The following is a 72,089-nucleotide window of genomic DNA, read 5'->3' on the forward strand; positions in this document are numbered from 1 at the left end:
TTAAACATCTATCATAAATTAATAAAAACAAGAGCCATTTAACATCTATGTGTTTAAGTCTTTCCTCAATATAAATACATAATAGAAATGGCTTTATACAATAACGAGTGATACATGCGTCACAAGCCATAACAAAACCTATAAAACTGAGGACGCCCATGGTCCCGCATTTATGACCGTCGCGGCGAGCTCCGGTCATAATATCCCAAATGCACGTCTACAACCCCATCAACTACGACCCGAGTACCTGCAGTCAAAGGAACATCATCTATACGGTTGTGGGGGTTTGCCACATCCGTATAGGTGAAATGATGAGTTCACCGCCTCAGTACACAATACCGAGACCTCAGTGATATTAAACTAACTGAGTTTTCGCAATGAACCAACTTTTCTTTTTAGTCTCGCGTACACTATAACAGCTACCAATTTATAAAATTTTGTTTGAAAACCCCCATAGCTGATATAGCAAACACCGACTATCAGAAAACATTTAAAACATACTATGTAGTTGGACCCATACGTAGGAGTTTCATTGGCTTGGAAGCAACCACGTATAAACCCACCTTTTTATGTTGGTAGCTCAAATGCACATAGGTCTAATGTTATTAACTGTGATAACACTGTGCCTCAGGGCATTACAACTTCATGCCGAGTACATAGTTGTCTATGCGGTTACTAGAGTAAGACTCTGATATCCAAGCACTTTTTACTGATGTGCCACGACAATCCATCTACCTACTCCTATCATTTTCTGAACATGGTTTGAAAAATTGAAATGACTTCTAAAAATAAAGTGTGTGCAACAAGTGTCAACAAAAATTAAGCACAGCGGAAAATAAATGACACAGAGATTTTTGTTGACGAAGTGGAAACTAAATTAAGAGAAAAACCACTCCAGGGCAGTCAAATCCAGGATATCTACTATTCAGAAGACAAAGCTAGATACAAAGCAGTAACACTCGCATATACTGATGCAGTGGTCATACCTTGCTCTATAACGTGTAACCCAACACGAACACTTCCCAATCAGGTTCACCTACCTGAAGGGGTCTTCAATGGAATCCTTTACCTTGGGGTAACCGAGCCACCTCAGCGAAGCATTTCCAACAAGTGCAATTCTAGCCAGGGTCACGCTCCACTCCACGCACCACCGAAAAGATGCAAAGAGTGTTCCAGCTCAGTTCGCTAAAACGTGTGGACGGTGTGGTGGGTGTCAGGTAAAGGCTGGAACTTGAAGAAGAGTATAGACCCTATGAAGAAATCTGAGGTTGGCGAAAGGATAAGGACAGGTGGCAACATGCGGTAGTTCCAGAAGTCAGATGCGGTACAGTTGGATTTTGGGAAGTGCGTTGAAACGGTGCGTTAAAGGGTGATGCGGTGCGTTTAAAGGAAATGGAGAAGTAGCGTTTTATTCCTAGAAGCTAGTCGTTTTATTAGCCTTTCAATATTGTCGTTTTAAGTGTTTTGGTGCGTTTTGTAATGGGAGGATATATAGGTCGCTTTTGCGCTAGGGGAAGGCATCTTTGGAATTATTGAAGTCTGTTTTGGAGGTTGGCATCCTCGGACCTCGAATGTGCCTGAACTTGTATTTTTCAGAATTATCAATCTACCTATTTCATTTTCCATTCAATTTCATCCTAAATTCTCAAAAAAAAAAAAACCCTAAAAACAGTAATTCACCTGTTACAGTTGGCAATGGCAGTTTTGCGGAATTACCATGATAGCTTGGCGAAGTAAAAGACTAAAGTAATGCTCCGTTTGTTTCGGTGTAAAATGATTTCTGTAAAACGATTTCGGCATTTTTTTGTGTTTGGTAGGGACGAAAATAATGGTCAACGAAAATCATTTTCGGTTTGACTGTAAAAGCTTCTTTAATTTTCGAAAAATGATTTACGATTTTTAAAACCGTAAATCGTTTTCCGAAATGAAACTCTTCGTCCTTACTTGCATGTTTAATATCCGATCGTCAGAATTTAACAATTATCGGTCATCGGAATTCGGTCGACGTCGGAGTCCGAGAACATCCAGTCGCCGGAATCCTGCCGGTGCCGGAATCAGGTCACCGGAATTGTACCGGCACCGGAATCCAGCCACGGGATGACCAAATTCCGGCCGGAATTTACCGGTTTCCGGCCAAGCCGGCCGGATCTGGCCAAAATGGCCGGGATCCGGCTATTGATCCAGCCGGATCTGGCCAAAACGGCCAGAATCCGGTCGGATATGACCGGATCCGGCCATTGATCCGGCCGGATCTGGCCAAAATGGCCGGATATGACCGGATCTGGCCATTTATCAGGCCGGATCCGGAAGATTCCGGCCGGAATCCGGCCATTTTGGCCGGATCCGGTCAAACTTTTCGCCGGAATCCGGTGATGGCGACCGGACGTTGCCGGATTCCGGCGACATTTGCCAAACTTTGATTTTTGCATTTCGTAATTTTTTCGTGCGAACCAAACACCGAAAAATATTTTCAAGAAAATCATTTTTTCTGAAAATAATTTGGTCGAAATCATTTTACGACAGAAATCATTTTACGTCGAAACAAACAGAGCATAAAAGGAAAAGGAGATGAAAAAGGGAATTTGTTGGTCTCCGACACAAGCAAACTTCGAAAGAAAAAGTTACCTGCTCCGAGAGGCCAGCATATTAGTCTCCCCCTTTTTCCCTTGTTACTCAATACTTTTCTTTTCTGTTTTGCCTCGGAGAGTGCCCCTTCTATCCAGTCTTGGCAAAAAGCAGTGGGTCTCTGCCCACCAATAGTCACTTGACACATCAGCTAAAGACAAAAAACTGAAAAGTTGGTGAAGCACCCAATCCCTCTCTCCCATTCTGATTTCTAGCCTACGTTCTAAACAAAAGAAAGAAAAGCCACCGCCTAGTTTGCTAAAACCCATCCGCCCAAAATCACCGCACGTTCGCCCGGACTGGAGCACTCCACCGAAGTCCCGACGTGGGCACCCCTAATCCGCCCCAAATCCCTTCCGTCCGTCCCTAATTAGCCCCAAATCTTGTCCGCCCCTAATCCACCCTAAATCCCGTCCACCCCTAATCCGCCCAAAATCACCGCATGTCCACCGGACTGGACCACGCTGCCAAAGCCATCCGCTCCTAATCCCCCCAAATCTCGTCCGTCTACCCCTATCTCCAAGGTATGTTTATCTAAATCAAACACAGTGATTCGGCCAAGAACCAAACACTTCTAGAAATTCTATACCCATTCGGTTCTACAGAAACATCAAAGGGAATAACCAAAAATCAAAGACTTTAAGAGAACCAACCGAATCGGTCAACATAGAAAAATGACTTAAAATTTACCCTAAATTCGCATCTATTAAAGCCATAGCAACCCACACAATAATCCAGTTCTATACTCATTTGATGTTACGAAAATCATGAGAAAGGGCTGGATTTACCTCAAAAACCATCCTCTTGGCAGGAACCATCTTCTTCTTCTTCTTCTTCTTCTTCTTCTTCTTCTGCATTTTCGGTCTCTCAGTTTCAATCTCTTTCTCGATCTACATCCTCTCTCTCACGGTGGCTCTCTCTCTCCGATGATCGGTCTTTCTCAGAAGTCCCGGCGTAGGCGGCGGCTTTCTGGCGGCGGCAATCGGGCGGCGGCATCGTTCATCTTGGGTCTTCAATTCGGTTCGTATCAAATGAGGAGTCAACGTTCATCTTGGGTCTTTAATCGGGTGTATTGCACTCATTTGCTTTTTTTGTTTCAAGCTCACGTGTCAAATTATCATTGGCAGGCAAAAAAACCCCACTTTTTGCTAGGACCGAATTGAAGTTATTCCCTGCTTGTGAATCTGTATGACACAAGCTTTCTTCGGTGAAGAGTGAAGCAATAGGATCATCTCCATTTGAGTTTTATATGTGATTTGATCAATCATTAAAGTCTAGCTTAGGAAGAAATTCTAAGCTAAAGGAGTCAATTGAAGAATTCTTCAGACGTACGGTCTGGTTGGGAGGCATTCACGTATAGGTACGCGTCAGAGTTCAAGGTACGGCTACTGCAATGAGATTTGAGAGTATGATTGTCTTATAACTAACTTTTTCTTCTGAATAGTAGATCTTTTGGGTTTAGTTACATTGGAGTGATTTTTCTCTATGTTTAAAGAGTTTCCACTTCGTAACCAAAATATCTATGTCTATCTCTTTACTACTTTATATATTTTGGTTGTATGTTTGGTTGTGATTACACACACATTAGGAGTCAATTTATATTTTTCACTCAACAACTCCTCGGGGCTGGTCTTCGCCATGGAAGGCAGGATTAGGAACAAGATTGTCTTCCGTGAAGATGGAGTTGCCAGAGGAAGACATTATTGCTGGCAAGTTGAGGTGTTGCAAAGCTCGAGGGAGGAGAGAGAGAGAGAGAGAGAGAGGAATTTCTTAAGAGCAAAGGCACAAAGGAAGGAGAGAATTCCAGAAATAAAGTGGGAGGGGGTATTTATACTAGAAATCTCCAAGCACTACAAAAATTGAAGCAATTTGTGACCAACTTTTAGTGGCCTTTCAGGGTGTCTGAAAAGGTCACTAAACATTAGTGACATATGATTAGTGGCCTTTTTAAAATGCTACAAATCAATCATTCAGTATTTCTGACTTTGTGGCGTGTCATTGGCTGACACACTACTAATTATGGTATTTTTTTTTTAAAAAAAAAACAGAAAAATCCTGCAATCCAAAACCTGTAATCCGAAATTTTGTATTGATTTACTACAATTCTATCAATCCATAATCAACACATTTGCAACAATTTGAATTTTTATCAATAATCACAACTGCAAAAAAAATTATTCCAAAAGTTTCACTAAACATATATATATATATATATATATATATATATATATATATATATATATATGACATAGATTCATAATAATCAAACTAAAACTTACAACAAACAAAATATACAATATTATCAATCTTTGTCTTAAATTGATACTAAAAAGTCATTCCAAAAGTTTCAATAAACATATGTCATAAATTCATAACAATCAAAACAAAGGTTTCAATTTTTTCTCAACTTACACTTTCTTTTCCATTTCTTACAATTTTCAATGGCTTACATGAAATAGGCACCCCGATGACTAATGCCAACTACAATTTGGTTTTTGTAGAACGAAAATTCATGATCTTGTTTAAGTTTTGATGCGACAATTTGATTTTTTTTTTCTTTTAAAAATAAATATATTAACAAACATTAAAAAAAAACTCCAAATACTAAAATACTTGGTAGTTTTATTACATTTAAACACGATGTACAATGAAAATAAAACTCTCCAAAAAGAATTAAAAAACATAGCCATCAAACTATGTTTTTGAGATTTTAAGAGTATACCATGTTATTGATTACTTGCTAAAAAGTTAGTTTTCAAACTAAACAACAAAAGCCAACAAATTGTTTCCTAATTTTCCTTGCACAGCAAAAACTGATAAAGCCAAATTGAAAAAGCTAAGAGACCGCAACTTTTCCAAAACCTATGAACTTAGCATACTACATAATGGGGTACAAATGTTTAGTTATTTTTTTCTTCCTTTAAAGTAATGGGGTACAATATTTGATTTGTTAAGGCCATAACTTTTATTCCAATTCTTGTACATATAATCTGGTACGAAAAAAAATAATTTGGTCATTTGTTGTCCATATATCCACAGTTTAGATAAATTTAAAGATAATCAAATAAAGTCTTTCTTTGGGGGGACAAAACCATTTAATTAATTACTTCATGTCTTTGCCCATGTTTTTAACACTTATTTTTTTTTTTCTAATATAAAAGGCAATAACAAATAAAGAAAAAAAAAAATTCTAAATCTAACCATTTATGCATGAATTTTTTTTTGGCTAAAGAAAAAAAATTCTAAATTATTTTTGCTAAAGAAAAAAAAAATAAAAAAAAATCGAAGAAACGGAGCACTAACCTTACGGATGGACGGCGTCAGAGGTCGTGGGCCGCCGGGGATGGACGGCGTTGCTGGTGGCCGGCGTCTGAGCTAGGCGGAGAGCTACAGCTGTGAGAGAGAGAGAGAGAGAGAGAGAGAAGGAGATGCATACCGTGTGGTGGTCGGACCTAAAGCGGCGGTCGGTGACAGAGGGAGACAGAGAGAGAGAGAGTAGAGTGAGAGAGGGACACAGGAGAGAGAGAGAGAGAGAGAGAGAGAGAGAGAGTACAGTGAGAGAGGGAAACAAAGGAGAGGAAAACAGGGAGAACTGTGCATCCCCGCCCGGTTCTATGAAACTTAGTGGCATGCCATTCAGACATGCCACAATTTTGTGGCGTGCCATTCAAACACGCCACAATTTTGTGGCGTGTCAGTCAGACACGCCAGTATTTTACTGGCGTGCTGAATCCAACACGCCACTAATAATTTTAGTGAGGTGTTATGATTCAACACGCTACTAATTAGTGAAGTGTCATAAAATAATTTACTGTAGACACGGCATTAAATGCAGAGTTTTTTGTAGTGAAGACACGTGGCAGTGATTCATTGGCGAACATTTATTACCTCAAGCGAAGACTCGGACCGTCACGTCATTGATGGGGGTAATGGTCAAAATGTTAGGAGTTGGGCAATGATTGAGGTACGAAGATAGCTCATCGAGAGGTGACCGTTGAACTCCTGAGACATGTGGGAGCAATGCAGTGGAAGGCATCGAATAATCATTAGTTATGTTGAATAAAAACCCGAACCGTCGTACACCGAGAAGCGTAACAACTAGAATGTCAGAGGAGTTGGGCGACGCGTGAAGTATGGAGACAGCTCATCATGACCTATGGTAGAACCACTAAATAATGGATGCGTGTCCCAAATGACATCAAAGGCACAGAGTCCTGAGGGATGCAGTTGGCAGTGTTAGTTTGTGATTGGCCTCATTCTGATTGGACAAAATCACTTGTATGTAAAGATGCTTTTCACAGGGATTCCACTATTTGGAAGTGTTCCAGAGTTTCTACACTGATTGCAAGTCAAGAGATTTTGGTTCCCTGCCAGCCGTCCGGACGACGTGTTATCCCGTCCGGACGCCCGACAGACCAAGCATCATTCGTGTGGAAGACGTGGATTTCCGTCCGGACCCTTCACTATATCGAGAAGCTTATGTTCCAGCTTTCATCCGTTTGGGCGACTTAACAACCCGTCCGGACGACGTCTAGTGGTCGATCAGCTTCAGATTTTCTTTCCAAGTTCAAATAAGGGAAGAATGCAACCGTCCGGATGACGTGGATTCCCATTCGGTCACGCTCATACATAAGGCAAGAATCACACTTCAAATACAACCGTCCGGACGTCAGTCAGCTTGGTCCGGACGCGCGCTAAACAGATATGAAAATTACATGTTGAAGATCTACCGTTTGGACGGCCATCCCCCTTGGTCCAGATGTGCGAGGCCTTATATGGAAATTACTTGCAGCGGATGTGCAATCGTTCGGACGACAGTGCCTCACCATCCGGACGCGGCTTTCAAACAGGAAAGATTTTTAGCGAAAATCTCAAAAATTCTGTCGCACAGTTATCCGTCCAGACGGCTCAGGTCCACCGTCCGGACGGCGTCTGTACTTATCACAACAGTCGCCCATTTGAACCCTCAGCCTATAAATAGAGGTCCCTGGGCATTGAGAACTGCAAGAATTCGGTATTGAATTCCATCAGAGCTTAGAGAGTTATTTTGTGAGGTTATTGGAGCTGATTTACTCTCTCTAAAGCCATTGCAAGTGTGCTGTTGCTGCGCTATAACTGAAGTCTATCTTAGGGGTCGGCCCTAAGATAAAGGATTCCATTGAAGACCCCTGTCCCGTCCCTGATATTCTAGAGTCGTGCCTTGTCTCAGAAAATCCTAGACTGACATTGATCTTGAATTTCTCTCCGTGAATCTCGCCTTGAGATTATTAAGGGAAGAACCCTAATTTGGAAGGTGAGTAATTCCGAGCTAAGGTCTGACTCTGGCGACGCTCTTATGTCTAGGGAAGAGAAAAAAACAAAACCTTAAGGTAGAGAAGGTATTAATCTCTTAACTTATAAATAGGCAAAGACCTCAGGTAAGAAGCGAAGGATCACATTTGTTGCAGTTACGCATACTATACACTTAGACAAACTTAAGCATCGGAGGGAGGAACGCCGGCCAATTCTTGGCGTATTCTCTTCACATTGTAGGTGTTGCAACGATCGGAGGACGAGATCACCAGAAAGGAGCAAGCTATTCCCGACTATACCGGAAACTGTACTAATACACAGTGTGATTGTAATCTGCCTACTATAAATGTAGGCCATCATTGCTTTATATAAAAGGGTTTGTCATATACCGGGTATCATTTTTATTTATTTATTTTTATTGTAAAAAACCTAAATTATTGGATTAATCATTTATAATAATATTAAATTTTATACGGGTTACATGCGCGGGGGTATGTGATAAGGTTGGTTGGTAGGAACTTGGGAGGTGTTGTTCTGTTTCTCAGTTTTGGGTTTCAGCTGGGTACGTGTTTTGTACCTGCTGGAATGTGTCCTGTAACCTTTCTGTTTTGGATTGAAATGCTTATTGATGGAAAAATAAAAAATAATGCGTCCAAAACCCACTTTATATACCTTGAACAATATTGCTTTGAAAGTAGCACGCGGGTCAGTGGGGAACTGAAGACTTCACTTTATTGGATGTCTTCTACCTCGCCAAATGTTACATATTTTTTGATGCGCGAGTTGCTCCTAATCTATTGAAAACTAATAAGCAAGTTGCTTTTAATAAACAGAGAGTAGTTGCCTATAAAGAGTGTAGGTATAGGTAATCGATATGTTAATTTTTATTTTTTTTCAAATAGCCAACATTAATAAGTACAGGCATCTTGATAAGTACAGACTCATAGTTTGTCTATTATAACTACTTTATAATTGTTTTTTATATCACAAAAAATGATTTATAATTTAAATCACAATTTTTCATTATAAATACCTTTAATATCACTGACATGTTTAGAGTGTTTACGTGCACCATCAAATTATTTTATCGCTCAAGAGAAAAAATGTACATAAACGGACAAGAGAAGGGAAAAATTAAAGAAATGATGAAAAGCAAAAAGAAAATGATACACATGTAATGCTCCATTTGTTTCAACGTAAAATGATTTCCGTCGTAAAATATTTTCGATAAAATCAATTTCAAAAGAAAATTATTTTCTCGAAAATATTTTTCGGCGTTTGGTTCGCACGAAAAAATTACGAAAAATGAAAATGCAACTGTCGCCGGAATCCTGCGAGCATGATTGGCTGGATTCGGCCAAAATTGCCAGATTTCGGCAGAACACCTCCGGGCCCGATCAGATCCGGCCGGATCCGGTCATTTTGGCCGGATCTCGGCAGGATCAGTGGCCGGGTCCGGACATTGATCCGGCCGGATTCCGGCCATTTTGGCCAGATCCGGCCGGATCAGTGTCCGGATCCGATCAGATCAGGCCGGATTCCAGCCATTTTGGCGAGAGCCGGCCGGATCCCGGCCATTTTGGTCAGATCTGGCCGGATCAGTGTCCGGATCCGGTCAGATCAGGCCGGATTCCGGCCATTTTGGCCAGATCCGGCCGGATCAGTGTCCGGATCCGGTCAAATCAGGCCGGATTTCGGCCATTTTTGCCGGATCCGGTCAGATCAGGCTGGCTTACGGCTGATTTCTGTCCATGGCCAGATTCCGCCGGCATTTGGCACAGTTGCCGGATGTCGCCGGATTCCGGCGGCCGGCAGTATTCCGGTGGTCGGATTCCGACGCCGGCATTATTCCAGTGACTTGATGATGCCGAATTTCGGTGCTGCCTATTTTCGAACGACCGACTATTGCCGGATTCGACCAGTCAGATATCAAACGTGCGTGTAAAGACGAAGAATATAATTTTGGAAAACGATTTACGGTTTTAAAAACCGTAAATCGTTTTCCAAAAATTAAAGAAGGTTTTACGGTCAAACCGAAAATGGTTTTCGTTGACCGTTATTTTCGCCCATACCAAACACCGTAAAATACCGAAATTATTTTCTAGAAATCATTTTATGTCGAAACAAACGGAGCATAAGACGATGAAAAGCAATAAGAGAAAGAGAAAATGATGATTGGGGTGGGACGAGCAACTTGCGCTTAATAATGATGAAGTAGGACCAAGTTGCTGTCTTAATCAGATTAAGTTAATCTTATCCGATCCTGTCGTTTCGTCCTTTTTAATTTTTATACAGTTGGGGTAGTAATGATGAAGTAGGTTGCTGTCTTAATCTAATATATCCTGTCGTTTCGTCCTTTTTATACAGTCGTTTCTTCAAGTTCGTCTACACCGCTGACCGGACCACTACTGCACAGTGAGCTTTAGGAGCCGCGGTTTTGGAAGACAGCCCTCTCTAGCTCTGTAACTGTAAGTACTTACCTCATCAATTTTTGCGTTTCCATTTTTTTTTTTGCATCGAATCTTGCATTAGTTAACATAATAGCAGAAAATGAGATATCTGCTGTCATCTGCAAGATCTGAGTAACATGGATATCGTTCTGTACAAATTGATATGGGAAGTGGTTTTTCTTTACGAGGTTGTCATGATCGATCTCGTTAAGGATGAAGATCTTTTTTCTTTTTTTTTTTTTAAAAGAAAAGATCTAAATATTTTATTGTTACATCACAAAGTATAAAATTTCACAAATTTATAGTCACATGCTATAAGGTTATATAATCATAGATACAAAACAAAATTTTTACAATAAAGTGTTATCTATGATTTTCATTTTCTGCTAATTGATGTACAAAAATAGTTAAGGAACAGATCTGTTCCGAACATACTAGATCTAAGACAAGGGTAGTCAAATATCTTAGAAAAATTTATTTAAATCGGTCGTGAGAGATAACTCATCATACTTGACTAACTTTCATTCTATAAATTGCCCATAAGGGCAGATTTACAGAGAAGGAAACTCTTATTTAAAGCAAAAATATAAATAGAACATAATGGCAGCGGCCAGGAAGGAGATGAACGGCACAACACGGAGGTAGATAGAGCGGGGAGTAGAAATGGAAAGGGAGAGGAGGATGGAGCTAAGGGATGAAGTTTAAAGCCAGTTAAGAGGAAAGAAAGTACTGTATTAAACATTAATTTAACATAAGCATGAAGAAAATTAATTGGCATTGTTTGTTTAATAATCTTTATTTTCTTAGTTTATATTAATTAAGCGAAACGACTATTTTATTTTTTAAAATTTTATTAGAAATTGGAAAAAGTGAAATGGATTAGCGATAGAATAATTATTCTAATAATCTTTACTACTTAAAGTATTAGAGTATATATCTATATATATATATAGTTTAACACGTACCTAAGCTAGCTATTTTATTCTTCACAGAATGACTGTTTCTTTTTTCTCGTGTTGTTGGTTCCTAATCATGTATGCCTTGGAATTTAATCAATTATGACATATGCAGTGCGGTGCACGATTTTAAGAAAATTTCTTACATCAGTAATATTGTTGGCTTGTTGCATGCCTTCTGAACCACATATATTTCAAAGTTATTAATAAAACGAAATAGAAAGACCTATTGATCTACATGATAATGGACTCGAATGGGACCTGTTTGGTAAACATATTTTCATAAAAGAGCCCTAAATTATATTTATGAAAATTCTGTAGAGCTTTTTATGAATTTCATTGTTTGTTTAGCACTTCTATAGATAAAAGGAATTTTTCATACATGCCAAACGTACCCAGAGGCAGTTCCGCCTATGTTTAGGGAAGAAGAGAAGGAAAATTTTCAACGTGACACCATGCCACCATTACATAGACTATTTATTGCAAGATTACAAGGGTATATAATCTAATTAATGTCGGCAAAATTTAATTTTATAATTGATGAAATCAAGGCAGGATGAATCGACCTTAAAACCTGAGTAGTCTCCCTGAACTTCTTGTGTGAATTATGTTGTTTGAACCCAATCAAGTCCTTGGACCCAAAAAATCCTGCCCTTTTTCCAAGCTACATCTATCTCTTTCTTTGCAAATCATCAAAGGGGGATTTGCATCACTACAAGAGTAAATAAACAAACCAAATCATACCATGAATATTCAATATCAGGTTTTAAACTGTATCATATATATAGTGATTTTAGGAGCGGTAAGAGAGTGCACTATTCTTTTTTTCACTTTATTTTAGGTGCAACCTTTATGCTATTTAGTTAAAGACCCACTTATGCATCAATAATTTTTTGGGTTGTTCTACTTTCACACTCTGATGATTGTGTTCATATATATCACCCTCTCTTGCAAAGTGGATTCAACCTTGTGAAAGGAATGGTACAAAAACAGAGGGCCAATTATGTTGCAGATATCATCGTCATCTTCTTCTTCTTCTTCTTATTTTTATGGCTTCTTCTTCTTATTATTATAATTGTTGTTTTTTTCCTTTATGAGGAAGGAGCATACATTATTATTGTTGTTGTTGTTGGTTGTTTGTCAGAACAATTTTTCGGATGGGTGGAACACTAAGTCAACTCACACTTACAAGATATAAATCAATGATCAAGAGAGCTTGTCGGTTTATGCTGACAGAAGATGGTTTTAATGCTTAAATTACGAATTGGTATGAGGAGAAGTTAATAACTTCAATAGAGTAGAGTTTTGCCGAGGGCTAAAAGCCCCTTTTATCTGGCTAGAGTTCGCCTTTTATAGTGGTCTAATATAACCGTGGAGGAATTGGCCGATAGTGATAGTTACTAAGCTCATCCTAGAGTGATTTAAGCTGGGTAAAGTAAGAGCTTACAGAGGAATTCTACTGCGCGAGGGTTGAAATGGACTTCTGTAACTGGAAAACCCGAGGTCCATTATTCTAAGAAAACCTTTCTTTTAGGTCAAGCCCACATCTCATGGCATGCATTGATGTAAATCACGCTGGCAGCGATTTCTTTGAAATCAGAGTTGAGGATTCAGGATAAGATTATATTATATTGTTACAGTGCACCCAAGCATGGTGGTACTCACCTCTAGTCTCGATTGGGGGTTGAGGAAGAGATCCATCACCGAACGCCAATCTGTTCTTGGCAGTGAGGGCCATTATCATCAAACGGCTCCATGTGTTGTAGTTCTCACCTATTAACAGTCGAGAAACGAGAATTGCGCTGGGACCATTAATTTTGTTCAATTTCAGTTTTTAATCTTGCCCATTTAAACTAAAAGCAGCTAGCTGACTTTTGTTTTTTTTAACTCTTTCACCGATAAGGACATACCGTGTAACCTTGAATTTCAGTTGAAGGGTTTAATTTCGCAATAAGTATTTATTAATCAAGAAAGAAAAAAAAAAAGAAAAAAAGAAAAAAGCACACCTAATGATTAAACGTCAGTTAATAGTCTGCAAGAAAATTAGGGAAGTCCATCAAGGAATTCTATTGGTCCTGTTTGGTAAGGAAAGAAGAATTGGTAGTGGGAGTTGGAAGTGATAGATGGGAAATAAAGTAAAAAGAATTTGTATAGAAAAGTAAAAAAAATTTGTTTTGTAGTGAATGTTTTTTATTTAAATAATAGTAAAAAATTATTAATGTGATATAAAGTTGAAATGTTTTGAAGTTGATTGTTTTTGGAACAAGTGAACAGGGGAGGGAAAAATTTTAATTTCCTGCCAAACAAGCCAATTATTACTGTACGTAGCCAATCCTCCTTTTATTGCTTCTAACACCATTTGGATATTTTGACAGATTAAAAATGGAGATAAAGGATGCCTCGAGTGCACCTCATCGTCAAGTTCCTGACAAAGATACTTACTTGGAATGGAGTGATTCGGTAAAAACCTTGTTGATGAATCAAGATCTCTGGGAAATAGTTGAAGCAACCACTGAACCTCCGAAGAAAGAAGATGATGAAACTACTTTCAAGGCTTGGAGTATGAAAAATTCCATGGCTTTAACTATCATCAAGGTTTCATGCGGGCCGGACGCATTGTCAGAGATTAGGGAGATTGATTCGGCTAACATTGCATGGAATACTTTGGCAGAAAAGTACAACGTCTCTAAAAATACTAGCTCAGGTTCTCTCTCTCTCTCTCCCACAACAATGCACATGCTCAGACATTAATGTAAATGTATAATAAGATTAAAGGAAAAATCAAAATTAGTCTGTATGTTTTCTTGCGACTTCAATTTAGTCATCTTATTATCATTAGGTTTTTACAATTAAGATCAATATGTTATATTTATATATATAGGTTTTTAGGTTTTACCACAGTTTTAATTAGGTCTTCATTCATCCATTTATCTTTTAATTAATTGATGTCATGGAATGTCAAATCACTAAATTAATTAAACTTAGTTTGTGTTTGACGAGTCATGGGTCAATTATACAATTTTACTATGCAAATCTAGCCTAATAAAAAACATTAAAAAAATGAAATGTAAAATAAAAAAAAAAATAATTATAAAAATAAAAGAATAGTGGCATTATGAGCGAGTCCATCCCTCACAAAGGGCCAACCTTCACAAATGAAGGGTGGCAACCCTAACCAACTAAGCGCGGTTGCCCTTCACAGGGCCACTCCTCTATGAGTGGAGGCCTCCCCTAGCCTCACATTGCCATCTTTCTTTATCTTTTTTATTTCTTTTTATTTTTAATTTTAAAAAATTAGTTAATTATTTATTTGTTATTTTAGATAGATTTGGCCCCTAGTAAAATATACATATCAAATTAGTGATCTTATATGGCACACATTATCAATTAATTAGACGACCGATTGACAGGGCTGCTTGGGGCCTTAAGCTACGCGGCTACGCCTAGAGGCAAGTTGCTATAAAGCCTTTCAAAGTAGTACTGTTGAGCACAATTAATGGCTATTGTCATGACAAGTAGTGCAAATGATCTAAAGTAAGATTTAATTCGAATATATTAAAAAAATATAATATCTTCTTGAAGAAGAAGGTCTTGTAACCTAATGATAGTTACTTTTATCGTTCAAAGCTTAAGTTCACCATGACTATTACTTAATCTTTTGCAGTTCTTATTTATTTTACTTCACTTGGTCGATGTTAGTATATATTTTTGGGAAATCATTAGTTCAATCGATTCTTATTGGTTTTATTGCAGGGAATACTATGTTGGGATCATATGCATCACATCAACAGCAGAATAATCTCGAGATAGCTTCGAGAATACATGGTAAGATTATGCATAAAAATTAAATCAATAAGAGGAGCACTCACATAGACTTTCGGCCAAACATTAGAAAAAATGAAATGTTAAATAATATATATATATATCCCTCACAAAGTGCCACCCTAGCCTTCACAAATGAAGGGTGGCAACCCTAACCAAATGAGGGGTGTTTGCCCTTCACATGGCCACTCCTATGTGATGCGAGGCCTCTCCTCACGTACATCTGCCATCTCTCTTTTTTTATTTTTATTTTATTTTATTTTTTTCATTTTAGATAGATTTTCCTAATAAAAGATACAATAAACATATAACATATCCAATGTGAGCCATGTGTCATTAAATTGGTGATCATATATGGCACACTATCAACTAATGAGACGACAGACTGACAAGGCTGCTTGGGCCTCAAGCTACTCCTTGAGGCAAGTTGCTATAAAGCCTTTCAAAATAGAGGTGAGCACAATTGCTATTGCCCTCACAAGTAGTGCAAGTGATCAAAAATAATATTTAATGAGAATATATTAAAAAATATAATATGTTATTAAAGAAGGTCTTGTAACCTAATGATAGTTCCCTTTATTATTCAAAGATTGAGTTCACGATGACTATTACTTATTCTTTTCCAGCTTGGTTGATTTTAATATTTTTGGAAAATCATTAGTTCAGTCGATTCTTATTGGTTGTATTGCAGGGAATAGTATGTTGGTATCATATGCACAGCAGAATAATTCCGAGATCGCTTCCAGAATACATGGTAAGATCATGCATACAAATTAAATCAACAAGAAGAGCACTCACATAGATTTTTTCGACCACTCCTTGAGTTGATGGGTTGTTTTGCTTTTCTTTTCTCTTCTTGACGAACACGACTGGCTATGATATTTTAGAATCTTCAAATTTTTCCTCAATGCCTGGAGATGACCTAGAGAGTAGACTCTCAAATCTATCTCTCAACTCTTGAGAGTATAGAATTCTATCTTTTGTTAACTCTTTAACACAATTGTGTAGTGTTGTGATGCATCTTATGCCTCGCAGGCTTCTTTATTTGTAGGCAAGTGTAACGCCCATAAATTTAATTAATTAAAATAATTGACCTAGAGAGTTACTTGTAGTGCCTCCATATTAATTTACTTTTAATTAGGTGGATTTACTGCCTCTAATACTAACCATCAATTAAAGTAAAACATAAAAGAACGCAGAAAAAATGATCTAAGACAAAAACTAGAATATCTTCCATATTAACAATACTTTTGATCAATGAAATGATAAAGTCCCAAGAGATATAACAACAACATTTAACATCATTTAGGTATGCTATACACAAACTTGACTAAGTGAGCCCTTCACTCTGCATCTTTATCCTAGTGAAATACTCTAACCCAATAGTCCAACAAACCTGCTACTTGCAAAACACTGAGATGTTGCACATATGGAAAAGTAGTAACTGCATAACTCCATAACTTAGTTAGTAAATTATCATGGAACTTGTTTAGCTCATGCCTTGGTAGCGAATCATAAACTATATAAACTTTAGTAACCAAGAATGTTATGGATTTGCAAAAATGATATGTGTTGCCTTTGTTATTATGCAAATGGAAAAAAAAAAAAAAATGGTTTATTTTTGTTATGTACCTAGGGATAAGGACAAGGGCATTCATGGAGTTACATATTTTGCCTCATTGACTAAATAGAAGATATTTAGGGATTTGGATAAGCAAGAATCTCTAATTTAAGAAAATTATATCCTATTATGTTAAGTTTTCTATTAGGAAGGAAATATGGGAATTATTTATTCCGTTAGGTTTAGTAATATTTATGAGATATTTATTTATTTATCGTTTCTGTATTTTCAGCTTTGTAACCCTATAAATAGGGTATTAGAGAATGAAATAATATCAAGAAGAAAAATTATAATTCAACTCTAGGAGTTGTTTTGGGGTTTTTTAGAGTTTCTCGAATAATCCTAAAATTAGGATGCCCAAGATACCTCGAATTATCCTATCTGAATCTATCCAATTTATCATTGTTCATCCCTCGTTACGAAGGTCCGTAACAACGTGGTATCAGAGCCGCGTTGCGACATGGCGGACCAAAGATTAGAGCGTCTAGCGAACAATTAAGTTGAGTTCTCTCAATGCCGACTGGCAGCTTATGGAGGAAAGACTTATCAAAAGAATGGAGGAGATGATGGCTGCCTTCTCCATCTAGTTCCAACAACCCCGTGCAGAAGACCCCATCCCACCACACAAGCTCTTTGCAGGTAATATTACTCTCACTCTCACCCTCACCCTCACCCTTAGAAAATCTTCCAGTAAAACAACCCACAAAAGAAACCATACCATCGTCTTCACCCTTAGAAAATCTACCCAAACAACAATCCACCAAAGAAACACCAACCCCACCACCAAGCAAAGACCCAGAACCCATCACCGTTCAAAAGAAAGCCCAACCCCCACCATCTCCACAAACACACACGTCTCCACTCAGTTCCCCCCCAAAACTCCCACCTACCTTACCCATCAATATATCAAACCATAACCCATAGTGCCAAACCCATAAACCTCCAAGCCCAGCCACTCTCACCGTTGCAAGCCCTCAAACCCGCCACAAACCACATCTGCTAGCCACACCATCGCCCAATATCCACCACACCATCAATACACATACAGCCTCACCACCACAGATCAAACCATCACCACCCAAAATCCCACCCAAAACGTTAAGAAAAACCACCTCCTAGCGAAACCACAATAATCATGAAGCAAACCCACATGGCCATCCTCAATGTGGTGCAATAGAAAGGAAGAACCGAGCTTTTGATTGGCTCAGAAGAAGGAAAAAGCCCGGGTCTTTCCGTCTGAAACAACAATTTCCTTTAAGAGAGGTAGACAGAGGAGCACGTTCGGGCTTGACGGGCGAAGGAAGAATGAAGATTGGGTCCAGATTTTTGAATTTTCTGTTGAAGGAGATGGGAATCCAAAATCTGCTGCTGGGGAAAAAATTACAGAGTATTATGGCAATATCCGAGATTTTCAGATTTTCAAAAAATATATTGAAATTTTTGGGTGTTTTTGATTCTTTGAAGAACCTTGTTGTCCTACTGTAGGGATGTAATCGAGGTGAGCTGAGTCAAATTTTAAGATTTCAAGATTGGCTCGTTTATGAGTCTATCCTAAATAGTCGAACTCGAATTCGAGCCGAGCTATTAAATGCATGTTAAAGCTCGACTTGTTTAAAACTCGGGCGAGCTCTAGTTCAAGCTCGAGCTTGTTGAGAATGAACATTCGAGTCGAGCCGAGCCGAGCCGAGTTATTCGACAAGCTCGGCTCAATTAGAGCTTGAGGTAGGCTATTCAATTTTTCAATGTGTCGAGTTTGTAAACAACCTCCATACTAACTATTAATAACTTAATATGTTAGTTTAACATACTAAATATTACTATCAAAGTATTATAATTAATATATAATACAATATTTATTAAGTTAATATACTATATGCTTATTTAGTATAGATATATTGAAAAATGACCTATATATATATATATATATATATATATATATAAAATAGAATATCAAGTAACATATAGTTAATTACATTCACTCAGTATATGTTAATAAACTAGATAATATGTTAGTTTATGATCTAACTAGTTAGCATGTTAACTAATACACATATGCACATATAAATATTAAGTAACATATATAACATATATTACTTAATTACTAATATACATGCTTAAATTTATATAATTCATTTTTAGTAATATATAAGAGATATGAACAAGTTAACGAGTCGGACTAATGAGCCAATGGAGCGATCCGGTCGAGCTTTAAACGAGCTGAGCTCGTGAGCTCCTATCGATTTTTGTCGAGCGAGTCGAGTATGTATCACTTATTAATCGAGTGGGTTTTTACAGTAACAAGCGAGTCTCTACAGTATCAAGCTCGAGTTTAGATCGGACTAAACCGAGCGGGTATCGAGCGGGTTGTTAAACGGACTGGTTTATTTACATCCTTATTAACTGCACAAATGGAGTTGGAAGCATAGCCGCAAAGGCGTGTGCAGCTTTTGCTATGACAAGGGTTCAAGGAAGTTGAAGGGTTGGCTTGTTGGTAGAAGACGTTGGAAAAAGAAATTAATGGGCGGAGCACTGGTTCGTTGGTTGCTTGGGAAAGACGAATTGCAGAAATAAAGAAAAAAAGAAAAAAGAAAAAAAAAAGGGTGTGCTCATGTGAAGTGTGCAAGCCAAATTCTTGGGTGAAAAGTTGTGCAGAATTAATGGAGGGTAGGTGAGATATGAGTTATCAAAAAAATGTGGGTCTTGAATGCAGGTAGCTCATTTTTCCTTCTTCAAGAGATTGACACTCCACGTCAGCAGCTATTGGAGCGCCATTATTTAGGACCCTGTGGACAAGGTCCATTTGAATAGGGTAGGAATGTTATGTACGTAGGGTTATGGACAAGGGCATTCATGGAATTATATATAATGTCTTATTGACAAAATAAAAGATATTTAGGGATTTGGATTCTTGCTCATAAAGCAAGAATCTCTAATTTAAGAAAATTATATCCCATTATGTTAAGTTTTCTATTAGGAAGGAAACAAGGGAATTATATATCTCATTAGGTTTAGTAATATTTATGTAATATATTTTTATTTATCGTTTCCATATTTTCAGCTTTGTAACCCTATAAATAGGGTATTGGAGAATGAACAAATATCAAGAAGAAAAATTATAATTCAACTTTAGTAGTTGTTTAGGAATTTTTTAAGGTTTCTCGAATAATCCTAACATTAGTAGGCCCAGAATACCTCGAATTATTTTACCAAAATCTATCAAATTTATCATTGGTCATCCCTTGTTATGAAGGTCCGTAACAATTTTAGAGTATAGTAAGCATAATTTTACTTTGTGGAATAGGTAATCCCTCGTTAGGTTTTAATGCTGGTAATCATGTGGAATAGGTAATTTATATAGTCAATAGTAATAAATTTACTTTGTTTGGTTTTTTCGAGCTCTTAACCCATTCTTGATAGGGTTGGGGTTGTTCTGAGGGACTTGGAGTACAACACTGGTGCCTCAAGGAAGTACGCACATCATCCATAACTAGTAGTTCGACTGAGTCCGACTCCGGGTGGCTCACGCTACTAGAAATGTTTGTTTGTAGTAACTACCATCCGTATATGGTGCACCGGTTATACTATAAAACTATTGAATCCAAGACCAAACAATAAATCTAAATCTATGGACCAGAGGGTTAGCTTGTAGATACATGTTCCCAACATTCATACATGATGATCCACACTTTATGTTCAAATTGTTATAAAACATTTTATAAGTATGTATTTCGATACATTTATAGACATTTGATAAAACATTAGGCTCATGACACAATTACGTAATAAAAGTTTGAAGAGATAAATATAAAAAAGCCCTCTCAAACTACCAAGCGTTTCTAAAATAGCCTCCTGAACTTTTAAGTGCACTAATTTGACCCTCCAAGCTACCAAAGAGTGTCAAAAAGGCTAATTTTGTCAAAATATTCCTATAATATCATTGCCACGTGTCATATATTCAATTAGAAAATTAAAAAATAAAATTTAAAAATCAAGAAAATATTAAAAATATTAAAAAGAAACTAAGAAAAAAAAAATCAGAAAATATTAACTGTATTTCAAATCACTTGGATTGATCCAATTGAGGTCCTAACATGTTAATAGACATGTTAGAGGACCAAAGACAATCAACCCGTTGTGGTAGGCTGCCAGATCAATTCAGGACAACAACACAAACATGCTGCGAAACAGTAATTCATGCATGAAGTTTCACAAATTTTCATTTCGATCTAAACCATGTTTTTTATGAAGTTGGCATTGATACCATTTGTTGGGATCATATGCATCATATGGAAAACGGAATAATCCCAAGATCGCTTGGAGGATATATACATGTAAGATCATGCATAAAAATTAAATCAACAAGAAGTGCACTTACATAGAGTTTCGGCCACTCCTTGGTTTTATGCACTGTTTTGTGTTTCATTTCTCATCTTGCTAAGATGAACACGGTTGGCTATGGGATTTTAAAACCTTCAAGCTTTCTTCTCAATGATTGAAAATGACCAAAAGAGTGGGCTCTTAGTTCTGTCTCTGAATTCTTGAGAATATAGAATTCTATTGTGTTAACTATTAACACAACTTTATAGTGTTCTTTTTTTTTTTTTGAAGAAACTTCATAGTGTGTTCTATGTGATGTTGTGATGTTTCTTATGCCTTGTAGGCTTCTTTACTTATAGTCAAGTGTGTCTTTGGACAGAAACAAAAAACCTAGCCGCAGAAGACCATGAGGCACACGGCTAGGCTAGGGTTTTAGACACGGCCTATATCTCGTAAAATACCGCCTAGGCTTAGGATTAATACTCCTAGGCCTTGTCTTGGAAAAAAAAAAAAAAAAAAAAAAAAAAAAAAGGGCCATGCCGGGATTAAACTCCTAGTCCATGTTTTAAATAAAACTAGCCCATAAATTTATCAGAAGCATGTATATTTTGGTTAAGTTATATCAACTTGAAAAGGGATCCAAAGGAACAAATATAAACTAGCTCTAATAGGCCTTGGACACATGTCATCTCTTGACTTGTCATAAGTTACGATTAACTACAATTGATTCCATGAAACAATTATAATTGCACTCTTGTCATTATTTTTTATGTATTCAATTAGTCCCGTTGAATATACTTGTACTTTACATTTGACCCCCCTCCATGAAATATTCAGTAGTCAAATTGAAATCATAAATGACTGTCACATTAATTCAATGTTTCATATCCTTCGGTACCAAATTTAATCCCTTATTTATTATTTGTAGATGTGAAATATCATTTCACCTTGTACATAAAGTTTTAGAACTCTTACTAAAACACTACGGCCCGAGAATAAGAATATTCAATTCCATGAAATCTATCTTAAAGAGATATTCCTTATAATTTCTATTTAATCAAAAGATTTGGACTCCTTGAGGAGTCATGTTCCCACAATTCTATATTTGATCATCCAAAGCAATGAGAATTTTGACTGAAATAGGTTTTACTCCTAAATGAATCAAAGTGACTTACACTTTACATTTGAGTTCAAAATCCTTTTAGGATTTAGAGTCAATATTATAAGTAGTCGTGAGTTCATATCATTACTTTAACACTGTTATAAGATAATGAAAACTTACGTGGTCCATTTAGTATGTGGTATCCACACCAACATATCAACCCGAAGTCCCTACTTCATACGATCAGGACGGATCATCTTGGTATATATATGTGTTTTTTATCCAATGGAATGCACAATTCTGTTACCGACTATAAGAAATAATTTATAAGCTACAAGATTTATGACTTAGATCTTACGTGTGATAATCTCATTACTCATACCTATGTGATATTTTATGTAACCTAAAGACCTTATATGTATATGACAAATAATAATCACTTGATAGCATTTGCACAATATTCATGAAATAGATCAGTGAATATTAACCAACTTTATTATATTAAAACTAAAATCTCATATTTAATAATTTGAGTTGAGGGCACATACCCTAACATATATAGTAAACTATCTAACCAAAAATTATTTGTCAGTGTATGATTTTTTCAATTCAACCATCAATTGAGTGTGCTATGATAACCATGTACAAAATCCAATACTTTGTTGATTGTGCATAATATATATATATATATATATATACACACACTAACGCACAGGAGAGGAGGATATGAATTAATTAAATAAAATTTTGTTTTTATAATAAGGTTTTTCCTTCCAAGTTTCCAAATTCCTATGTTGTAAAGAAGTTTTAATCATGCATCTCACTTGCATTGACGATGGGATGTTGCTTGTTGTTGGTACTAATTTTAATGACCTTTACATATTCAGTTAATTCTGAAATTTAAAATCCAAAGAAAAGAACAACCCATAGCTGCCATGTTAATGTCAGAATGGTTTCATTTCACTCTCATTCGATGAAAATGAAAAAAGTTTTTGCAGGCAGCGAGCAAAGTGGAAACGTTGACCATCTTCAGTATGAGGCCTTAAACAAGGCTGTGCAAAGAGGTGATTGGAACGCTACAGAAGAGTTCCTTAATGGCCAACCTGGTGCATGGAGTGCAAAAATCACATTTTTGGGCGAGACAGCTCTTCACGTTGCTGTTAAAGCTGGGCGTGATCATGAGCATATAGTGGAGAAGTTAGTGGATGTAATGTCGGAGGAAGACTTGGCAATACAGGATAGCTTTGGTGGCACAGCTTTGGCTTATACAATTAATAGTGGAAACTACAGGATGGCGGCGTGCATGCTTAAAAAAAACAAGAAGTTGGTCAGCATTAGAACTCAGAATGGTGAAATTCCAGTTATTCACGCTATTGATTATGGGCATATAGAGTTGGCTCGCTATCTCTATTCTCTCACTCCCCTAGAAGATCTAATGCCAGAAAATGGCAGTAACGGTGCTACACTTTGTGGTCAGGCAATATATACCAGAACTTTAGGTAATAACTCCTCCTCGATCTAATTATATATATATGTTCGATGATTTAAAATCTTCACAATATAATTCCCTTTTTTTTTTTTTTCTTTTTTTTCCCCGATATAACAGATATTGCTTTGGATTTAATCCAGCGTTGTCCACGTTTATCTCTTTCTCTAGACAGAGAGGGATACAGCCCTTTGTATGCGTTGGCTTCTATGGCGTATGCATTCCCGAGTGGAAATCCGCTTGTGTTTTGGAAACGATGGATCTACTCCTGTTAGTACCAATCTCTTTTCTCTTTTCTTCTCATCAAATTTGTTTTTGATTAAAATATAAATTAAATTATTAAAATACTTTAGCAAGCAATTCCTAACAATTGAAATATGAACATGTATACATGCAATTAAAAAAAAAAAACAAAAATTAAATTAACTCCCAAATATAAATTCAAACATATAATTAATAATTTGATCATATTTTCATTCGTACGTACATATATACAATTACGGGGGTGAAAACTGACATTTTAAGTTTGGCCTAAAATAATAAAATAAAATTGGGAGGTAAAAATTTTAAAAGGGTTATAGGAGTATTTTAATATATATATGTGTGTGTGCGCGCGCGCGTTGTTATTGTTACCGTAACTATTATAAGAAAGATTAAAAAAAAAAAAGTGGTTTTTGGATAACTGATTAATTTCAAATAAGTGATTTTATAATATACAAAAAAATTTATATAAACTGTTTCTCAGAAAAAGAAAAAAAAGAAAAAAAAAAAACTCAGAAAAAAATTATATATATAACTATTTATAAATTGACGAGGCAGTCAAGTATTTTTAACATAATCTTGAAAGCATAAACAAACGAAAAAAAGTAAAAAACTGTACTTCTCACCTGAGTAATGTATATGTGGCCACGTAATTTTCAATTTTATTTTATTTTTTATTTTTATCTACACTTAATAGACAATAAATGCCGTAACTAGACCCATGTTTTATACTATTAATAGTGAAATCTTGATTTCCTTCTTTGTAATTGTATCTACATGTCGACCCAAAAAATATAGTGACGCCCCCTCGATCCCTTCGATTTTTCAATACATATTAAACTAATATAAAATAGAAAAAAAAATTATAATTTATATATGTGACGGACTCACCCGATCGACCAACACTGCTTCCAATTGAGTGCTTTGGGAATGATCTTCATTGAACACCTCATTTGGTCGAGATCTAACTGACCCCTCAAACTAAGTGGTTCTGCCTCTGCTGTGAATTTCGAAGCCCGCCGGCTTGGACGTAATACTACTGCCAATTCCAGCTGACTGTCTTGGCTACTTAAAAATGTTCTCTTGAACCCGGCCAGGTCACAAAAAGGTTGTGCACCTTATATTTGCCACTTAGATAGAAACTTAAAAACGTCCCCACAAAATGCTAGTATATATATATCATGAATCCACAAAAAAAAAAAAAAAAAAAGGCCAGGAAGGGAAAAAGATAGCCTCGAAGACTGCAAGATGTAATACATTCTTTATCATGTCATAGAAAAATATAAAGAGAATTTATTTCATATAATGGTGTCTTAGTCGCATTTGAACCCATATATCTTGTGTTATTTGTGTTACCTTTTGAATACTCTAATACGTACACTTCAGGATAAAGCCAAATTTCTAAGGTATATTTAATAGTAGTTATTTATTTAATATTTTGCGTTTCTGAAAAGCAAATTTTTTAAATGCAAGACATGTATTAACACTATTTCTGAATTCTTACTTAAGATTCATTTCCTTTTTTGATTAAAGGTATACACATTCAACCGGCTCGTGCCACCAAGGAAATTCGTTTGAACTTTCAAAACGTAGAAAAAAGCCAAAGCGATCAAATAAAAATCATCGAATTAGGTATGTTGGCTAAAAGTTTTTTTTTAAGATTTGGCTTGTTACAGTAAGAATAATATTTTGGAGAAATTCATATTTTCTCTTGTGATAATTACTCAAATGATAAAACCATGACTTGCCTTCATTGTATAAAACAATAATCGAATTAACGATGCATGTTCTTGCGTTCGCAATAACAATGCAAAAATTACTTTGTCTTTAAGTAAACGTAAAGTATGACAAACCTCCAGTAAAAAGAAAAATAATAATGATTAAGTTAATAAATGCAATAGTACCTATGTCGCATTCTTGTGGAAAATCTATTAGATGTTCCTACAATTGTAGAGGAATTACAAATCGAAAGTTTAGAGTTTGTGATTCCAAACATTTCTTTTAATAATGGCTTCTAAATATCTTTATACTGACTTTGTTGTATGATATTCCAAGCGTAACGCCATTACAGGAGGCCAGGCATCAAGGGGAGTAACGTCGTTTACTCCAAGCTTTTAGCCTCAGCATCAATGGGATGCGGCTATAAATAGCCCTCATAATTCTCTCTCTCAGTGTCTTTGTGTTTTTTTAGTGCTTTTAGACTGTAGATTGTGAGGATCACTCTCATAGCGTCCGCCAGGAGGAAGAAGACATTAATTAAGTATACATTTGGTGTGTGAAATGACTATTTCATTTGGAAAAATGATAAGCTTTTATTAGAAATTGAAGAAGGTGAAATAGAATAATTCCAGTGTAAGAATATATGAGAATGATAGAATCGTTTTCATATACTTAACACTTGGAATTGAGAGGAATACTTATTTTTCAATTTAAGGAATAATCATTCACTCATTCCCATGAGAGTGACTATTCCAAGATTATTCCATTTCACATTTTTTAATTTCAAATAAAAGTTATTCATTTTCCTAATGGAATATTCATTCCACTTTCCAAACGTACTCTAAAGAAATCAAGAGGAACAATCTCAAAAAAATTTCACTTCAGTGCAAGAGGTACACTAATGAGCTTATTTCGGCCGTGCATTGATTTTTCTAACACGAGCAAATAATTAAAGATGCTCCTCAAATTGTCTACGAATAAAGTTGTTATTCATTGATCTATTTTTTAGCATAAAACATATGATATTTTACATGCTTTGTATATTTTGCATGTGAAAAGCTATTGGATTACATTGAATATGGTCTATGGTGCGAGTAAAGATTTATCACACAAGATCTTAGTCCATATGTATTTTTTAGCATAAGGCATATGATATTTTACATGCTTCGTATATTTTGCATGTGAAAAGCTATTGGATTACATTGAATATGGTCTATGGTGTGAGTAAAGATTTATCACACAAGATCTTAGTTCATAACCCTTCTAGTCTTAAACTCTGGATACTTCGCAGTCGGTAATGGAATTGGGCATTCCATTTGCAAAGACTGTTATACATCGAGTCTTTGTTGAAGTTGAAGGCTTCAGGTTACTGTGTAGGTATTATGCAGTGAACGGACCTCGAGAGTTGTTTTTCCATGAAAATAAAATCAAAGAAAAAAATTCCTACTCCCAATATTTACTTATGATATTGATTCTAAATCCTGAGAGAATTGTGTACTCAAATGTGAAGTACTGTAGATCACTTTGATACATTTATGGGTGAGATCAAATTGATGGTCAACCTACTTGGTGCATTGGGTGATCACAATTAACATTATGAGAAAGCTTTTCTCAATAAAGAATCCAAATCTTTTTTTTTTTTTTTTTTTTTTTTTTTTTTTTTTTTTTTTTTTTTTAAGAAATTTCCCATTAATATTGACTTTGTGGATTGGATTATTCTAAGTTTCTAGCCGGAGGATTTTGGTATGATGATGTAGGACGGAATTTAATAATATTTTCAATGCAAACGAAAATAGAAAAGATGCCAAAAATAATATTGAAGCATACCCATTTGATTTGAAGTACATCTGTTTGCAGACAATGGAAGTACAAAAGGAAATATTTGATCGTCAAGCCAAGAGTTTATTTTATTTTATTTCCTTATTAGAATTAAGACTTTATTTTCTTTACTTACTAGGATTAGATTTGCTTTATTTATTTCTTTTCCTTATTAGGATTAGATTTACTTTTACTTTTAGAATAAGGTTTACTATTGTTACTAGAATAAGGTTTACTATTACTATTAGGATTATGATTACTTTCTCTACAAGTATTTCTCTTCTATAAATAGGCTTGCTTATTATGTAAAACTCAATCAATTGAATTGTTATAAAATTAGAGAATTCTCTCTCAAATACTCTATGGAGTTTTATCTTTCTTTTAGCCTACGGGCTTGTTTTATCTTTTTGGGTAGAAGACGAAGACGCTTCTCCTTGCAGAATCAAAGACGCTGCTCTTTGATTAGTTACCTTAGTTTTCCGTTACGTTAGTTGGTATCAGAGCAGGCTTTATCCTGATCATGGCCAATCAGCGCAACGGTAACGAACTTCTCCAACAACGCTGCTTGTAGGGGAGGGGGCTCTTTTGAGAGCCAAATTCATGGGGTATCCGAGCTGGCATTATCCGGATTCGATGGCCAACTTATACTACAGTAACAACTTCTACAACGACGTTTACAGGAGATGTGACAGACGCGAGAGATGATGGAGCGCATGTACATGGGTCCTGTTCGTAATCATAGGTACAATGATACCCATGTTGACTATGGGATCCGAGTGAGGCATACTCATTACCAACGACTTGCACCCACAAACCGACCACCGGTCTATGAAGATCTTAGTGATGATTATGTAAGTTGCGTTCAACTTGTTTCTAACCATATTTATGAATCTTCGAATAAGAAACCCATATATGAAGAGAATGATAGTTACGGTGAAAAAGTAGAGTTACCGTCAGAGAAACAATATGTGCAACCCCAACCATTGGTTCCAGCTACTGTACCAGTGGAAGAATATCCACCACAAGCGCAGCTCATCACGATCACCACATAAATAAATAATAACAGTGATTGCTTTGAAGAAGACAATAAAGTTGAAGGTAGCATCAAGAAAAAAGTATTTGGAGAAATTTTAATGGAAGGAGACGAAAAGGAAAAGTCGTGTCTTAGCGCTATCTACGTAGATTTCTCCAAGCATCTTTCTCTGGAAGAACCGCATGCTATCTACGTAGATTTCTCCAAGTATCTTTTTCCGAAAGAGCCTCGTGTGACATATTGCAAAGAAAACTCGAGGACGAGTTTTTCAAGTGGGGGTGTCTGATGTAGGCAGGAATTTAATAATATTTTCGGTGCAAACGAAAATAGAAAAGATGCCAAAAATAATATTGAAGCAGACCCATTTGATTCGAAGTATACCTGTTTGCAGACAATGGAAGTACAAAAGGAAATATTTGATCATCAAGCCAAGAGTTTATTTTATTTTATTTCCTCATTAGAATTAAGACTTTATTTTCTTTACTTACTACGATTAGATTTGCTTTATTTATTTCTTTTCCTTATTAGGATTAGATTTACTTTTACTTCTAGAATAAGGTTTACTATTGTTACTAGAATAAGGTCTACTATTACTATTAGGATTATGATTACTTTCTCTACAAGTATTTCTCTTCTATAAATAAGCTTGCTTATTATGTAAAACTCAATCAATTGAATTGTTATAAAATTAGAGAATTCTCTCTCAAATACTCTACGGAGTTTTATCTTTCTTTTAGCCTACTGGCTTGTTTTATCTTTTTGGGTAGAAGACGAAGACGAAGACGCTTCTCCTTGCAGAATTAAAGACGCTGCTTTTTGATTTGTTACCTTAGTCTTCGGCTACGTCATATGAGATACTGAAATACAAAGTACACATGATAAGTATTTTACAAGTACGAGAATAATATATAAAATTAGGGGACTCAAGGAAAAAGGGGTAGAGAATTAAATAGTAGTATCTTGGCTTTAATTCTACTACAGAAGATTTCATGGAGGAATCAAAAGTCAAAATTAAGTAAATTTAAAAGATTAATTGTTTTAATAAAAAAAATATAAATTAGAGTTCAATTACAATTGTTTAGTGGAATCAATTGTAATTAAATAGTGGCATGAAGAGTAGAAACTATTTTGGCTAGTTTTTATTTTTCCTTTAGGTCCCTCAGCAAACTGATTTAATTTAACCAGATCATGCTTTTTTATTTATTGGGCTGGTTGTTTTTATTTAATTAAAATATGGACTAGAAAGAGACTGTGCATAAGATGGAATGGGTAGATTGGGCTTTAGGATAAAATCCAAGCCCACTAGCAGGGCAGTTGATGCATGCGTCAACTACACTCCTAGCCCTAGCCGTCCACCACAAGGGGAGTTATAGTTTATCTAGAACTGCTGCTACAGCTTGTCCACATTGCTTAAATCTCATACTCTCCTAGTATTTTGAGCGTATAGATAGATATGTCTGTAGCTCTTCAGAAGATAAGCAACTACTATAGTTCTTTATTTTTTACTAAGAACTTATTCCTGAGTTAACCCTCAAGAATAAGTTTAAATTTTGAAGAACAAGTTAAGAGCACACTCTCTTGGTTTTCACTAGTCATTTGTGAAAAGATCTGAGTGTTCATCACACGTTCTTTGTCGAGGAGGAAGCAGATAAATCTTGCCTATAAAGCTAAGGAATGGCCATTTATTTTTAAACACGTTCAAGTAAGTGCTTATCCTTTGTAGTTTATTTTTAAAATAGCATTGTTCTTCACATGTTCTTCATAAAGTTCCTTCTTGGCTTTGGGGATTTTATTTTCCGTTGTGCAAACATGGTTTTGCAAACCAATTCCCAGTAGTAGGTATATGAGTAATCCAAGCAAGCAGCATTGGGAAGCAGTCAGGTGGATTTTGTAATATCTGAAAGGTATTTCTGATACTTCCCTTTGCTTCACAGGCGTAGATTTGAAGCTGCAAGGTTATGCGGATGCTGATCTAGCGGGTGATGCTGATAGCAGGAAAAGTACTATTAGGTTTGTGTAAAGTCTAGGTGGTACAGCCATGTGTTGGGATTCAAAGTTACAGAGAATTGTTTCCCTTTCCACAACAGAAGCTGAATATGTAGCTGTGACAGAAGCCGGAAAGGAAATGGTTTGGCTACAAGGTTTCTTGGATGAGTTGGATAAGAAGGATGAGAAGGGCGTTCAACACATTGATAGTCAAAGTGCTATCTTTCTTGCAAAGAACCCAATGTACCATTCAAGAAAGAAACACATTCAGTTAAGGTATCATTTGATTCGCTTTCTCCTAGAAAGTGAATAGTTGATCCTTGAGAAGATTTGTGGAAGTGAGAATCCCACAAAAAGGTTGGCAAAATATGTAACTATTGAGAAACTGAAGCCGTGCGCAGCTTCAGTTGGTCTTCGGGGTTTAAGACAGGAGGCAGTTTTACAGCATCGGTTTTTAAGGCATGGAGGAATGCAGATATGAAGTTGGCGAGCGGACCAGTGTCCAAGTGGGAGATTATTGAGTATGTGGATACAGTCGGAACAACTGGTTTTCTTGTCCGGATAGGAACTCCAGGAGGCAGCTGCTGCCAAGCCCGTTTCGACTGGCAGCAGGGCTCGTCTAAATAGGAGTTCCAAAAAGTGGCAATTTTGAGGCATGTCAGGACAGAGCAGTGCGGTGTCCAGGCATGCGAGACATGAAGCTACGAAAACCTAGTCACGTCCGAATATGCTGGGAGGGCGTTCGGACATAGCCGCCTAAAAAACTTCGGTTTTCTATCTAAAGACCTGTTATGAGACTCTATTGTTATTAGAAAATTGTGGGAACATTGAGAGGTCTTTCTAAGTTTTCTATAGAGGTTTTATATAGGGAGTTTGAGAGTTGAATAGTTTAATCAATGTCTTTGGATTGTAAAAGTCTCTTGTATTATTTCTATATCATAGTGAAATTTGCTGCAACTCTGTAGACACAGCCTTAGTGGTGAACCACGTAAATGTTGTGTTCTTTTGAGATTGCTTGAAAGTCTTTCATTTTGTTTTCTTGTTTTTCGCATCTCATGGGTCTTTAAATAGGATTCATTTCCTAACAGCCACACTGTTTAAAAAATTTAAATGACGTGACAATATATTTACTATATAACATCATGTACACTGTTAGGTTTGTACAATAAAATCTTGACCATAAAATAACTCAATTCCATTTCACTTGAAATTGAGAGGATCCTATTCCAAGAAGGAATGACATACCTGCATTCTTTAAATCATATTAACTCGTGGTCGAGTTTATTTTTAGAAGGGGAGTCTCATGTAGGACGAGTTGCACACGATTAGATGGAGCAATTTTGAAAGAATCATCGCTTGAAACGCAAAGACACAGAGGTTGCGATTAATGGGCACTTGAAATCCATTTTAATGGTGCCTATCCAATGACTTTAGAGCATAGACAGAAAGATGCATTTAAAGCAATATCTAAACAAGCATTCCAATGAGAGAAAAATCAAAGGTTGTGTTTGACGCATAATTCAAAAAATATTTCAAATTGAAGTAGGTTAGAAAACTTCGCTCTAACACGAGTCAAATGTAGTGTTCTAGTCGAAGTGGCATGGGATACAAATAAGCATAGAATGTGCAACCAATTGTTTCAAAAAAAAAAAAGAAAAAAAAAAAAGAATGTGCAGACAAAAAATTCAGCTGTTTTTACAAAAGAGTGTCTTCCTTGATTGTTCTCTCCTTTTTATGGAATTCGAAGAATTAAAAAAAGCAGATGTGTTCTTCTTTTCCTCTCGCTTTGGCCACACCATGATTAACTAGTGTTCAATCTATTAATAAATTTTAATTCTCTCTCTCTCTCTCTCTCTCTCTCTCTCTCTATAATGCTTGCTAATATCACACAACTCAATAATTTGAGGTTGATTAGATATTATCTACCACCTGATGCAAAAAGTACTCATACTTTTAATTTGATAGAAAAAGTAAAATGATAATTTTTTTTTTTAACTCTTATACCTTGGTCTGTTTTATTTTATTAATTTCGTTTTAGTAATAATTTTAAAATGTGTATGAGTGACCGAATTTCATTTTTCTTTTGCAGTGCCTGCTCTATTGCGCCAGCTACTTTCAAATCTCCTAAACTTCTTGGGTATACTACGTCAATTCAATTAATACCATACATTGCTTAATTTGTCGAGCCTTTATACACGTACTCCTTTTTTTTTTTGTCAAAAAATTATAGCGTCATATCGGCTATCTAGCTAAGTTGGCATTGTTTTTATCATTGACAAAGGAATCGAGGATTTATATGAAATGAAGTTAGTCCATGTCCAGTCCCATGAACTTCTGGATCGCATGTGCAAAGAAGTATTAATTTCAAATATTGAGAAAAGGGGGAAAGGTCGCGTTTATGATGCCATCTTCCGTTCTATTCAGAAAGGGATTTTTGAATTTATTTTTGGTAAAGTCCGAGCAAATCCAGATCTTGTGTGGAGCCAGGATAAAGATTCAAGAACTATATTTTCACTTTCTGTCTTACATCGCCAAGCTAAAATCTTTAGCCTTATATACCGGCTTGACCTGAAGAAAGCTCTAACATATAGGCGAGATAATTACAGGAATCACATATTACATATGGCAGGGATGACAGGAGCTTCGACTCTAATTAATCGAATCCCAGGTCCAGCTTTGCAGATGCAAAGAGAACTACAATGGTTTAAGGTCATCTCTCTCATTCTAAACTTTTCTCATATACTCTCACTATTAGCTGTTAAGATTAGTACCCTAAAAAGTAAATCCAATTTGATTTTCTTAAATGAAATTTGTTTTATTTTTAATATTTTTATTGTTAGGGTAATTCTGATTCACAAGATTAATTGAATTGCTCAAATTATATTGTATTTGATTTAGGTGCTTTAATTGTAATTAATGCACAGATATCTATATCACACGCTTTTTATAACTAGCTTAATTGTAAATTTGAGTTCATAACAACTAATAAATTGGGCATTTTATTTGCAAGGACTAGAACATATTAACAATTTATGACTTAATATTTTGATGCATTTGGAATGCATTGAGTTAATTGGATCACCATGAAAATGCATTCTACAGACTCCTGTCACTTGATCGAACGCAATATTTCTTAAATCTACTAATTGGAAAGACTCTTAATTTTGAGAAAATACTGGACTTAGATATCAATTGTTGATCACTTTGATTTACCAACGTGTGAGGTCTTATATATGATTAATATTGTGACATCCCACATTGCCTGGGAATGAGGATGTGTTTATATGTATAAATGCACCCTTTATGACATAATGCGTTTTAAAGCCGTGATGGTCATGAACTTATCAGAACTCCGCAGTTAAGCCTGCTTCTGCAAGAGCAGTACCAGGATAGGTGACCTCCTGGGAAGTCTGGTTCGGGAGAGCCAAAAGCGGACAATATTGTGTCATTGGGGGTGGATCGTTACAAATATTCTTGATATTTTTGGTGGTTGCATTAAGTCTTATGGGAACGTTTATTCTCAATATAGGATCCATAGTCTATACGTACAGGAGATAGATATCCCCTTGATAATTTAATTAATGGAATTGATCATCATCTAAGTCTAGACCTAGTAATTTTAGTAAAGTTGCTACACAAATTAATTAATACCATAAAGATCGAATTTGATTCAATAGTATTATAGATGATCGTTTGATTAAATCAGTTATTCAAGAATTAAGATGTAGATCAGATAATGTGACTATGAAATTTAAAACACCTTATTAAATTGTGGACATCTCATGGAGGGTTTATTTGTAGGTATTAGTAGGTTAAGGAGCTCTTTTATAATTTTAAAAAACTTAGATGACAATTTTGATTTTATAGCGGTTAAAACTATAATTAATTGGGGTTCCGATGAACTTATGACATAACCAGAAACTTGAAGCCTATGGGAGCTAAGATTTATATCTTTTTTTAGGTCCTTTCCTTAGTTCCATAAATACCCCACAAAGGATGACTGACCATATGAGCCTTTTAACACACGAAATTCTATTTTTTCTCCTTCTACAAGTGAGGAAAAAAAAAGAAAGAGAGGCCGCTCTCTCTTATGGTCGTGCATTGCATAAAAAAATTGGGAATGAGATCAAAAAGGTCTTTAGAGAGTTGTGCATAAAGTTTTGATCTACATATCCTTATTCTCAAGTAGGGCAGGTTAGTTTCCGTCACTTTCTTTGTTATTCTTTAATTCTTACAGAAAATGAGTAAAATATTAATGCAAAGGTTTGCAGAATTCCCATGTATCAAAGAAGAACTGAGATTCGTTGGTTCTAAAGAAATTGTTTTAGTTGCTGGAAAATCTTTCCAACATATATGTTTTCGTTGTAAAAGATGCATGTTCTGATTTTCATCATCTAATGAGATCACTTGTTTTATTTTTGATGATGTAACATCCTTTTGAAGCTGTAAAATCATTCCAACATGTAGTATTGATTGCTGAACATGTTATTTATGCTATAAAATTTGCCAGCATATGTTTTTGATTGTAGAACATGTGATTGCAATAAAATTCCAGCATGTGTTCATGATTGTCCAACATGTTGTAGTTACTGTTCATGTAATCCATTGTAGCATGTGTTGAATTGTAAAATATGTTTGCATGTCTTGATTGAACATATACATGTGTTCTAATTCTTTTGTGGTTGATAAGATCATGGTGTTTGAGAAACCCTCAGTTTTACTCAAAAAATCACAAGAGCACCCTCTTGAAAGTGATTTAGGGCAGGCCACCATGGTGCGCCACAAGGGAAAGCCCCTAGGGATACCTGATGTGGATATAATGCTCTCAAGATTAATTAAGTGGTAATTAACTTGGAATGTACTCCCAAACTTATTTACTAAGGAAATAAGCCGACAGGATTTCTAGGTCCCATTGTCTAGAGGCCGGGCTAAACAACGAAAAAAAACATCACTTACAACCAGTAGATAGTTATACGAGAAAAAATTAAAGCAACATAACATAACTTAACGGGAATGAAGACAACATCAAGTATCTCGATAAAAAATCGGTTACCAAGTCAAATATCAAATATTACAACCCAAATCTAATAGTAATAAAGTCATCAAAGTACAAAAAATAGTTAAGATTGCCAACAGAAGAGGAAGAGAAGTCTTTGCCACCCAATTTTTCATGGGAAACTGTAACGAGCCTTCCAATAAGCTCGTCCATTTCTTACAGCTGGAAGTACATGTGGTGCTGTGTGAGAACGCGATAGGAATAAGTTGCTGGTGGCTATTAGCTGGAGTTGGAGCTATCAAGCATGCCAGGAAAAAGCACTGCGTATTAAATACGCTGTCGTTTTACTCTTAGTTGTATTTAATTTTATGTTGTTAGTTTGGGCGGGTCTGTTGCATTTGAATTGCATAAAAGGGGGGAAAGTCCTTTGAGAAGGCATTCTATTGGTTATATCCAATTTGAATTGAGAAGTTGTTTGGCTCCTCGAATTGCCAATCTCTATCAGTAAAGCTTGTCTCTCCATTTCTATCTCTCTCAATTCTCCATTTTCCTTCTTTTTCTTTCAAATTTTTAGTTGAAATTCCATAATAGTAATCGTATTGTTACAAGTGGTATCAGAGCGTCAATCCACTATTGCATTTGAATTTGTTTTTTTGCCAACGACAATGACTCAGACTAGATCTGCTTTGGCGGAGGTTCGTGAGGTGCAGGACAGTTTGTAGTTGCTACACGTGGTAGTTTTTGAAGTCCAGGAGAATGTGAGGTAGAACCAGTCGGATGTGCAATCTAACATTTGATCTCAAGAGGAGTTTTGATGAATGCAGGAAGGCTTGCAGTGAACAGAAGACGAGATGCTCAAAATGCTTAAGAAGCAGAACGAGCAGTTTCGGCTGATCAGCTTGCATTTCAAGTTCAAGGAACCAGAGTGCTGATGATAATGTCGGCCAAGGAGAAACTAGCAGGAATGCTGATCCAGTGTTTCAGGCGGATTCTTCTGGAGGAGAGGTGTTTCAGACAAGGCCATTGTGCCTTGATTTTCCACGATTCGACGGAGAAGATTCAAAAGGTTGGTGCTACCGAGCCTTGCAGTTCTTTGATTACTACCGTATTTCTAGTGCACATAGATTTACAATCTCTAGCTTCCATATGGAAGGCAAAGCACTGGTTTGGTTCCAAGAATTGCGTAATAGCAATAGCCTGACCACATGGGTTGAGTTTCTCAAGCTCTCCAGATTAGGTTTGGTAGGGGCTCATATGACGATCCAATGGAAACACTTGTGAAATTGAAACAATCTGGTAGTATTGAAGAATATAAGTCTTAATTTGAACTTCTGGCCAATAGAGTGGTTTGGTTGTTGGATAATCTGAAATTGAACTGCTTTTTAGGAGGATTAAGTGATGAAATTAGGCTTCCTGTTAGGATTTCCAACCCTTGAACATTAACAGATTCCTACTCCTTAGCAAAAATTCAAGAGGAATTGATTTTTAATGCTAAGAAGACTACTCGGACTTCTTGGAGTAGCACTCAACTCTGGAATTCCAATGTGGTTAGCAGCTCATATAAGCCGAGGATGAGCCTACAAGGTCCATCTAAGATGCTCCAGGGTGGTTTTATTCATGGACAACCAAAGGGAGGTGATACTAGTAGAGCTTTAGTGCCTATGCAAAAGATTTCCTCTGTTCAAATGGAGGATCGAAGGAAAAAGGGGCTATGCTATTCATTTGATGCTAAGTGGAGTAGGGGCCATGTTTGTGAGGGTAAGAAGTTGTTTTTACTTGAAGAGGTGTTGTCGGATGAGGTTGAGGAGAATGATGAGGCCACTTTTGTGGACACTGTGGAGGAAGAACCAGAAATTTCCCTTAATGCTATTATGGGAACTCCCACTCCAAAAACCATGAGGTTAATAGGAGGGTTGATGAATCGCAAGGTGATTGTGTTGATAGATTCAGGTAGCACACACAATTTTGTGGATGTGCACTTGGCTAATCTACTTGGAATCCAACCTAAAGGGCAGGCGGCCATTAAGGTCTGGATTGCCAATGGCCAAGAAGTCACTAGCTCATGCAAGAGTAGTGTTACCACTTTGAAATTGCAAGGAATAGAATTTGAGGTGGAGTTGTATGTGATACCTTTGGCAGGATGTGATCTTGTCTTAGGAATTCAATGGCTTCGGCTTTTAGGCCCCATTTTATGGGACTTTGAAGCCTTAACAATGGAGGTTACATTTAATAATCGGAAATGCTTGTTGAGAGGTTTTCAGCAGGGTCAAATGTGGAGCTTGGAAGATGCTGAGAGCTTTAGAGTTTCAGGACATAAAGGAGTTCTTTTCCAGTTGATGGATAACTTGGCTGCAGTGGAGCAACCTGGGTCAGCTGAAGAATATAGAAGTGCAACAGAGTTTCAGAAATTGGAGGAATTGTTTCAACAATCTGCTGATGTGTTCCAGGAACCTATTGAGTTGCCCCCTCACAAGGCTCATGATCATGCCCTTAATCTACAACCGGGGGTACAACCTGTATCTATTAGACCCTACAGATATCCTTTTTATCAAAAGGAGGAAATCGAGAAGATTGTGAAGGAGTTGCTGACTTCGGGAGTTATTCGACCAAGCACCAGCCTTTTTTCTTCTCCGGTATTGTTAGTTTGAAAGCTTTATGGAACTTGGCAGATGTACATAGACTACCGCTCCCTTAACAATGTCACAATCAAAGATAAGTTCCTTATTTTGGTAGTAGCTGAGTTATTGGATGAATTGTGGAGGCTCTAGGGTCTTTTCTAAACTGGATTTAAGACCCGGTTATCACCAAATCAGGGTAGTTGAGGATGATATACCAAAAATAGCCTTCCGCACTCATGAAGGCCATTATGAGTTTTTGGTTATGCCTTTCGGCTTTGAAAAGTAAAGAGACTTCTAAATTAACGTGCGTGTGATTATCGTGTAACAAAATATTATAAAAGCAGAATTTAAAAGATTCAAATATTTTGTTAACAAAGTGGAAACTCAATTAAGAAAAAAACTACTTCGGGGCAGCCAAACGTAGGATATCTACTATTCAGAAGACAAAGCTAGTTACAAAGCAGTAGCACTCACATAACCTTATTTAGTGGTCGTACCTTAAACTTTGACGTGTAACCCAACACGAACGCCTCCCAACCAAGTCACCTATTTGAAGAGGTCTTCAATGGAATCCTTTACTTAAGGCCAACCCCTAAGATAGACTTCATACAAATACAGCAACGACACTTGGCAATGGCTTGAGAGTAGATAGATTAGCATAATAACTCCTAAAATATTATTTCTAAGCTCTAGGGAATTCACTACCAAATTCTTACAATTTACATGCCTAAATGCTTCTATTTATAGGCTACAAAAGACCTAAATCGCGTCTGATTCGATTTTCTCTAGGCAATGTCCGAACGGTAGGCGAGAATGTCTAGACGGACAACTGTGCAATCGGCTTTCCAAATTCCCTTAAATTCTTTCTTGAATAAGGCCACATCTGGACGGTGTTGCCTTAGTGTCCAAACGGTCGCACTTTTGCTGCACGTAATTTCCATATTAAGGCTTGAGCTTCCAGATCATGGAATCTGATGTTCGGACGATTGAACGTCTTCTACACGACTTGCCTTATCAAGGATAGCGTCCGGACAGGAACACTACATCATCCAGACGGTTGCAGCTATCTTCCCATATTTGTGTTTTTGAAAGAAATCATTTTACTTGTCAAACACTGAAAGGCATTCGAACGTGTTGCTGAGACGTCTTTACGGATGCAATTGAGAACAGTTTGAAGCTTCTGAACATAGATGGAAGGTCTGGATGGAAAGTTCTCGTCGTCCGAACGGATGATGCCTGACAGATGAGTGTCCAGATAGAATACCATGACGTCCGGACGGATGGAAGGGACTTTGAACAACAGTGTCTTGAATTCTACACAAAGTCTTCTTGAAGCATATAACTGATGTGAAGACTCTGGATATAACAACATCCATGTTTAATAAGCATAATTACATAGAAGTGTTTTTTGTCCAACAGAATGCAGCCAATCACAAACCAACAAACTCCCCCTTTGGCCATTTTGGGACAAAAATCACTTGACCGGTTAAAAATATAATTCTGATCCAAATCAAAAAATACTCCCCCTTTTTGTCTTAAAAGGACAAAGGGTAAAACAAAATATGAGAAAAACCAGAAAATAAGTACTCCCCCTCAATGTCTCAGCGAGACAAGGGTAAACAGAGTAAAAATCATCTAAGAGTTATAAAGTGTTTACAAAATATCCATAACAGAGTAATAAAATGTCTCAAAAATAAAACAAAACAAAGCATCAAATAAACTCAAACATCCTCAGCCATGGGTGCATTATCCTCATCATTACTACTAGATGGATGATGGTGCTGGAGACACTTCTGGATGTCCAGCTGGCACTGCTCCATATGAAGGTTAATAGAGTGAACCTCCTGTTGCATAGAGGAAATAGCCTGTTGTATAGTACTTATGCCCCTTGTAGAGATACCAAAACCGCTAAAATCTGAGCATAACCTCCATCCTGCTGTGGAGGCAGCGGAGCAGTCTGAGATGATGATATTATGTTCGGCATCTCAACATGAATAGGAGGAGGCTGAGGACCTTCATCCTGATCTTCATGCCTTAGCTGTGCATTGGACTTCATCAAGGTCTGTTTGTTGAGGGGATCTTGAATTTTCATCTTGGGCTCTCTAGCAACATCAATGCCAGCCTGTAGGATAATCTGAGTAATCAAGCAGCCAAATGGGAGACCGGTACTACTCTCATCTCAAGCCTCCAGCATAATACCATGGATATCCTTTTGCACAAGCAAAACGGCAATCTCAGGCAGATGGCATATAAGAATTGAGCCCTCTTTAGAATCAGATCACTTCTCCTAACAATAGGCCAGAGGTTGTGCTAGATAATCTTTGTGAGCATGTGGTTCGGGAGAGACAAAACACCAATCCTGATAGTAGAAGCTCGCTCCTCGCCCTTTGGGATTGCATGAAAGAACTCCTTGAGCTCATCCAAAGAAGGAGCCAACACAACTTCATTGAAGGGACTGGTAGAAATCTGAAGCACTAGCACCCCAATGATCTCACTGATGACCTGAGGATCAACCATAATAACATGCTCCGCAATAGTAGACTGAAGGATAATGCCATTGTCTTCATTCTGCACCACCTCAAGATGTGCATAAAATTCTCTGACCAGCCTTGTTAGTACAATGCATGCGCAATTGTGGAAGTAGCCCCAGTGATAGGTCTGGATAATCTCATTGAATCTAAGGGAGCTACCAAGATATCATCTCTAACTACATTCCTCTCTAGAATGATTGGCCTGTTGAGTATCTTGGCTCTGGAAGCTACCACATCTTCCTCTGTCCTTTGACGTACTCTGCACTGTGAATTGCCAGCAGACATGATTCTGCAAAGAAAAATCAACCATTTTGCCAAAAATAGCACCAATGAAATCAGTTCCTATTAGTTCCCAATTTTTTTTTTGGCATTATAATGGTAGTAAAATGGACTTTTCCAAAAATTACAAACAACAATATAATCCAATACAGTCCAAATTAATGCCATAACAGATAATCGTAACTCAGCAGTAGATATTACAAATATCAATATGCAGTCTATATCTCAAGAATATTCCCTAAAAATACCCTAACAGTTAAAAGAACTGAAAAAGTAGGTAAATGATAGAGCAATATACCTGGAAATGAGATAAAAAGGACCAAAGGACAAAATAAGTCGAGAATATGCGAGAAACCACGAGAAAACCACAACAAAATGACAAAAATGAGGAAAAATCAAAATGTGGTGCGGCGACTAGGGGAGAAAACAACGATACTTAACCCTGTGGGGACCCTGTCTGTACGCATCACTAACCCGTTCGGATGCGGGATGCCACATAAACATGCGACAAGGCCGCGCGCATCCGGACATGTCACCTGACTGTCCAACCGTCTGAGCCACACTTGTTCGGATGCAAGAGAAGACAGTGTAGGTGCTTCACACTGAAAAAACATAAACTAAAGGAAAATTTACAGAAAAATTATTTTTCCTAAAGTCAGCTTCAGAACACGCATGTATAACCAACTGAAATAGCAGTCAGATAGCATCTCAAAAATATCTAGAGATATAAAAGAGAGTTAAGAGTTCAATTAGCGCAAAAATTCCTTGTAGATAGAAATTTTAAATAGATTACACAACTCATGCAATGCGTGTGTGTGTGAAGACTTTCTCAATAAGGTATGAAGTTCACTGATATGACTTAAAGCAACTGAATTTTCTAAACAAGAAAGAAAATCAATAAAGATCAGTCAAAAGTCAAACCTTATTTTACTAGGGCCTAGCAACCCTTATCTGATACACTCTCCCTAAGATGCAACACTTTTCTTTTACTTAGTCCTTTAGTGACCGTCTATTTTCGCAACGATTTGGTCACTGACTATTTCTTTAGGGACAAGTTCAAGAATAGATTTATAGCACAGTAAGCAGTGGATCATTTTCAATATCCAAATTTACTGATTTTTTGAATGCTCTTTATCACTTGGTGCTGTAACCTAGAGAGAATGCTAGAATTTCTAGGTTCTAGGTTCGACTAGCAAGTTGGTCAATTTGATCATCTTACAAAAAAAATCTCTCTCATAAGAATCTTCAAAAGCAAAAGGTCAGAGAGAAAATAAAAATAAAATAATACCTTAGGGGAGCCTTGGATAGTGCACAAATTCATCGCCTGAGAAAAGTAAGTATCTAGCATTTACTTGCACATGAAAAAACTTGGTAGATATTAGGCATAAATTCTCAATCATATATCAGCGTAGTTAATTAATGCACAATGAACTGAGAAATCTGGCAAAAATACATGCAATATCTGACATGACGAAAAAAATAAATTCTTGCATCTTTTCCCCCAATTTTTTATTTTTTATTTTTAAAATAAAAAACAATAAAAACATGCTATAAAGGTAAACAACCATAAGACTAGCATGTAAGGCAAGATCAAACCTGTGAATGATCAAAATTACCAATATAGAAAAACAGTCGCCCGACATGCTTTTTCTATCTTCCCCAAATAGTACCCGCAGTTCTCTCAAGAGCAACAAGAGAAATAGGTGGCAAATAACAGTGGTTCCTAAATTGCAAAGCAAAAAAAATATGACATGTAGAGAATAATGCAATGCAATCAAACCTGATACTTTAGGATTATGAACCAAATCCTAGGCACGTGTATCCTCACCAACTAGGTGAGTCCATTCCCTCTCAAGGGGTGAATGTCTTCCTCCTTCTTCACCCATGCCGGCCTTCCTTTTGGTGGTTGTTGGCAAGATTTCATCTGATGGTCCATCCACTATATCATGTTCTGCGTCCAAATACGCAGTTCCCTATAGAACTGATCATCCCCCATCTTCTGCGGTTTCTTCATGAAGTGCCTTGATTTGTTACCCTTGAGTTTGCCATTCTGATTGGCAAGAACAAATCTTTGCTGAAGCCGCTGATGCTGGGGAGCCTGGCGCCGTGAGGCCTAATGCCTTGGAGTTTGATGCCATGAAGCTTGATACAGAGGAGCTTGATGCTTTGTAGCTTTATGCTGGGTCAGAGGTCTTGTGCCAAAATTTTCATGTCTGGGCACCTCTTTCTTAACCTTAGATCTTTGAGCCTTGAGAAGGGAACACTGAGGTCGGACATGCTTGCTTAAGCTGCAGTGATGGCATATGGGAGATCGTCTAATGGTAGAGAGCTTCTGAGTGACCGGAATATCTCCATTGATTATGTCCTTCCCTTTGTCCACGACTGTGGGTGAAGACTCGGGGACTGTGGGCTTGACGAAGACAGTCCTAGGAGTAGAGGGAATGTCAGAGGAAGGAGCTACATATCCGAGTCCAGTCTTGTCTGTTGGGCTTTTCTGGATTGACAGCATATGAGTCAGCTTCTCACGGTGACCCTCTCTAGCTGAAGCTGTGTTTCTAGCAGCTTCTTCTCCAAGTCTTGTATCTTGAGCAGCAGTGAACCCTTCTCAGTCTATAAGCTATTCAGCTCATGGATATGCTGCTTGTGAGTCTCCCTTAGCTTCTCGAACTCCACATAGAGGATTTTTTATGCCTCCTTGAGTTCTTCCCTGTCTCCATCACTGTGCTCTGAGTAGTAAGAATCCTCATCTTCTACATGTGGAGCCACAAATGCTAGAAATTTGTCTTGATCAGGAGATTATTCTTCTTCAGACTCATCACTGAGAGTCGCATTATATGCCTTCCCTTTTCCCTACTTGAGATTTCCACAATCAGCCCGTATATGCCCAAAGCTTGAGCATTCAAAACATCTGGGACCTCTTGGATCTTTCTTCTCAGCTTCCTCAAGTTCAGACTCTCTGAGGGCCTTTTTCAATCTTTCGGAGAATTTCTTTTTGAATTTATTGTTCCTCATCAATCTTCCAAAAATTTTGGCCAGCATTGCCACCGCTTCTTCTTCATTCTCAAGTCGTCTTCAAATGAGACTTTGACTTTCTTCTTGGAAGCCTTGAAAGCAATGGTCTTCACCTTTTTGACCGGGGCCAGGGATAGCTCATAAATTTGAAGAGATCCCACCAACTCTTGAATCTTCATCTCTTCTAAGTCTTTGCTTTCTTCAATGGTAGTCACCTTGATTCTGAAACGCTCAGGCAAAGATCTTAGAATTTTACGGATGAGTCTTACATTTGAGATGGTTTTCCCAAGGCTCACCATTGAGTTTCTTAGGTCGCTCATTTTTGGAGTAAAACTCTCCGAATGTTTCATCTTCCATCATCTTAATTTCTTCAAATCTAGAAATCAACATTTGAAGTTTGGCTGATTTAACAAGTTTTGTACCTTCATATGTTGTTTCTGCGATTTGCCATGCTTCTTGAGCAGTTCCACAGTTTGAAATTTTAGTGAATTCAAACGGTGAAAATGCTTGACATAGTGCATGGAAGGCTTTATCATTGGAAAGTCATGTGTTTCTTTCGTTTGTAAGTTCAATATTCGTATTCGCTGGCTTAGTCCAACCAATTTCAATAGTTTTCCAACAATCAATGGATTTTAAAAAGAAATGCATATGAGCTTTCCAATAGCCATAGTTCGTACCATCAAAGGTAGGAATAGATGTAAGATTTTGAGACATTGAAATAAAAATAGAAGTCAACAGGAAAGATAACACTCAAGTATTAAGTCTAAACAGAGTGTACCAAGCTCTAACACCAATTAAAAAATAAAAAGACTTCTAAATTAACGTGCGTGTGTGTATCGTGTAACAAAATATTATAAAAGCGGAATTCAAAAGACAAAAATATTTTATTAACAAAGTGGAAACTCAATTAAGAGAACAACCACTTTGGGGCAGCCAAACCCAGGATATCCACTATTCAGAAGATAAAACTAGTTACAAAGCAGTGGTACTTATATAACCTTATTCAGTGGTCGTACCTTGAATTCTAACGTGTAACCCAACACGAACGCTTCCCAACCAAGTCACCTACATGAAGGGGTCTTCAATTGAATCATTTACCTTAGGACCAGCCCCTAAGATAGACTTCACACAAACACAACAACAACACTTAGCAACAGCACTTAGCAACGGCTTGAGAGTAGACAGATTAGCACATTAACTCCTAATATATTCTCTCTAAGCTTTATGGAATTCACTACCGAATTCTTACAATTTACATGCTTAGAGGTCTCTATTTATAGGCTACAGAAGACCTAAATCGCGTCTAATTTGGTTTTCTCTAGGTGGCGTCCCGACAGTCGCTGAGGTCGTGCGGACGGATAACTGTGCAATCGACTTTCCAAATTCCCTGAAATTCTTTCCTGAATAGGGTCGCATCCGGTTGGTTGTACTTCTGTTGTACGTAATTTCCGTATTAAGGCCTGAGTGTCCGGACCATGGAGTCTGACGTCTAGACGGTTGAACGTATTTTGCATGACTTGCCTTATCAAGGATAGCATTCGGACAGGAACACTACATCATCCGAATGGTTGCAGCTGTCTTCCCATATTTGTGTTTTGGAAAGAAATCATTTTACTTGTCGAACACTGAAAGATGTCCGGACGTATTGCTGAGACGTTCAGACGGATGCAACTGAGAATAGTTTGAAGCTTCTGGACACAGATGGAAGGTTCAAACGGAAAGTTCTCTTCGTCCGGATGGATGATGCTTGACAGATGAGCATCCGGACAGAATACCACTTCATCTGGACGGATGCAAGGGACTTTGAACAACATTGTCTTTAATTCTGCATAGAGTCTTCTTGAAGCATATAACTGATGTGTAGACTCTGGATTTAACAGTAACTCTGTTTAATAAGCATCATTACATAGAAGTGTTTTTTGTCCAACAGAATGCAGCTAATCACAAACTAACAGGCTTAACCAATGCTCCTTCTACATTTCAGAGCCTTATGAATTATATATTTAGGCAATATTTGAGGAAGTTCATACTTGTGTTTTTTGATGATATCCTTGTATATAGCAAGGATTTTGACACACACTTGGGTCACTTAGCAATTACATTGGGGCTATTGAGGGAGAATAAGCTCTTTGCTAAACGGTCAAAGTGTAAGTTTAGGTGCCTTGAAGTGGACTACTTGGGACATATAGTCTTGGGTGAAGGGGTGAGGGCTGATCAAGGGAAAATTCAGGCCATGATTGAGTGTCCACTTCCTAAGACTGTGAAATCCTGGAGAGGTTTTTTAGGTCTCACGGGATACTATAGGAAGTTCATAAAAAATTATGGAACCATTTCTGCTCCACTGACTTCTTTACTTAAGAAGAATTCTTTTGAGTGGAATACAGATGTTGAACATTCATTTCAGTTGCTGAAAGAAGCCGTTACTCAAGTCCCAGTCCTTGCCTTGCCAAACTTCACTCAATCCTTTGTCATTGAGTATGATGCGAGTGGAATTGGGGTTGGAGCAGTGCTGATGCAGAACAAGAGGCCTATTGCTTTCTTGAGTAAGGTACTGAAGGGAAGAGCTATTCATCTGTGAACATATGAAAATGAGTTATTTGCTTTGGTAACTGCTGCCCAAAAGTGGAGGCTGTATCTTTTGGGACAGACTTTTGTGTTAAGGACGGATTAGCAAAGCTTAAAATTCCTATTGGAGCAGAAGGTTGGTTCTCCCTGCCAACAAAAATGGCTTACTAAGCTGATAGGCTACAGTTTCAAGGTCGAATACAAGAAAGGAGTAGAGAAGAAGGTGGCTAATGCCTTGTCACGCAGGGAAGGATGGAAGGAGGAACTCAGTTTGTCTCTTCTTTCAATTCCAACTCCTCCTTGGATTTCAGAGGTGAAAGCACATTATCAAGTGGATGAAGAAATGCAAGAACTGCTCTCTAAATGGCAGGCCAATAGCTTGGACTCTAACAAGTATACTTTCAGGGATGGTTTACTCTTTTACAAGGGCAGACTTTTTTTGGGCAATAATCAGCAATTGAAGACTCAAGTCTTAAACTTTGTTCATAGTGATCTGTTGGTTGGTCACTCGGGCTATGAAAGAACTATGCAAAGGGCAAGGAGGGACTTTTACTGAAAAAGGGTCTAAAAAAGGATCTCAAAAAGTTCATAAGAGAATGCCCTGTCTGTCAACGGAACAAGCACGAGAATATTCTCCCTGCTGGACTTTTGCAGCCACTTCCTATACCTCATAGGATTACATTAGTTTGGATTTTGTGGAATGCCTTCTTGTATCTCAAGGTCATTCAGTGGTTTTGGTAGTTGTGGACCGGCTATCCAAGTATAACCACTTCATCTCACTTCCTCATCCTTATACAGCAGCTACTGTGGCCCGTGCATTCATCTCGCATGTGTTCAAATTACATGGGATGCCAACCTCTATAGTATTAGATCAAGATCCCACGTTTAACAATGCTTTCTCGAAGGAGTTCTTTAAGTTGCAGGGCACCACCTTGAATATGAGTACCTGTTATCATCCTCAGTTTGGCGGCCAGATTGTCAACAAAAGTCTAGAGCATTACTTGCGTTGCTTCTCCCAGGACCGTCCTAAGCAATGGACTTTATGGCTCCTATGGGCAGAATACTGGTACAACACCACCTTGAATTCTTCCATCCGTATGACTCCATTTGAGGCAGTTCACGACATTCCTCCTTCCTGGTTGATGTCTTATGTCCCGGTCACTACTGCTATGGAATTTGTGGATGTGCTGTTAAAGGAGCGAGCTTAGCTTATCACTCTCCTTTGCCATAACTTGCAGCAAGCTCAGGGCCGAATGAAGAAATTTGTAGATTTAAGGAGTAAATGCCAGTTTGAGGTTGGACAGCAAGTCTACCTCCAGCTTCAACCTTCCTGCCAAAATTTGGTGGTGACTCGGGGTGCTCTCAAGTTAGCCCCCCGTTTCTATGGCCCTTACACTATTCTCAACAAGGTGGGATCGGTGGCTTATGCTTTGGATTCGGCCCCTTCATAAAAAATTCACCTAGTGTTTCTTGTTTCTCAACTGAAACTGAAACTGGGGTCTACTTCAACAGCTACCACAACACTGCCCTCGGTGGATGGAGGTGGTGTCATGAAGCCAGAGCCTGAAGAGATTCTCCTTTGCCGATTCCTCCCTCACAACAATTGTGCTATCACTGAACTCCTTGTTCCGTGGGCTGGACAGTCGTCGGAGGATGCCACTTTGGAGGGGTACTCTTCCCTTAAGCAAGCCTACCCTCATCTTGTGGGCAATGTGCTTTAAGGGGAGGGACTTGTAACGAGCCTTCCAGTAAGGTCGTCCATTTCTTACAGCTAGAAGTACGTGTGGTGCTGTGTGGGAACGTGGCAGGAATAAGTTGTTGGTGGCTGTTAGCTGGAGTTGGAGCTGTCAAGCATGCAAGGAATAAGCACTGCCTATTAAATACGCTGTCGTTTTACACTTAGTTGTACTTGAATTTTTGTTGTTAGTTTTGGCGTGTCTGTTGCGTCTGAATTGTATAAAAGGGGGGAAAGTCCTTTGAGAAGGCATTCTATTGGTTGTATCCAAGTTGAATCCGGAGGTTGTTTGGCTCCTCGAATTTCCAATCTCCATCAGTAAAGCTTGTCTCTCCATTTCTATCTCTCTCAATTCTCCATTTTCCTTCTCTTTCTCCCAAATTGTTAGTTGAAATTCCGTAATAGTAATCGGTACTGTTATAGAAACTCAAATTGAGTTGAAGTCTAGTACTATGTAATGCCAAGCTCCTCTGAAAGACAAGCTTAAGGGGTAAAGTGCTTTCGAAAAGGATTTCCTTTTGATGCCAACGAGAAGGTCCATAAATGAAAGTAAGCAACCTAGGGTTATGGGGGGAATCCAAGTAAACCAAGAGGCTGATAAGGTTCTACTTTGTGAAACAATTCAACATCTAAGTAATGCCACCACGCTTAAAAAATAAAAAAGATAAAAATAAAAAAATAAAAAAATAAAAAATAAATAAACCCTTCTCCTTTAAGAGTATTGTTCAAAAGACAACAATTACGCTAAATAAGGGAAGACGATTGCACACAGATAACATCAAGATTTAAGTGGTTTCTATTAGGAAATTTATCTTATTTTCCAAGAGTACCTGAGAGATGCGAAAAATTAAGAAGACAACAAAATTAAATCAATCACACACGACACTAAGGTTTTAGTGGTTCCTTCAATATGAGGTACATCTACTGGCCGAGGCAATCACGAATAAATTCACTATGAAGATAGAGTACAAGAATAGTAGAGAGAAAATCGCTCAGAACCCAAAGCCCCAATACACCCAAATCTCTCTATCACACAATAGAGATTATTCCCAAATGAGAATACAAAAGATAGAAATACAAACTTGTCTTTTGCTGGAAACAGATGGCTGTTGGTCTCTTTATTTTTCTCTCACTGTAGTACCCTTTTCCTTTTTATCTCTTGTTTTGGCTCCTCAAAAACCAAGAAAAAAATATCGTGTGGCTCCTCTATTGCACACACAAATGCTCACGTTTTTGCACTATATGAAATTCTGCATCACACACCCTTTTATTAAGATTGGCAATTTTTGATACGATTCGCGAATCTGACACAAAATTATAGGGTTAGGGTTTAAGCTAAACGAGTTGGCGGGTTGACGGATTGACCCATTTAAAACCCGTTTAGTTTTCGGGTCACCCGTTAATCCATCAACTCACGGGTTGACCCGCCAACCTGTCTACTTATTAAAAAAAAATAAAAATCAAAAGTTACTAGACTTAGTTTTTTTTTTTTTTAAAAATGCTCTTTAAAAAGTAAATATCTTAAAACAAAAGCCATGATTCCTCGGCATCCAGGAAAAGAAAAAAGGAAAAAATCTTTAAAAACAATTTTTTATTTTTATTTTTAAAGAAAGGGAAAAAGATCATTAAAAAAGTCGAGTTGGATAACACTGTAGCATTCTCAATGTTCAGGAAAGCAATAAGGAAGTTGTTGCAGATGACTTTTTGTGGTTTTTTTTTTAGATTTTTCCTATATTTAAGAAAGATAAGAGGTTATAGGGAAACTGTTGCTAGTATTCCAAGAGAAGGGGAAACTCTACTGATTTAATTGGAATTGCTGCATTTAAATGGACAAAAAAAATTCTGATGTAAAATCAACGTTGGAGCGGTTAGTCTAGAATATTAATTAAATAATTATACAAATCCTTTTATAACTTTAATATTTTTTTGATAACTGATAATTTAATATGATATCCATCATATCTTCATAATTCAATTCTCATTGCAATTAGCTATTTCACGTATTTAGCTTTAATGTTAATATTCACTTTTCTTAGATAAAAAAAAAAAAAAAAAAAAAAGGACTCCATCTTTATAATGTTGTCATTGACCAATAGGATATTAACTTTACATATGAGTAGCTTTTCTTTTGTTTTGTTTTGTTCTTTTTTTTTTAGAAAGAAAGTAAGAAATAGAAAACTCTACTTACCCCTATCAAAACTTACACCCAAATTTCAATGTCTCCTAAAACTTTAAAAAAGTGTACTCGACCCATAACTGCAAAGTCCTTTAACTTGGCCCCCTCTTTTTGAATATTCTATTGAATCAAATAGAAAATGAGTACAACATCCATTATACCCCTATTAAAATTATAATTATACCCTAAGATTAAAAAAATTCATTGGCCATGGAGACCAATGGCTAGGCCATTGGTTTTTGTCCCACATTGTGTTTTCTTTTAATAAAAAGGTTTAAGTAATGCGGAATAATTGACATTTATTAAAATTTTCATCAGATTTAATGAAAAATCCTAGCAGAGGAGCAGCATGAAAGGGCTAGGTAGTTTGTAGGATCAATTGCAATTCTTTAATCTTTAGGGGACATTGCAATTTAGGTATAAGTTGTATGAATTAAGTTTGATTTCTTTTTTGTTTTTGTTTTTGTTTTTGTTTTTTGTTTTTTGTTTTTTGTTTTTGTTTTTGGAATAAGGTGGGAATTATAAGATTTAGTATAACAATGTAGGAGGTGGAGAGCATTGTCCATCCCAAGGTTAAGGAATCTTTGAACAATGATGGTTTGACTCCCCGAGAATTGTTCACCAAGAACCACAAGGACTTGATGAAAGAGGGAGAGCAATGGATGAAGGACACAGCAACTTCTTGTACAGTTGTAGGCGCTCTCATTGTTACTATTATGTTCGCTGCGGCTTTTACGGTTCCAGGTGGTAACAACCAAGATACAGGCTTGCCATTGTTCTTAAGTAAAAAAGTGTTTATGCTTTTTATAATATCTGATTCTCTATCTCTCTTTTCATCCTCAACTTCAGTCTTGATGTTTTTGGGAATCCTCACATCACGTTATGCAGAAGACGACTTCCTTAAATCCTTGCCAACAAAGATGATAATAGGCCTTTCTACGCTCTTCTTCTCTATTGCAACTATGATGATAGCCTTTTCTGCTGCTCTTTTTGTTATGTTGCGCGAACATTCATGGATTGTCATTCCTGTTATTTGTTTGGCTAGTGTTCCCGTCACCCTCTTCATAGTGATGCAATTCCCACTTCTTGTTGACATGTCCATTTCAACATATGGACCAGGTGTCTTTAATAGGAAAATGAAGCGTTGGTTCTAGCCCATCCTTTGTGCTATATGATGTATAATTATTCCACTAAATATTTGCTATAACAACATTTTTTTTTCTTGTTCTTGTACGGATGACGGATGAAATTTCAACTGGCTTTTGTTGTGTATTTTATGATTCCTTATACTTTCATATCTATTATCATTTCATCACATAGCAATCCATCAGATGTTCTAACACATTATTTTTTTTTTAATTTTCTAACTTCTTAGTTACGTTCACAATGGATAATACTTGTCACACCTCGATTCTCCATCTACTTGGTAGTAAACGGGGGTGTGAACCACAATATACCATTACTACTTAACAAAGTTCACATTGGCAAACAAAAGAAGAATTTAAGACTTTTTGTTTTACCATACAACACTAAAATAATGTTGTTGGGACAGTTTCGGGTACGGTGTAAACTACATGTTCTTCGATGTTCTTTACGTCCCTTGAATTCATGGTTGCAGCAAAAACCAACACCGTCAAGAGAACGTACCGGGGTTAACGGTGGATCTCACTCCGATGCTTAGGTAAGTTTATGTGGGTAAAATATGCTAAAGCACAATAATTCAGTATCTTCTTTATACCTCGTGTAAGGGCCTATTTATAGACTGAGAGGTAGAGGTAAACCTGCATTAGGGTTCTTTGCTCCCATCTTGACTGTGACGACCCAATTTTTTATTTATTTTTTTAACGCTTGACAATTCATAATATGGGTTTTAACTCATCACAGATTACACATAGCAACGGAAATTGCTAAACATTAAGTAGTTAGAATTATATTCAACACAGAGTGAAGTAATACCTCTATATGATTAAAGCTTGAGCATTGTATCTTTTACGTAACAAAAGCATGGTTATAAAAAAGGTGTCACATATGATATGGTGCTATAAATATACCATTGTAACTAAATACTAACAAAAATGCTAACACATAGATGGACTAAAGTTATAGATCGACATTAAGCTCCAGTATTAACTACTCACAATCACGGTAGCCCAAGTTCAAGGCCACAGGGTCTTCATCTAAGCCCTCAATACCTACATCAACAACATAGCCTATGTGATCATAGTGGTAACCACATTCACATAGGCAGAATAATGAGTCCACAATCTCAATGAGTATATAAACCACTAGGTTTTCGCATAGAGCCGACTTTTCTTTCTTTCAACCATATGTTTACAACATTAGCTACCTATAGACAATAATACATCTCTTTTAAAAGGTTTCGTAGCTAATGAGGTAAACACTGGCATTTTACAAATACGTAAAATCGTACTACTTAGTTGTGAATATATGTATATATTCCAATCTCCCGCTTGGAAGCACATACATATAAACTTATTTATACCATACACGTTTCTACATCATATCTCTCAGTTATACTCATATACATGCACTCCACGACTTTCGGATAGTACAAGCATACATGTACACCTAACGAAGAAACATTTAAATCTTCATATGCAAACCAGTCATAACGGTATACACATTCTCTGTTCCATTCAAACTCATAAGCATACGGATACATCTAGCATGAAATTTCATGTAAAACATAACATATAACATCATCATATAAAACTATGCCATGCATGCTTTCTTATACATCAATATTTCACATTCCTTCTTTCTTATCACTCTGGGACTCATCTTGATGGCTTCTAGGATATCCTTTCATAGTATACATACTTATCATCATGTGGGACTTGTCCCTAGGCAGTGAGAGCTTGCAACTCACTCCTTTCAAATACTTGTCCTACATTACGTCATCATTAAGTTAACAGCATCAAGGGCTTGCCTCTAGGGACTTGTCCCTTAGTGTAATGTTGGGAACTTGTTTCGATACTTTAATCTCTTACGCACTTTTCTCATTCATGCTCATGCTCATGCTCATGCTTTATGCTATAAAACTTACTTTTTGTTTCATGTTTATGCATCGTTAAACAACATTTCACCTTCATTATTCATAAAACATATAATGAAATCCTTAACTCTTCTCAAAAATCACAAAACATATCTCAATTCTATATTTCATAAAACATACTTTAAAGCTCATAAATCATCATAAAAGTCATATATCAGATTTCAAAGTATCAAAAACAATCTTAAATCATATAACACAACATTATATCAACTCGAAGTTAAACATTTATTACATTCTTGTAATTTCCATATAAAACAACAAAACTCAATATCTTTTCATAGTGAGTTAAATACTCGCCTTATGTGCTTGAGGGGGAATTTATGATGGTAAGCCTTGTAATGCACCACTGCTAATTCTAAATACCACATAGATTCTTGGTTTGTCTCAAGAACCCAACACCATGGCAACCCATGTAATTTCTAGGGTTTACTTTTACTACCAATTTACTAATTAAACTAACACTCATAGGTTTACAATTAAAAATCTCTAATTTATACGACTCATTAACATTAGAACCTAACCCCATAAATACCCATTATCCATGGAACCCATAGATAACCTATGATTAATTAATACTCTAAATGCAATTAACCCACCAATTAATAACCCAGTGTTTAAAATTTAACTCTGTTAGTATTTTATGTTGGCTATATTCTGGATGACAAAAACACTTTATGTAAAGGTTGCAAATTAACAGGATGGTCATTTATTCAATTCAGAATTTTCATGTATTCAGACAATGTTCAAATCAAAGAAAGTAACTGATCACAAGCTTCTACAAAATGTCCACGAAGAGTTCTTGCAAAATCAAAGACAAAACAATCGGTTCCTGTGCAACCATCCGGACGAGCCTTTGAAGGTGTCTGGACGCCCTACAGTGTCTAGTAAAAAACATTGAAGATGTCTGGACATCAAAGCAACACCGTCCGGAGGCTAGGTCAATCATTGTTCAACATGGAGTTGGATTTCAGAAGTCGACACTGTTTGGGAAGTCTCTGCCAACCGTCCGGATGACGTGGCAACATGTCTGGACGATATCCAGTATTTTAGAATACTCCAGAGTTCTGTTCGAACACGGAAAGGATTTTAGCGAAGACCGTCCGGACGCTCGGTCAAGTCGTCTGGACATGAACCTGATAAAGATAGAATTACGTTGTTTCTGAAAGGATATCGCAGAAAATTGTCCGGAAGTGGCTAACTTCCGTCCGGATGCTTGACAGCCAAAGCCCGAATCTCAGTATTTTTAGGTTTCCTGTAAGCCTAGAAATAGAGGGCCCTAGGCTAGTATTTTGTATAGAATTCAACAGTGAATTCCGTAGTGCTTTGAGAGGGTGTTTAGAGAGAATCAAATATTAGCTAGCTCTCAAGCCGTTGCCGGTGTGTGCTCAAGTGCTCGTGTGAAGTCTATCTTAAGGGTCGGCTCTAAGGTAAAGGAATCCATCAAAAACCCCTTCAGGTGGAACATCTGATTGGGAAGCGTTCACGATGGGCTTCGTGTCAGAGTTAAAGGTATGACTACTACGTAAGGGTATGTGAGTACGAGTGTCTTGTAACTAGCTTTGTTTTTGGATAGTGGATTTCCTAGGTTTGGCTGCCCCGGAGTGGTTTTTCTCTTCACAGAGTTTTCACTTCGTAACAAATATCTTGTCTTATTTAAATTCTGCATCTAAGATATTTTGTTGCACACAAACACACATACACTTGGTTTAATTAGAAGTCAACAATTAATTTTCAAATTCAAACAATAAAATTTAGGGTTTATGCTCATACTTCAACAAATTAATAAAATTGAAGTTTTAATCATTTTTAATCCAACAACACATGGCTTAAAACGATGCCAATTGAAAGAGTTGACATCGTTTAGGTACTAATGACGTCAATTTATCGTTGCTTCAGTTCAAAGGACGATAGCCAATATTAATTTATGTCACTTACTATTTAAGCGACATAAATATTTTTCTAAACTGAAAATAATTATTGACTTCTAATTTAAACCAAGTGTGTGTGTTTGTGTGCAAACAAATACCTTAAATGCAGAATTTAAAAAAGACAAGATATTTGTTACGAAGTGGAAACTCTGTGAAGAGAAAAATCACTCCGGGGTAGCCAAACCCAAGAAATCCACTATCCAAAAATAAAGCTAGTTACAAGACACTCGTACTCATATACCCTTATGCAGTAGTCATACCTTTAGAATTCAGTACAAAACACAAGCCTAGAGCCTCCTATTTATAGGCTTCAAGAGACCTCGAAAATTGCTTAGATTCGGACTCTGGCTGTGGAGGGTCCGGACAGAAGTTAGCCACGTCCGAACAGATTTCTGCGATATCCTTCAAAAACAGGGCAATTTTATCCTTATCGGTTTCACGTCCGAACGACTTGACGGAGCGTTCGTATGGTCTTCGCTAAAATCCTTTCCACGATGAACGGAACTCTAGAGTAATCTGAATTACTGGATATCGTCCGAACATGTTGCCATGTCATCCGGACGGCTTGTAAAGACTTCCCAAACAGTGTCAACTTCTAAAATTTGATGCCGTGTACAACAATGATTGACCTAGCGTCCGGACGGTGATGCTCTGACGTCCAAACATCTTCAATGTTTATCTGTAAGACACTGCGGGGTGTCCGGACGCCTTCAAAGGCTCGTCCGAACGGTTGCACAGGAACCAGCTGTTTTGTCTTGGTTTTTGCAAGGACTCTTCATGGACATCTTTGTAGAAGCTTCTGATCAGTTATTGTCTTTGAGTTGATCATTGTTTGAAAACATGAAGATTCTGAATTGAAAACCAACCATCCTGTTAAAACGCAACCATTACAAAAAGTGTTTTTGTTTTATCCAGAATGTAGCCAATGAAAATACTAACAAACTCTCGCTTTGGCCATTCTGAGACAAAAACACTTGACTGGTTTGGAAATACATTCCCGGTCTAAATACCAAATAAACCAAAAAATACTCCCCTTTTTTGTCACACAATGACAAAGGGTAAACAAAGTATTAATTAAACCATAAGTTTTTAATAATTACACCAAAAAGTAAGCACAAATGTAAAATTGTTCGAAAACCAAAACAAGACTAAACATAACATAAAGAAAACTCAATCATCATCATCATTCGGCTTGGGATGATGATATTTTAGACACTCTCTAATGTCTATCTGGCTCTGCTCGACATGCTCCCCTATAAGATTAACTTCTCGCTGAAGGAGGGAGGCACAACCTTTGAAGATGATGATGCAGTTGCTGTGAGGAGATCTGGTGGAGGTTGAGGAATAGCGCCTTGAGTCTCATACCATAACTGGGCATTAGACTTCATGAGAGTCTGTATACCAAGGGGATCTGGGATCCATGAGCAGGGCTCAGAGTCTAAAATATCTGTCACGACCTGGAAACAGATGTGAGTGATCAAAAACCCAAAAGATAGACTCGTATTCTTCTCATCTTGAACCTCGAGCATAGTGTGCAAGATGTGCTTATAAAGGCATAAAGGAGTCTGCATTACGATGGCGTAGAGAAGGGTGGCCTTCTTGAGAGTTAGCTCACTTCGACGAGCTTGAGGCCAAATGTTTGTCATCACAATGTTGCTAAAAATCGGTGCATAGGAGCAAAAGCACCGATGTTGATATGGGAGTGGGACTTGTCCTCACGCTGGGAGCCTCATTAGGAAAAGGAACTCCAGAGACTGGTAGAACAGGGACCTCGATCACAGAACTGATAAGCTAGGGGTCTATCAAAATTGTCGGGCCTGATCAGTCCTCTGTCATCATCCTGAATGATGATCATGTGGCCATAAAATTCCCGCACCAGTCTGGGAAATGCCTGGCAAGCACAAGTATATAGGTACTCCCAGTTGTTCTCCAGGAGCATCTGAGCGATGGGAAGTAGAACTGGGTCTCTCAGATCTACGCAGAGAAGATTTTGCTCAGATAGGACTGTCGTGATTGCATACGATGTAGCCGGTTAGTAACTGATTCTTCAATTCTTTGTCTGACTCGGGGAGGAGAATTGTTTGAAGACATAATTTCTGGACCAAAAAAAAAAAAATCACAGACACAAATCCATGAAAGCATTAATTCTTGTTAGTCCAAAAAATATTTGGTCATTATAACAGCTGTAAAATGGACTATCCAAAAATTACAACATCAAGAAAACACAACACAAAAATATTGAGAACCAAATATGCAGAATCTCAACTCAAATAATAACATATTTTGAGGAATAATTCACATTAAACTCAAAATAATAGAAACCCAAAATCACCCTATTTTAAGCATAGAAACTTAAAGAAATTAGTAAAAGAGTATTAAAAACATACCTGGGGTGGAGTGAAACTGCAAAGATGACACGTGCACGTGAGAAAAACGCATAAAAATCACAAGGAAAATGCATAAGACGACAAAAAGAACCAAAAAGGGGCGAAAAAAATGGGCTACGGCGCGGGGAGAATGCGATTTAACCTTATAGGGTTCACCGTCCAGAAGGAACATAAGTGACGTCCGGACATGATGCCACATAAGAGATCGCAAAAACACGCTTGTTCGGACAAGAACCAGGAACTTCCGGACGAAACAACCGTATCGTCCAGACAACCAAAACCACCGTCCGGACAATCCCATAACACCGTCCGGACCCTTCACACAAAAAAATCTGAAAAAGAGAGGTAAAAAAGTAGAAAAATATTTGCCAAATAATTTCCAGAGCACTCATGTATATAAAGCTGATATCCCAGTTTAATTAGCACTTCAAAAAATATACCAAGATATACTTGAGAGTTTAAAAAGAAACACAAAACTTTCCTTGCAGAAAGACATTTTTCAATAGAAATCTTAACTCAAGCAATGCTTGTGTGTGTGAAGGCTATCTCAATAAGGTATGAAGTTCATTGATATGACAAAAATCACCCAGATTTTCTAAACAAGAGAGAAAATCAGTGTTAGATCAGTCAAAGGTCAAACTTTATTTTACTAGGGCCTAGCCACCCTCGTCTGATACACTCCCCCTCAATTGCAGTACTTTTCTTTTTCTAAGTCCTTTAGTGACTGTCTATTTTCGCAATGAACTGGTCATTGATTGTTTCTTTAGGGACAAGATTATGAACAGATTTAGCACAAGCAGTGGATCTTTTTATTTATTGAAATTTATTCATTTTGACTGCTTTTTATCACTTGATGCTGCAACCTAGAAAGAATGCCAGAATTTATGGGTTCTAGGTTCAACTAGCGAGTTGGTCAATTTGACCATCTTAGCAAAAGAAATATCTCTCTCATTTAGAATTTCCAGAAGCTAAAAGTCAAAGGAGAGAAAAAAAATACCTTAAGCGAGCCTTAGATAGTGCACATTTTTCATCGCATGAGAAAAGCAACTATCTAGTATGGATGCCATTGGGAACTTTGCAAATATAAAAAAAAAAAAAACTCTTAGTTATATAAAAGTACACGTAATTAATGAGAACAATTTAAGATATCTGGAAGCTATAAAAGAGAACAATTTAAAAACTCTACATCCTTTTTCCCTTTTTTTTTTCTTAAAAAAAAAAAAAAAAAAAAAAACCAACAACAAAAATGCTTCACAATACAGAGGATAATATAGACCTAGCATGTAAAACAAACCTGACCTCAGGGAGAGAGGTTTGATAGTATCAAGATAGAAAAACAGCCGCTTGACTTGCTTTTACTATCATCCCTATTTAATACCTGCAGATTTTCCTCAAGACAAACAAGAGGGAATATAGGGATAGAAACGATGGTTCCATAACAACAAGCAAATTTTTTATAAGATGACAAAATAAAAAGAACTATGCAAGTGTACCTGTCATGCTCTAAGATTTAGGAACCAAAATCCTTGGCATGTGTGACCTTATCTATTAGGTGGGTCTGCTCCCCCTCGGGGAGTGAGTGTCCTCGTCCTTGTCCTGTCCTTCTTTCTTAAGCTGTAGTGTTAGAAATCTGACTAGATCTTGCATGAAGGAGCTGGCAGATGATGTTCCTTCATCGGAGATTTCCCTTCCTGCAGTCTTCTTGGGGACCTAAGTCTTTTTCGCTTGAGCAGGCTTCTGCAGCTGCTGATGCTTTGGAACATGATTTCTAGGCAGAAATCTATGATGCTTGGGAGGTTTAGGTGGAGGACACCTTGGTCTGATATGACTGCTAACTCCACATTGGTGACACATGAGAGTTTTAGGAGCCAGCCATTTTTTCTTCTGCTGAACTTGCCAATGTGGGCAATTAGGTCTGATGTGCCCTAGCTCGCCACAGTGATGGCATGTGAGAAGCTTTCTCATGATAGGAAGCTTGAACAGAGGCTGAGGGTTGATAGGAACTTCTCCTTTCATTACAGTTTTTCCCTTATCCATTCTTGGGGGTGGAGATTCAAGGAATAACTGGCCTCACGAAAATGGTCTTGGAGGTAGACGAAGTATCAGAGATTGAAGTAGGAACATACCTGAGTTGATCTTGTCAGTTGGGCACTTCTGAATGGAGAGCATGTGAGTGAGCTTCTCCTCTGAGACTTTTTCTAGTTGTAACTGTGCTCCAATAGCCTTTCTTCTAAATCATTGATCTTTATGAGCATGAAGGTTTTCTCAGTCTTGAGGCTATTCAGCTCTAGTACCTGCTGCTTGTATTTTTCCCTCAGGTTTAGGAATTCTACATATTGAAGTTGATAGGCTGACTGCATATCTTCTTCTCCACTATTCTTAGAGTAGTAGAACTGAGAATCCTCCTTATCTTCATGTAGGGCCACGAAGGCCAAGAATTTTTCTTCCTCAGGAGTTTCTTCTTCCTTCTCAGACTCATTGCTGAGTGTTGCATTAAAGGCTTTCCCTCTTTGTTTCTTCAAATTTGCACATTCAGTCCTGATATGCCCAAAACCTGAACATTCGAAGCACTTGGGACCCCTCAGATCTTTCTTCTCTGCTTCTTCTATATCAGCTGTGTGGGGAGCCTTTCTTAGACTGTCAGAGAACTTATTCTTGAATTTATTATTCTTCATAAAACTCTCGAAGTTCTTGCCTAACATTGCCACTGCATCTTCATCTACATCGGAGTCTTCGTCAGATGAGACTATGGATTTATTCTTGGATGCCTTAGATGCCTTGAGGGCAATTGTCTTTGCCTTTCTGACCAGAGGTAAGGAATATCCGTATGTCTAAAGAGATCCTACCAGCTCTTCAATCTTCATCTCCTCTAGATCTTTGCTTTCTTCTATAGTTGTCACCTTAATCCTGAAACGCTCAGGCAAAGATCTTAATATCTTTCGAATGAGTTTTACATCCGAGATTTGCTTTCCAATACTCACCATCGAGTTTCTTAGGTCGCTAACCTTAGTGTAGAATTCTTCGAATGTCTCTTCTTCTAATATCTTAATCTCTTCAAATTTAGAAATCAACATTTGAAGTTTGACATATTTTACTAGTTTAGTGCCTTCATATGTTGTTTCTAGAATTTGCCATGCATCTTTGGCAATTTCACAATTTGAAATTCTTGCGAATTCAGATAGTGAAAGTGCTTGACATAGTGCATGGAGGGCTTTATCAATGGAAAGTCGTGCGCTTGTTTGAATAATAGTAATTTCGTTTGTTTCTTCTGGTTTAATCCAATCAGTTTCAACAATTTTTCTGTCGTCAATAGATTTTAAAAAGAAGTGTATTCGGGCTTTCCAATAACCATAGTTCGTCCCATCAAAGGGTAGAACTGAATTAAGATTTTGAGACATAATTATCAGAAACAGAAGTCAAAAGGATACACTCAAGAAATAAATCTAAAAATAGAGTGTACCAAGCTCTGATACCAATTGAAAATAATTATTGACTTCTAATTTAAACAAAGTGTGTGTGTTTGTGTGCAAACAAATATCTTAAATGCGAAATTTAAATAAGACAAGATATTTGTTACGAAGTGAAAACTTTGTGAAGAGAAAAACTACTCCGGGGCAGCCAAACCCAGGAAATCCACTATCCAAAAACAAAGTTAGTTACAAGACACTCGTACTCACATACCTTTATGCAGTAGTCATACCTTTAACTCTGACGTGTAACCTAACATGAATGCCTCTCAACCAGATCTTCCACTTGATGGGGTTTTTGATGGATTCCTTGACCTTAGGGCCAACCCATAAGATAGACTTCACATGAACACTTGAGCACACACTGACAACGGCTTGGGAGCTAGCTAATCTTCGATTCTCCCTAAACACCATCTCAAAGCACTATGCAATTCACTGTTGAATTATGTACAAAACACAAGCCTAAAGCCCTTATTTATAGGCTTCAAGAGACCTCAAAAACTGATGAGATTCGAACTCTGGCTGTGGAGCGTCCAGACTGAAGTTAGCCACGTCCGGACGGATTTTTGCGATATCCTTCAGAAACAGCGTAATTTTATCCATATCGATTTCACGCCCGGACGGCTTGACCGAGCATTCGGATGGTCTTCGCTAAAATTCTTTCCACGTTCAAATGGAACTCTGGAGTAATCTGAATTACTGGATATCGTCCGAACATGTTGCCACATCGTCTGGACGGCTTGTAGAGACTTCCTAAACAGTGTTGACACTGAAATCTGATGCCGTGTACAACAATGATTGACCTAGCGTCCGAATGGTGATGATCTGACGTCAAGACGTCTTCAATGTTTATCTGTAAGACACTGCAGGCATCCGGACGCCTTCAAAGGCTCGTCCAGACGGTTGCACAAGAACCATCTTTTGTCTTGGTTTTTGAAAGGACTCTTCATGGACATCTTTGTAGATGCTTCTGATCAGTTATTGTCTTTGATTTGATCATTTTTTGAAAACATGAAGATTTTGAATTTAAAACCAACCATCCTGTTAAAACGCAACCATTACATAAAGTGTTTTTGTTTTATCCAGAATGTAGCCAATAAAAATACTAACATAAACGGCACTAAGTTTTGAAAAATGAAATTGACTTCTAATTTAAAGGCAAGTGTGTGCACAAAGTGTTAACAAAAATAAACAATGCGGAAAATAAACAACACAAGAATTTTTGTTAACGAAGTGGAAAACTCAATATGAGAAAAAACACTCCTGGGCAGCCAAACCTAGGATATCCACTATTCAGAAGACAAAGCTAGATACAAAGCAGTAACACTCACATACCCCTGATGCAGTGGTCGTACCTTGCTCTCTAACGTGTAACACAACACGAACGCTTCCCAACCAGGTCTCTTACCTGAAGGGGTCTTCAATGGAATCCTTTGCCTTAGGGCCAACCCCTAAGATAGACTTTAGTTGTAGCGCAGAAACAGCACACTTGCAATGGCTTGAGAGAGAACAAATCAGCTCTGATAACCTTACAAAATAACTTTCTAAGCTCTGATGGAATTCAATATTGAATTCTTGTAGTTCTCAATGCCTAGGGGCCTCTATTTATAGGCTGAGGTTCAAATGGGCGACTACTGAGATATATACGGATGCCGTCCGGACGGTGGACATGGGCCGTTCGGACGGACAACTGTGCGACTAGAATTTCTGAGATTTTCGCTGAAAATCTTTCTTGTTTCAGAGCCTCGTCCGGACGGTGAGGCACTGTCGTCCGGACGATCGCACGTCCGCTTGCAAGTAATTTTCATATAAGGCTTCGCTCGTCGGGACCAAGGGGGATGGCCGTCTGGACGGTTAATCTTCAACACTCAATTTCCATACTGGTTGAGCGCGCGTTCGGACCAAGGTAGGCAGGCGTCCGGACCGTTGAAGTTGAATATGCAATTTCTATATCTGTTGGACGCTCGTCCGGACCAAGCTGAAAGATGTTCGCAAGGTTGTATTTGAATTGTAATTCTTACCTTATGTATGAGCGCGTCCGGACGGGATTCCACATCGTCCGAACTGTTGAACCAATCTTCCTTTATTTGAACTTGGAAAGAATCTGAAACTTGGTCGAGTACTAAAAGGAGTCCAGACGGGCTGCTGAGACGTCCGGACGGATGCAAGCTGGAACAGAAGCTTCTCGACACAGTGAAGGGTCTGGACGGAATTCCACGTCTTCCGGACCAATGATGCTTGGTTTGTCAGGCATCCGGACGGATGGAACAGTGGACAGATGAATGTCTGGAAGGGATGACACTTCGTCCGGACGGCTGGTAGGGAACCGACTTTTCTGACTTTGCAGAATCTTTCTGAAACACTTCTGAATAGTGGAATCCCTGTTAAACAGCATATTTACACACAAGTGATTTTGTCCAAACTGAATGAGGCCAATCACAACCTAACAAGTTTTAACGAAAAATTACTTCGCTTAATCCTAAATGACACTAAAAGACGTGATTTATGCTTTGTTCAAAGTAATCTATGGGCAATATATTTTAAAAAATATATAATTAGGTTCAGTTAAGAACTAAATGATTTTTATTTATATATGTGGGGTTCTCTAGAACCTACAGCGCTCTCTGATCTCTCTCTCTTTGTCTCTCTTTGAAGCGGCCGAGCCATAATGAGGCTGCCACACTCTTCAATGCTGCAAACACCTCTACATTGCTGACCTCCTCCACTCAAAGTATTCTTTCTCTCTCTCTCTCTCTCTCTCTCTCTCGCCCAAATCTTGGTTTTTTCCCCCCTATTGTGCCGCAAATTTCATAAATTTCATATAAGCGTGGTAAATTGGGACATATTTATTTGATCACTAGATTTCCCCAAATTCCCTCATTTCTTTCATGTCACTTTTGTATAGAGAACATGTTTACTAACACTCGCATTTTCTTGTTGGTGTTTGTTGGGAATAATCCCACCTTTACTAACCCATTTAACAAGAATCGGGCCTCAAGGCTAGAGCCAACCCATGGAGAATTGCGGGTCTTAAACCAAGACAACAAGACTTTCTGATAGACCTATCCTCCGAGTTAGTCATCCCCGAAAAAGGCTATTTTCGGGGATACGAGACAGGAGGTACATCCAAATTGAGTCTCAGGAACGTAGACATCCCAGGATCGAGAGTCAACTCATCCAGTCAAGGCTCGGGACAAGAAGATCCCTGGAACTCAGATATTAGTCTCATCCTAGAAAATCTAGATTAGAATCAAACTCCAAGTTGAATTGGGATAGGAGTCATAATCCGGGTCTAGTTAGAACTTCCCAAAGATCCGGGAATCCCTGAAGATTTCAAACAAATCCTATGCCTAATAAGGAGTCCAAGTCCAAATTAGACTCTAACTAGATTCCTAGCTCGAGTGATGAGTGTCAAATATTGTATATTTGTGTTAGTTTGTGATTGGCTCTATTATGAGTTTGGACAAAATCACTTGTTTGTAAAAGATGTTTTTTAAATAGGGATTTCACTATTCAGAAGCGTTTCAGAAGTTTCTGTCCTGCTCACAAGTCAGAAGAATTCAGAGTCCCTATCACCCATTCGGACGAAGTGTCATCCCGTCCGGAGGCTCATCTGTCCACTATTCCATCCGTCCGGACGACGTGCCATATCGTCCGGACGCCAGACAGACCAAGTATCATGTTAGTATTTTGGCCTCATTCTGGACAAAATCACTTATGTGTAAAGATGTTGTAAACAAGGATTTCACTATTCAGAACACTCTCAGAAGACTTTGCACTGCGTGAAAGATCGAAGAATTTAGGTTCCCTGTCAGCCGTCCGGACGATCGTGCCATCCCGTCCGAACGCCCATCTGTCCACTGTTCCATCCGTTCGGACAATGTGCCATACCGTCCGGACGCCAGATAGACCAAGCATCATACGTCCGGACGACGTGCATTTCCATTCGGACCCTCCACTGTGTCGAGAAGTTTCTAACCAGCTTGCTTCCGTCCGGATGTCTCAGCAGCCCGTTCGGACGCATCTCAGTACTCGACCAGCTTCAGATTCTTTCCAAGTTCAAATATGGGAAGACTGATTCAATCGTCTGGACGATGTGGTATCCCGTAGGGATGCGCGTCTTCTTAAGGCAAGAATCACAATTCAAATGTCACCGTTCGGACGTCAGTCAGCCTTGGTCCGGACACTCATTCAACAGTTAAGGAAATTGTCGATTCGACTTCAACTGTCTGGACAACTGCCTACCATGGTCCGGACTCGGGCATAGCAGATATGGAAATTGCGTATTGAAGTTCAGCCGTCCAGACGTTCATCCCCCATGGTCCGGACGCGTGAAGCCTTATATGGAAGTTACTTGCAGCGAACGTGCGACCGTCCGGACGACTGTGCCTTACCGTTTGGACGACTGTGCCTTACTGTCCGGATGCGGCTCTTAAACAGGAAAGATTTACAGCAAAAATCTCAAAAAATTCTGTCGCACAGTTGTCCATCTGGATGGCCCAGGTTCACCATCCGGACGACGTCTGTACATATTACTGCAGTCGCCCATTCTGCACCTCAGCCTATAAATAGAGGCCCCTGGGCATTGAGAACTGCAAGAATTCGGTATTGAATTCCATCAGAGCTCAGAGAAGTTATTAGTTCCCTCTGAAGCCATTACAAGTGTGCTGTTGCTGTGCTACAACTGAAGTCTATCTTAGGGGTTGGCCATAAGGTAAAGGATTTCATTGAAAACCCCTTCAGGTAGGAGACCTGGTTGAGAGGCGTTCGTGTTGGGTTACACGTTAGAGAGCAAGGTACGGCCACTGCATCGGGTATATGTGAGTGTTACTATCTTGTATCTAGTCTTGTCTTCTGAATAGTGGAATTCCTGGGTTTGGCTGCCCAGGAGTGGTTTTTCTCTTGATTGAGTTTCCACTTCGTCAACAAAAATCTTTGTGTTGTTTACTTTCCGCATTGATATTTTTGTTGCACACTTTGCACACACTTGCCTTTAATTTAAAAGTCAATCTTTATTTTTCAATTGGTATCAGAGCTTGGTACACTCTGAGAAGATTAATTTCTTGATTATTATTTTTTACTTCTATTTACTATAATGTCTCAAACTCTTAATTTTGTTCCTGCCTTTGATGGTATGAACTATGGCTATTGGAAGGCACGTATGCATTTCTTTCTGAAATCTATCGACTGTTGGAGTATTGTTAAAACTGGTTGGACCAAACCAGAGGATGCAGCACTCGAACTAGTCCCTCAGAAAGCCGCTCGTCTTTCAAATGATAAAGCCCTCCATGCTCTATGCTAAACACTTCCACCATCTGAATTCGCAAAAAATTCAAATTGCGAATCAGCTCAGGAAGCATGGCAAATTTTGGAAACCACATAAGAATGCACAAAACTTGTAAAATCTGCCAAACTTCAAATGTTGATTTCGAAATTTGAAGAAATTAAGATGTTGGAAGATGAGACATTTGGAGAGTTTTACTCCAAGATGAGTGACCTGAGAAACTCCATGGTGAGTCTAGGGAAACCTATCTTGGATGTAAAACTCATCCGAAAAATTCTCAGATCTTTGCTTGAGCATTTCAGGATCAAGGTAACAACCATTGAGGAAAGCAAGGATCTTAAGGAGATGAAGATTGAAGAGCTGGTGGGATTTCTTCAAACATATAAGCTGTCTCTACCCCCGGTCAAGAAGCTGAAGATCATTGCCCTAAAGGCTTCCAAGAAGAAGGTAAAAGCCTCATCTGAAGATGACTCTGAGGATGAAGAAAAAGCTGTGGCTTTGTTAGCCAAGAATTTCAGAGGACTGATGAAAGATGATCGGTTCAAAAAGAAGTTTTCTAAAAGAGTAAAGAAACCTCCCAGAGAAGCTAAACCTGAGGAAGAAGAGAAGAAAGATCCCAGAGGACCCCGATGTTTTGAATGCTCAGGCTTTGGGCATATCCGGGCCGATTGCGGGAATCTTATGAAGGGCAAGGGGAGGGCCTACAATGTGACTCTCAGTGATGAGTCAGAAGAAGAAGCTCCAGAGTCAAAGAAATTTTTGGCCTTTGTAGCCCCACATGTTGAAGAAGAAAACTCTTATTACTCGGAGCATAGTGATAATGGGGAAGTGCTTAAGGAGGCTTACAAGACACTCTACATAGAGTATAAGAAGCTAAGGGAAGGTCGTAAGCAGCACCTCTATGATATGAACAGTTTGCAGATTGATAAGAGTTCATTGCTGCTCAAAATACAAGAGCTCGAGGAAAAGCTACTAGAGACGCAGCTCCCCCTAGAGAGAGTCACTGATGAGAAGCTGACTCGTATGCTGTCTATCCAGAAGAGTCCAACTGACAAGACTGATCTCGGGTATGTAGCTCCCTCTTCTGATGCTCCCTCTTCCTCAAAGACTTTGTTTGTGAAACCTGCAGTCCCAGAGCCTCCTCCCACTGTTGAAGATAAAGGGAAGGACAAGGTCAACAATGATGTTCCAGGCATTCAAGAGCCTCATTCCATCAGAAGGCCTCCCATATGCCATCATTGCGGTCTAAGTGGGCATGTTCGTCCTCAGTGCACCCTCCTGAAAGCACAAAAGGCCAAAGCCAAGAAAGAAGTGCCCAGACAAGCTCATCATGGCACTAGACCTGCGGCCTAGCGTCAGACTCCATGGCATTAGGCACCTTATCAAGCACCATGGAGACAAGCACCAAGGCATCAAGCTCATCAATATCAAGCACCTTTGTCTCATGCTTCTAGGGTCCAGGCATCTTAGCATCAGCGGCCTCAGCAGCGGTTTGTACCAGCCAATCACAGTGGCAACTCCAAGAACAAATCCAAGCAGTTTAGAAGGCCCCAGAAGGTGAAAGAAGATCAATATCACAGTGAGCCACCTTTCTGGATTCAGAATATAATGGAGTGGATGATGACGTCATACCAACAACCACCCACAAGAAGGCAAGCTTGGATCAAGAAGGACAACCACCCCATGAGGGGAAATAGACGCACCTAGCAGGTTCAGGTGCTCTTGCCTAGGATTTGGTTCCTAATCCTACGGCATCAGGTACTTGTTAGGGAAGACAGAAAAAGCAGGTCGAGCGACTATTTTTCTGTACTGGCATCATCAGGTTTGATCTTGCCTTGCATATGATGTCATTTCCATATTGCATTTTCTTTTTTTAAAAAAAAAAAAAAAATTGGGGAGAATTTGCAGGATATTTTTTTTCTATTGGCATATCAGATAATTGCATGTATTTTCTCTTGATATCTCAATTCTTTGGGTATTAATTTACTTTGCTTTGATATAATTGAGAGTTTCTGACTATAATTTGCCAAGTGTTTTCCTGAATATGTAAAAATTGGATAGCTTCTTTTCTCATGCGATGAAAAATGTGCACTATCCATGACTCCCTTAAAGGTACATCTTTCCTTCTCTGACTTTTTGTTTTAGAAATTCTGGATAAGAGAAAATGTTCGTCGTCCGGACGGTACCTGCTTGCGTCCTGACATGCACGGCCACCATCAGGTGGACGGTTAGTAAAATCGTCCGGACACGTGCGATCAGTCTGCTCTTTTCCATGGCAGCGCGCGTCTGGACGTCATTAATACCCCACAAAGGCTATATATACCCCAGATTGTCGCTCTCTCCACCATACCCCACAAAATCCTTCTTTTTGGCAGCTTGTGAGTAAAGTTTTCTGAGCTTTTGGCTTTTTGTTGCTCCTTCTTGTCTTTTTGAACATTATTTCTCATTCCAGGTATTCTTTGTAACCTTTTTCTCTTCAATTTTTTTTTAAAATTGTTAGTATGTTGGTTTCTTTAGGAATATTTGTGTTTATGAGGAGCTTATGTCTGCCATATTGGGATTATTTGTGGTACTTCTTTTTAGGACGAAATTGTGATATTTTCTGTCTCTATTTTTGCAAAAGTCCTTTGTACTGCCGTTATTCTGCCCATTTTTTTTTTTGACCTAACAAGCATATTTCTTTTGGATTATTTTTGGCAAAAATCTTGCTGGTCTTTTTGTGCAGAATCATGTCTGCTGTCAGTTCCCAGCGTCGGGTCCGCCAGAGGACAGAGGAAGAAAGGAGCGCACTCCAAGATAAAATCATGGACCGCACAGTCATTGCTGAATGCAATGTGGTGAGATCTGACATCATGGTGCCTCCACTAGATAGTATTTATGAGACTATCCAGACTTACCACTGGGGATACCTTTACACGTGTGCCTTCATCGTCTTCACTAGGCTTGTCAGACTTTTCTATGCCAACTTGGAGGTGGTTCAGGACGATAATCGTGGGATGGTACTTCAGTCCACTGTTGACGGCCATATCATCATTGTTGATCCCCAGATCATCAGTCACTCCATTGGGGTATCAGTCCTTGACTTTGCCCGGCAGTTCGTACAATGAGGTGGTTCTACCTCCCTCTCTGGACGATCTCCGAGAGTTCTTTCATGCTGTTCCACAAGGTGATGAACGCCATACCACCATCAGGATCGGCGCATTGGGTCCGTCTCATCGCTTGTTGGCCAAAATAGTTTAGCACAACCTATATTTAGTTGTCAGGCGAAGTGATCTGATTCTGAAGAAGGCCCAGTTTGTTTATGCCATCCACCTCTGCTTGCCTTTCTGTCTGTGCAAGCATATCATGGGTGTTATGTTGGAGGCCCGTGATGAGGGTCATACCGGTCTCCCTTTTGGTTGCCTACTCACTCAAATCATTCTTCAGTCAGGCATCAACATTATTGGAGAACCGAAGATGAAGATTCAGCAGCCCATCAGCAAACAGACTTTGATGAAGTCTAATGCGCAGCTGCGGAGAGATGACTTCGATGATGAGGTGCCCATCCTTGCTACCATGCCAGTTGCTTTTCCAGACATGGCTTCATCCTCTCAAACAGTCCCGCCTTCAGAGCCAGAGATCATTTTTTCTCAGATAATGGTGGCCTTATCTGCCATTCAGGGAGGCATGAGCACCATGCAGCAGTCCATCACTTCTATGCAGCTAGAAGTGCACTCCATCAACCAGCACGTGGAGCAGAATCAGCTGAACCTAAGGGAGTGCCTCAAGTATCATCACCCTGATAGCAGTGATGATGAGGATACTGCGCCCAGGACTGCACCTATGGCAGAGGATGATTGAGTTTTTCCTTTTGGTTTGTCTTGTTTGAGACATTTGCTTTCTTACTTTGTTAAAACTTTTGACTTATATTACTCTGTTTACCCGGGTCCTTCTGAGACTGTTAGGGGGAGTAATTTTTCTTACAGTTCGTGTTTTTATTACTCTATTTTACCCTTTATCCCTTTGTGACAAAAAGATGGAGTAATTTTTATTTTTGGACCGGGAATGTATTTCCAAACCGGTCAAGTGATTTTTATCCCAGAATGGCCAAAGAGGGAGTTTGTTAGTTTGTGATTGGCCCCATTCTGTGTTTGGACAAAATCACTTGTTTGTAAAAGATGTTTTTTAAACAGGGATTTCACTATTCAGAAGTGTTTCAGAAGTTTATGTTCTGCTCACAAGTCAGAAGAATTCAAAGTCCCTATCAGCCGTCCAGATGACGTGTCATCCCGTCTGGACGCTCATCTGTCCACTGTTCCATCCATCCGGACGACATGCCATACCGTCCGGACGCCAGACAGACCAAGCATCATCCGTCCGGACGACGTACATTTCCGTCCGGACCCTCCACTGTGTCGAGAAGTTTCTATCCAGTTTGCATCCGTCCAGACGTCTTAGCAGCCCGTCCGGACGCCTCTCAGTACTCGACCAACTTTAGATTCTTTCCAAGTTCAAATATGGGAAGACTGATTCAACCGTCCGGATGATGTGGTATCCTGTCCGGACGCGCGTCTCCTTAAGGGAAGAATCGCAATTCAAATACATCCGTCCGGACGTCAGTCAACCTTGGTCCGGACGCGCGTTCAACAGTTAAGAAAATTGCCGATTCGACTTCAACCGTCCGGACGACTACCTACCATGGTTCAGACACGCACATAGCAGATATGGAAATTGCGTGTTGAAGTTCAGCTGTCCGGACGTTCATCCCCCATGGTCCGGACGCGCGAAGCCTTATATGGAAGTTACTTGCAGCGGACGTGCGACCGTCCGGACGACTGTGTCTTACCGTCTGGATGTGGCCCTCAAACAGGAAAGATTTTCAGCGAAAATCTCAAAAAATTCTGTCGCACAGTTGTCCGTCCGGACGGCCCATGTCCACCGTCCAGATGGCGTCCGTACATATTACAGCAATCGCCCATTCTACACCTCAGCCTATAAATAGAGGCCCCTTGGCATTGAGAACTACAAGAATTCGGTATTGAATTCCACAAGTGCTCAGAGAAGTTATTTTGAAAGATTATCAAGCTGATTAATTTCCTCTGAAGCCATTGCAAGTGTGTTGTTGCTGCGCTACATCTGAAGTCTATTTTAGGGGTCGGCCCTAAGGTAAAGAATTCCATTCAAGACCCCTTCAGGTAGGAGACCTGGTCGGGAAGCGTTCGTGTTGGGTTACACATTAGAGATCAAGGTACGACTACTACATCGGGTATATGTGAGTGTTACTATCTTGTATCTAGCTTTGTCTTCTGAATAGTGGATATCCTGCGTTTGGCTGCCCCAAAGTGGTTTTTCTCTTAAATGAGTTTCCACTTCGTCAAAAAAATATCTGTCTCATTTAAATTCTGCATTGTGATATTTTGTTGCACACTATTGCACACACTTGTTATTTATTTTTAGAAGTCAATTTCATTTTTCAATTTGGACCTCTAATTCACATTTGTTAAACCTTTAGCTTTATTATTTTATAATGTTTTTCGTTAGCTTTTGTGTTTTGGTATTTTGTAGAAC

The 72,089-nt window shown here is 38.1% G+C and overlaps 2 protein-coding genes across 7 annotated transcripts in view; both read left to right on the plus strand.

Annotated features, from left to right (window-relative positions):
- Positions 1–10,274: 10,274 nt before the first annotated feature.
- LOC133880493 (ankyrin repeat-containing protein At5g02620-like) lies at positions 10,275–51,633 on the plus strand. 6 transcript variants are annotated; one of them, XM_062319445.1, is made up of 11 exons: positions 10,275–10,385; positions 13,699–14,027; positions 15,077–15,148; positions 15,837–15,899; positions 23,175–23,684; positions 23,792–23,941; positions 25,466–25,564; positions 32,578–32,625; positions 32,770–33,197; positions 50,946–51,144; positions 51,250–51,633. In XM_062319445.1, exons 2-11 carry the CDS (start codon positions 13,706–13,708, stop codon positions 51,552–51,554), a joined length of 2,196 nt encoding a protein of 731 aa, XP_062175429.1. In that variant the 5' UTR covers positions 10,275–10,385; positions 13,699–13,705; the 3' UTR covers positions 51,555–51,633. The 6 variants fall into 6 exon arrangements, with proteins under 6 accessions (XP_062175429.1, XP_062175424.1, XP_062175425.1 ...); XM_062319440.1 differs by having other exon boundaries at positions 50,946–51,633; XM_062319441.1 differs by having other exon boundaries at positions 23,184–23,684; positions 50,946–51,633.
- A 17,118-nt stretch (positions 51,634–68,751) lies between these two features.
- Positions 68,752–72,089, plus strand: part of LOC133879050 (uncharacterized) — a 5,021-nt gene continuing 1,683 nt past the window's right edge. The window contains exons 1-2 of the mRNA XM_062317600.1: positions 68,752–68,920; positions 69,268–70,367. Of these exons, the coding sequence (XP_062173584.1) occupies positions 69,888–70,367 (480 nt within the window). The 5' untranslated portion in view covers positions 68,752–68,920; positions 69,268–69,887. The remainder of the gene's footprint in view (positions 68,921–69,267; positions 70,368–72,089) is intronic.

This window comes from Alnus glutinosa, chromosome 10 (assembly GCF_958979055.1).
Source record: "Alnus glutinosa chromosome 10, dhAlnGlut1.1, whole genome shotgun sequence".
Taxonomy (NCBI): domain Eukaryota; kingdom Viridiplantae; phylum Streptophyta; class Magnoliopsida; order Fagales; family Betulaceae; genus Alnus; species Alnus glutinosa.

Coding starts and splice junctions, on each gene's coding strand:
- LOC133880493 (XM_062319440.1), top strand. CDS start 13,706: ATGGAGATAAAGGATGCCTCGAGTGCACCTCATCGTCAAGTTCCTGAC. Junction 14,028..15,076: donor CTCTAAAAATACTAGCTCAG/GTTCTCTCTCTC, acceptor GTTTTATTGCAG/GGAATACTATGTTGGGATCA. Junction 25,565..32,577: donor AATAAAAATCATCGAATTAG/GTATGTTGGCTA, acceptor TTTCTTTTGCAG/TGCCTGCTCTATTGCGCCAG.